This window comes from Furipterus horrens, unplaced genomic scaffold (assembly GCF_987537825.1).
Source record: "Furipterus horrens unplaced genomic scaffold, mFurHor1.1.pri manual_scaffold_5, whole genome shotgun sequence".
Lineage (NCBI taxonomy): Eukaryota > Metazoa > Chordata > Mammalia > Chiroptera > Furipteridae > Furipterus > Furipterus horrens.
This window is the reverse complement of record NW_028327175.1, coordinates 197,566,873-197,637,375: the sequence shown is the minus strand read 5'-3', so window position 1 is coordinate 197,637,375 and position 70,503 is coordinate 197,566,873. Positions and strand designations below refer to the sequence as shown.

The window sequence follows — 70,503 nt, the reverse complement described above, 5'->3', positions numbered from 1 at the left end:
TCTAAAGGGACGGCTCTAGCCTTCTCTGTCCACACGGCAACCCCAGCTTGAGAGCTGAGGCTCCAAAGGCTCTGGGGATGAGTCATGACCCCCTGGGGCATCGAGGGAGTGTGGGGTGGGGGCTGCATGCGGGGTGGGGTTGGGGGGGCCCAGGACGGCCGTGACGACCCCTTCTTTATTTTTTCATGCAATTGCTGAGTTCAAAGCGTTTGCTTCTGTGCTGGGTTTCTAAAGCGTGAGCTTTGTTTTTCTTTAAATGAGAAGCACACCACCATGGAGACATCTTGTTATGTCTGTTAAGTGCAGACACATCCAGAAAAAACACAGGAGAAGGCAGACATAACACAGGCTTGGGCAGCGGGGTTCCCATGCATATGCATCGGCTTGGGGTCCCTGCACACGAGCCACGGCTGTGGTCTTGCATTATGCAGAGAGGGGCGTCTTTTCCAAACGCCCAGTGAGGGGGAACCCGCTCTGGCAGAGCTTGTCTCTCTCATCGTCTGGGCTGCGGCCCCCCTCCTCCCCGCCCACCCCCACTGCTTCTTCCCTTTTGGTATCTTGTTACCAGTTGGAGGTGAGGCGGTTCAGCACGAGCCTCCCCAAAAATGTGCCACTTCGGCATGTGGATTACGTTGAGCCGAAGGCAATCAAAACCCAGCAGACCGATGAGAAGCTGCTAGCTGTCCCTCAGCAACCTGAAAGCGTTTAGAGAGCAGGCCTGGCCCAGAGAGAGACATTCCCAGATAACTCTTTACATGAGAGGCCTACCTGGGCGGCAGGGCTGGCATCTGCTTTTCTCGTTGTCCTATGGATCACCGCCTCCCCTGTCCCGTTCCTTAGCCAGGATGGCATATAAGCCTCCGCAGCCGCACTGCCTTTGGGTCTCATATTTTGTATAAAGATAATAAGAACCCGAGGTTATGATGTTTTGATACGGCTGTACGTTTCATGTTTGACTTCCGGCTGTGAAAGAGGAGGGAACTACCACCTCCTCTCCCCTGCCCCTCAGATTTGGCTCCTGGCATCCTTACTGACACTGGCCAGGGCGGGAACAGTGACATTCTGTTCCGTCGCTCAACCCTGAGCGTTGCTGAGTCCCGATTCTGGGAAAGAATGGACTTGTGCTCCCTGCCCAATCCTTCAGAACGGCGCCTCGCCTCTGAGACCCGCGGTCAGCGTCCTCCAGGTTCCGTCAGTACAGGCTTTTGCATGGTCTGCCACATGCTTTAAAAAGTCCGTTGGTTTTTCTATCCCGGGAACCACGGTGTCCTGCTTCCTTCCCCTCCAAACTCTGTGGCCCTTGGCTATCCTCCTCAGGCGCCGGGCGCCATGGGGATATTTCTGTCTTATTTAGTTTCCCTTGGCTTGGTTGTTTATAGGATGTTGGCTTTGCCGTGGCATTCAGTAGCTAAACATGGTCATGTTTCAGAATGGACCGCTCCGTGCATTTTTATTTCTGGGCTGCCATGCTCTTAGGGGGTGGAAGGTTCAAGGCCTTCTCCTGGGAAGCTCGCCTCCCGTGTTCCGTGGAATGTGCTCCCATCCCAGGCCTTCCATCTCTCCTTCAGACACGTGAGCCTTTCGGCATCTTTGTGTGGGTTCATTTTGCGTGATTCAGTCAGACTTGTGTTTTTAGTTTTTTTGTTGCTCTAAGTGTGGTTTCCATCTCTGTGATGTCCTCCAACCCTTCTCTCTGCCACATGTCTCTACTTCCGTCCACCTGCCTTTCATGTCTGCTGTCACAGAAGCCCTTCCCTGAGACAGGCACGGACCTCGGCGGAGCTGCGTTTTTCAGGCCGTCGGGTGTCGTTTCTTGGGATCATGGGGAGCTCATCTGATCTTTTCCTTTCCTTCTCGGAGCAACAGCCTCTCTTTGGAAGTGTGTTATTCATCTAACTTTTACTTAAATTCCCTTCCTCCCCGTTTGTTTTCTGGCTCTGACTGTGCATAGGTCTTATGCTGGTCCCTTTTGGTGGGTCACGCAGTTTGGTTGGGCACAGCTCCCTGAGCCCACTAGTGTGGGGAGGAGCAAAAAGCAAGAAATCATCTAATCAAGTCCGGTTTTGTCTTGGGGCCATGACCCCCCTCCAGCTCCTGCACCTGGGAAGGAGGTGACAGTCCACCCTGCCTCACCTCCAGCAGTGTCCCTCCGTTGGGAAGGTAGCCACAGAAACAACATGGCCAGCTGGGCATTGCCTGCTCCTCCAGCCCGCGCACCTGGGCCCATGACCATGCCCTTCACTGAGTTAGGACAGAGCAGGGTGGAGGCAGGGGAGCACATGTTTGGGGTGGAGGGAATTACAAATGGGGGTGGGGCAGGGTTCAGAGTTCTGTTCTGTCCACCGACAGTGACATGCTTACTTTTCACTGAAAGAAGGTACCCCATGATGGTTCCATTTAAACATTACTTCTTGGATAATTTTCTTCTCTCTGTTTTCTTTACTTTCCTCTTTCTGTCTTTGTTCTGCGGATATTAGAATTTCTAACTTGATCTAATTTTCTTACCTCTTCTCTCCTATTTTCCATTTCCTTTCCCCCCACGCCCCCCGCCCCTGCAAACCTTAATTTTTCCTGACTCTTCTGTGGGGTTTGTCAGCTCACGTCATCACATTCTGAATCTCTAAGAGTTCTCCTCGGAGTGCGACACTGAAAAAAATTGTTCTGTGGCAGCAGCCAGCCCCCAGCTTAACCCTCTTTCTCTCCCTCCCCTCGCCCAGCTGATGGCAGACCACCTCTCCAGCACACATGTGTTCACAACCCCCCAAGCTCTTTATAGCCTAAGCCCACCCTGCCCACCCTGCAAATAACCCCCGTGGCCATGCTACGCGCCTAAAGCTGCTCCTCCAAAGCACCCCCCAGGGAGATAGACCCAGGAAGGAGGCCAGCACAGTCCCTGAAGGCGCCTTGGGGCAAGGCAGATGGGGACTTCCAAGATTCCAGGAACTGGAGCCTTGCACAGAAGGAACGGGGCCTGGGCTCCCGATGGGCATGTCAACTTGACATTTGGACTCTTTGCCCCTCTGGGAACAGGCGTGGCCAATGGAAGTCCAGAGAGAGGTGGGGCAGAGGACTCAGAGAGGGGGCAGGCTCGCGGCCTCTTAGGAGACTTTCCGATCTCACAGGGATGAAGAGAGAAAACTTTTCTCCATCGCAAGCATGGTCAAAAGAAACAAGCTTGCACAAGTATGTTATGGGCCCCCATCTTACAGTATTGCCTAAGCCCCTCCCAGTTTGTCCCCACCTGCCATCCCTGTAATGACGCACATCTCCCAGGGGACAGGCAGCAGGAGGGAAGCTGCGGGGTGTCCTTTCTGGGGCCCCGCCTTCCCCGTGGACGTGTCGTGCCCTGCATCACAGACATCCAAGTGTTCCCCACAGCCCCCCTGTCTGCCCTTCAGATGCCTCGTGTCTGCGTGTCAGATTCCGAGCTGCCCTGACATATATCCTAGCTGGGGAGACAGCCGGGGGACCGGTCGTGGTTCTCAGCCTTTCGGATTTTGGGAACCAGCACTTTCAAGTTGAGGTTAAGTCAGGGACTGACGTTGGGTTGTCCATCTAAAACAAAAAGCGAAACAAGACGGAACAATAGCCACAATCAAACTACCATCCACCTCTCATGACAAGTCCATTAAAAATGGCCGTTGAGTGGCAGAACGAGGAGCAATGTCCCCTCAGTAAGCAGGCTGGTCCTTGAAGTTGGCTGAGCTTAGCCTTAGGAAACACTCACTACGTTGTCTTTATTCTTCGCGTTTGCCTTAGACCAGGGAACACTTGATTATTTCTTCATTTTTTCCACAGAGACCGCTCTTTGGAAATTATTTCTTAAAAGCGCGTAACAGGAAAAGAATTAAAAAGCCATCAAGTTAACACAGAGTCATGCCAGTCCCCTGAATCCTGGGCAGGGGGGCAGGGGGTTGCCCATAGAGAAAAGGGAGCAGGATGGGGGCGGTGTCTGTTTCTGGACTTGGCGCTCCCTTCTGTTGGAAGAATCGGCCTCGTGGGCTCAGAACAGCCCTGGATACAGGCAGGAGTTGTGCCTGCACCTTTGCTTCGGACCGCCTCTGTCCCGGGGAGTCTAGACTGTATGCTTTCTCTGAATGACAGGTTTTTGGCTTTGCTTTTGGTTTTCTCCCTTGGATCCCCAAGGCCAAGACCAGGTGGAAGCTCACTGCTCACCTTCACAGAAATCCTGCTCTTTTAGACACCGCGTCTCCCCTGCCCTCCCTGCCCGTGCAAGCCCCGCCTTCCCACTTTCCCAGATGCTTCCAAGTCTGGCCATGGTCCCCTCCCCAGGAAGCGACAGGAAACTTCAGGCCCACTTAGCCAGCCCGCCTCCTTCTCTGCCACCTCCAGCCATTCTGGAATCCATCCCAGCGTCCACTGCACTGAGGCTAACGTCTCTGTCACCTACTGCCATAGATGTGGCCGCCTTACTTCCTCTGGGAGAGTGTAGTTCTCTAGGGGCCCGGCCGGGGCTGACCCAGGCCTCGGCTCCGCTCCGCTCCCCGGGAGGGACTGGCAGGGCTGTGCTGATGACCTCGGAGACAAGAGCAAGTGACTTAGAGCCACAGGCTGGATGGTAGCTCAGCCTCCTCTGCATGGTGGGGACCAAACCGAGGTGCCCCCGCCACCCGGCCGTGCCCTGCTTGGAAGCAGCCCTGTCACTGGGGTCCACGTACCTCCCTATGCGTTTCTGCAGACTCCCGGTCGTGCTCCAGGCCCTGCTGATGCCATGTCTGTAAACATGACAGTCCCAGTGCTGTATTAAGGTTTTATGGGTTTCTTTGTAAAATAGATGACAAATTCAGTGTGAAATTCCTCTCCTTTTTTAAAGTCCCCCTCACCCCTCGGCTCCGAAGGCTCACACCAGCCCAGCACGTTGAAGTCAATGAGGCTTTCTCCGAAAAAGGTGGGATGCTCCCACTTCCTCTCCCTTCCAGAGCTACCCCTGGACTGGGTTCCTGATTTCCTCTTTCTGGGCACACGGGCATGGGGCAGGCTTCCGAAATGGAGTGTCTTTCCCTCCCCAAAGCACGCGTGGCTCCAAATATAAGTGGCCCAGCTCTGCACTGAAATCTCGCCTGGGAAACCCTGAGTCCCAGGCAAGCCCAGATGGTCGGTGGTCTCAGAACCAAGGTTTGTGGCAGAATCATCAAATGGTAGAGCCAGGAGGACTCTCTAAGCTCTGCATCTGAGCATTTTCAAATGCGACGGAGCTGCAGAAGCCTCACCTGAGAAGCTGGAAGCAAACACGTAGCACTGGATACCCCCGGGGGAACCAGCAGCCCGTGGCACCTCTGCTCGGTGCTCGCAGAAGGCTCAGCCTCCTCTGAGGTCACCCAACCCAAACCACAGCCCTGGGAGAGACTTCGCAGTGACTTTGACTAATCATGGTGGACAAGAAGCTGCAGCCCTGGGAGGGATGTGCCTCCCCAAGACCACGTGGCTGGCGACAGTGGGGGTCGGGCTAGAGCTCCTTAGCTCCGTCTCCCGCAGGGACTGAGACAATGCTCCACACCCTCTGGCAGCGCTCCTGTCACCCTTCCACACTGTTGCTTTCTAAATTGGGGACAATCCCATGCATTTCAAACCCAGTCTCCTGGAGACAGCACCACCTGAATCCCTGACACACACCACAGGTACCACCTAGGCCATGGCTCCTCAGGGGTGGCCAGCCACCCACTGCCTGGGATTCAGACCAGAAGGGCAGCACAGGGGTGGGGCTTCCTGTCTGCACTGGGTCTGCCACTCACGGCACCTCCAACATCAATAGTGACCTTCTGCAAAAGGCCGTGGGTATTTACAAGCCTCTGCTCACCCCTGGGACCCAGATCCTCACGATCTCACTACAAAAAGCCTCAGCGTGGCAGTGGGTCTCCTCCCTACACCTCGTGGCCTGGTTCCTAATGTATTGCGAACCTAGAAATGTCCTCACTCAGAAACCTGGATTCCACTCCCAGGCCAGCTCCGCAGAGCCTTCAGAAGGGAACATGGTGCGACTCTGAGCTTTCAGGAGGAAGGGGCAGCACTGCCCCCGCTGCCAACCTCCATTAGGCTGACCCACAGCTGCAGAGCCGAGCAGCCCAGAGCGGCCCGGGAGTGAGGGGCCCCTCTGGCTTCCAGCCTCAGCTACTCCAGGGCTACCGCAGGTTTCCATGGAAACCTGCACCCAAGGCTGAAAACCTTCTCAGTCCCTCCGAGTCCCCTGCCTGGGTGGGCGCCCCTGCCCCATCTCCACCCAGAGACGTGCCGTCCCCACTGGGGCTGGACGAGGCTGACTTCCGCTCATTGTGCATAGTGCTTAGTGGTAAAAGGTAAGCCGAGGCACATCGCACATTTCAGGGGTTTCTTTGTGCACACAGGATTTCCAATCAGGCAGCGCCAAACCCGGGGTGGTTAGGAGCACTCCGCGGACAGGAGCGGGGGAGAGGTTTTGATGGGAAGACAGAGAAGCAAAGACAGGAAACTCCGTGACTGGCTGTTGCTTAGGCAGCTGCCTTCCCTGGAAACACCCAGGTGGCTGTTTGTGATTGGTTGGTCTTCAGTTTCACTTTCTCTGATTCCAGTCATTGACCCCCGCTTAGGCTCTGGTTCTGCAAGGCAGTAGAGCCCCCCACCCCCACCCCAGCTAAAGGCCTCCTTGTTTAATTCCTTTAACTTGAGTGATGTGGTCCTTTTATTCCCACCTCTAACCAACCGGCTGGGCAGGACCTGGGAGCCTACGTCGTGATGAAATAAACCACTGCAGACCCTGCTTGGCACCTTCCCGCTAACAAAGGCTCTCAGGGGGTTGGTTCCCTAGACCATTTTGACTGTCATCCCCCCATCTGTGTGTAGAGGGGGACGCTGAGTTTCCGGCCTGCCCAAGGAGCCCCATTGCAGCAAGGAATGCAGCCCACTTGCTCCACCGTGGCTACCTGTCACTCATGAGCATGGACCCCAGCACCCCTTCCCCCTTCTGGTCTGAGGGCAGCCTCTGAGATGGCAGAGTCACCGATGCCACCCATCACCCCAGCAGGGTCACGGGCCCTCGAGTCCCCACTTGACGAATGACTCAAGCAGGAAAGGGAGAAGTCTGTGTCCCTCCGCTGGCCCCACACCCAGGGTCAGACAGTGAATGGTCCACACCCCAGGTTTCCCATACTCTTCCAACGCCTGCTGAGTTCCTGTGTCATATTCTGGTGCTTTGCCACTTCCAGGGAAATCACGCTAGAAACTCAGGCCCGGTCAGCGAGAAAAAAGCCCTCGGGACCACGGATGGGGCTCAGGAGCCCCGGGTTCAAGCCCTGGCTCAGCTAGCGCCCGTCACACCCCCCGCCAGGCCTGCTTCCTCCTTAAAGGAAGAGCCAGACAGGATCATCCCCAGCCCTTTATGTCTCCCCCACTTTTTGTAGTGAATGTGTCAACTGAGTGCCCGAGTCCGAAGAGACCACCCGAATGAAGACGGTGAACACACAAAGGCTTGCATTGGAATTCCTACAATGCGCACACCCTGGGATGGGTCCGCAGTGACAAGCCTGTGTGACACACAGTCAGACGCAGTCCCATGCTGCTCCAGCAGAGAGGGAGCTGAGCTGCTTCAGTGCCTGCTCAGGATGAGGGGCCGGGGGGGGGGGGGGGCGCAGGAACCTCAGGAGCTAACACTGGCCTGGGGGTTTACAGCCAACAGGGGGTCTTATAGGGGGTACAGGGTCCGGCGCTGTGACCCAGACAGAGGACACGTGCCTGCCCTGAGCCCTGCTGCGCCCTCAGTCCCATCCATGCCCAGGCTGTCTCGGGCCCACGGGCACACCCTGGCTGAGCAGCACTGCCTGTGCCCCAGCTGGCAGGGAGGGGAGGACGCTTCACGGCTCCTGGTAGCTCTCTGGCAGCTTTGCGTATCTCTGGGGGCTTCTAGAATAATCCAGGCACATATATAATTTCAGGGCTTCCTTATTTTTCCAGTCTGGGACTGAAACTCAACCCCTAAGCATTTAAAATAAACAAGAGGAAAACTCAATCCTCTTTCCTTCCAGAGCGCATTGGGATGGGAGCTTTGCAGTTCAAAATCTCCTTCAAAGAAAATAGAGCCGAGGGTGCTGGTGGGGACGGCCCTGGAGCCAGGAGGCCCAGCGCCGCCCGCTCTGCCTACGCGCGGACAAGGCTCAGGCAAAGCAAGTGTCTGGCGCGGGGGTCAGCGGAGCTGGCTGTGCACACCCGCCTCCGGTGACCGAGGTCACTGAAAGTTTCAAGTGCCAAACAGAGTGCTCCAGAGCTTAAGAAAAATTTATATATCTATATCTATCTATCTATTATTTACATATGTATGTGTGACTATCACGGATTGTATAGCAGCTACACTTCTAAGTATGTCTCAAATATTAATTTGTTTGGTACCATTCTACAGATGAGAAAACCAAGGTGTAGGGAGCCAAGGTCACCTTGCCACTAAGTGGTAGAGCCCGGAGGTGAGCCTGGGCTGGCCTTGAAGGCATGCTCTTAACCTCTGTGCCAGGCAGTCTGGGCAGGACCAGGGCTGGAACTGAGGGTGGACTCAGGAGCCACAGGCCCACTGGTGACCAAGCCAGCCAGCCCTAAAAGGGCAGCAAGGTGGGGGGGAGCCTTCTTACAAGACCTCGGCCCAGAGCCCTGGTCCCCAAGAGACAGGTCAGCCAGACCAGCTGGTGGACGAGGGCAGGGCACAGGAGAAAGAAAGGGGGGCCTGACAGAACTCCCAGAGATTTCCTCTTTGTGGGGGGCCAACTGGGTCCTAGCAGGGGGCCAGCAGAGCAAGGAGCAGGCCACAGGAGGGGTCAGATTCAGGCATCCGTGGCTCTTCCTGGGAAACCGGGGAAACCGGGGAAACCACCGCTTTTGCTTGCAGCTGGCATTAGCACATTCCCAGGGCCAGCCTGCCCTCTGCTGGGCTCATCAGGACCCCAAAAGGCAGTCGGCCTCCTCAGGGAGGGCTCTCAGGGGCCCCTTGGAGATGCATATGCTTGTCAACGAGGAGTGACAACTCACAAAGTCGCTTATACACAGACATCCTTCTAATCACTTATTCGGACTGAGAACTCTTAGTTCTGCTTGTCAATGACATCACTGCTTGAATTGTATAGAATGCAGGAGTGGCATGTTTTTGTCAGGGCTGGGGGCAGGGAGGAGGGTGTTCAGGGGCAGGGGACAAAAGGTTGAGCTCCAGGGCCCCCCTGCCCCAGCATCTCCGGGTCCTGTCAAGCTTATAGGGATCACGAGAGTACTGCTCTACTTGAAAGTCAGACCCCCTTGGCCACCTGCTGGCCGGTCCCTCATAAGGGACCGTGTGGTGCAAGACTGGATCAGGTTCCAGAGGCCATTTGGAATGTGACACTCGAGACTTCCGTACCTAATGCACTTCACTCAGGGCTTTAATGAAGCCCTCACCAGTTAGGAACAAGGGCTGAAGTCTGATGAGAAAAATGCTATTTTTTCCCTCTGTTCCATTCATTGCTTGGGTCACTCCAGATACTTTCAAAGCTTTGTCAGGGGCCAAAAACACCCCCTGATGCCACAGAACAGTCCTAGAAGATCAGAAGCCCGGCTGACTGGCATCTCTTCATGACCCAAACTTGATCCATAACATCCCACCCTGCAGCTCAGACTGGCATCGGGTCAGCTGCTCTTATTTGAGTTCTTGGGGAAGAAAGTCTACCTTTGCTTTCCCTCTGCCGGGACCCTGAGCTCCTGCCCCCGTCCCCCACCAATCCCCTGTGGGCTGGCATCTACAGCAAGAATGAATTTCATAGGCCACAACTCAGGTGGCATCTGCACTTGGACTTAGCTTGGGAGTCAAGCCCCATTCAGGTAATAACAGGAAATGGAATCCAGCCAACCTGGGCACAGGTGAAGGGACAGCCTGGTCTCTCTCAGCTTCAGCAACACTTTCTCCTTCCCTGGTCTCAACCACTCCTGACTAAGGATGAAGACACACCCCTCTGCAGGTGAGCCCACCTCTCTCTGCAGACCAGACCCCTCCCTGTGCTCCAGCACCTACAGCTGAAACAGAAGTAGCCTTCCATCAGCACGCGCCCTCTCAGCCATCTCTGTCTCTCAGACGTAGGTCAAAACCTTGGCCGTCACCTTGCGTCCTCTCCCCTCTCCCCTGAAGCCAATCGACCAGGACAGTCTGTGGGTCCACTGTGACCTGCTGCTCCATCTGCATTGCTCCCCTGGTCCTGCCCTCCAGCATAGCCACCGGTCACTATTTGCACTTTGACTGATTAAAACATAACCACATGTGAAATCCAGCTGCCCAGTCACACTGATTCCAGGTGCTCAGTGGCCACCTGTGGACGGTGGCTACTGGGTGGCCCAGGAACAGAACGTCGGCATCACGGCAGGGAGTCCTATGGGCAGCGCTGCTCCGGGACCGAGTGGGGAGCAGGAGACAAGGGTGGGAAGGACGCGGCGTCCATCTGAGTAGTGGGGCATCTTGGCGGAGTTTGAGTGACAGCCCAGCTCATAGTCTGGCTGCTGCTTGTAAAGCAGGGTGGGTGCTGAGGGCAGAGCCTGCTGCCCAGCCGTTGTGGAGGTGGGGGGTGGGGGGAGGTGGAGGTGTCCTCTGGGAGGAGCGCGGAGATGGTGAGAGGGGATCCGACCTTGGACTTGGCCAAGGATCCCGGGCCCGTGGGGTGTGGGGCAGGAGAGTTGAGTGACCTGGGCCATTTAAGGATGGATATAACCGAGGTGGGACAGCAGTGGGCAGGCAGGTTTTCAGGGGGAGGTGAAGGTCAGGAGCCTGAGGGGCTCATTAGACATCCTAAACTGAGGTTTGTAAAAGGGCCCGGGCATGTCCTCTCCATTCCCTCCCCTTCCTCCTCAGCCTGGCCATCCGGGCCTCCTTGTCACCTGCAGACGTGTCCTGGCCTCCTGTCCAGGCACACTACCCTGTCTCACCCCTCCCAAATAGTAGCACTTGGCAGCCCTTGAAGTGGCCTCGGTCGCTCACCTGGGCCTGTCCAGCATCAGCTTCTTAAGGACAGACGCACGTCTTACTCTGGGCCATGTCCCCAGCACTGGAACAGTGCAAGTCCGCATGGGGACTCAGCATCTGAACACGCCAGACACCTGCTGCTCTTCTGCCAGCCATCGCAGAGGTGATGTGGGGCCACTGCACGGGCAGGGACTGGGTCCTGATCCCCAAGCCAATGCCAGTCCCACAAATGGTCAAGGTGTCAGGAAAGCGCTGAAAAATGCTGATAAGCACAACAGGAACAGCGGAAATGTACATAAATACATGTAAATGCATATCAATACATCAGGGGTGATAGAAATTCTCCTTTTTGTCCTCAATTTCATGGCACACCAGGGTGGGGAAAGAAGGTGCATCGCACGGGGTCTGTGCTCCGGGGTCTGTGCTGTGCAGGAGGGGCGTCCCCTGGAGGTGACTGGGCTGCCAGCTCCCTCTTCCAGGGGCTCCCAAGGACTGTCCTCTTCCCAGAGCCTGAGGTCAGTCCTCTGCAGAGGGGTGGCCAGGCTGGAGGACAGCCACTTCATCTCTGCTGGAATGGATGGTCAAATCGCTTGTATGCTGTTTTTAAATCATTAATAAATGTCCTCTGGAGGGGCAGAGCCAGGGCAGAGAGGACGCAGTGTGGTGGCGGCAGCAGCAGCAGCAGGCCGGTGGAAAGTGCAGTCACACATTTTAAAAAGTCAGGGGGGACACCTGGGGAGCACTCCCAGCACCAGGCCAGACCGCACAGCTTATGGTCCCAGCGCCGGGGAAAATAAAGCCTCATTGCTTCCGACTGTGCAAACCAGTGGGGGTTGGGGCGGAGGAAGAAACTGCCGGTCTCTCAGCAGAGTCCACTTGTTTAAAGGGCCCCCATGGGACTAGAACAGCCACAGACCCACCCACTCTGGGAACAACGGCCAGGGCAAGAGCTGGAGAGGCTTCAGTCCCATACAGAAGTGGGAGAAGTGCCTGGAAAAGGGGTGAGTGCTGGGCAGGCAGCACAGTTACCTCTCAGACCACTCCCACACACACATTGTCACATGATGAAACAGGTCGCCCTATACTGACGAATACCTAAGGCTCCACCCCTTACAACATAACAGGTGCAACAGCTCTACCTAAGACACAGGCAAACAAACACAGGAGCCTGTCAAGATGAGGAACGGATCAAGGTTCCAGTGGATGAACTAAGTGACGAGGAGATAGCCAACCTCATAGACCTAGTGTTCAAAACACTGGTGATAAAGATGCTCACAGGCTTGACAGATGTGCTTGAGTACGGTAAATGCATAAGGGAAGAAGTGGAGGCTGTGCTAAGTGAAACAAAGGAAAATCCACACAAAACCAATGGTGAAGGGAAGGAAACCGGGGTTCAAATCGATGGTTTGGAACATAAGGAACAAAAATAAGTCAACTAGTGCAGAATGAGGAAACAAAAACTGAAAAAAATGAGGAGAGGCTTAGGAACACTTGGGACAACTTTAAACATGCAAACATCTGAATCATAGGGGTGCCAGAAGGAGAAGATGAAGAGCAAGAAATTGAAAACTTATGTGAAAAAATAATGTGAAAATTATGTGAAAAATAATGAAGGAAAACTTCCCAAATTTGGTGAAGGAAATAGACATATAAGTCCAGGAATCACAGAGAGTCCCAAACAAGCTAGGCCCAAAGAGGACCACAGCAAGACACATCATAATTAAAATGCCAAAGGTGAAAGATAGAAAGAGAATCTTAAAAGCAGCAAGAGAAAGCAGAGAGTTACCTACCAAGGGGTGCCTATAAGACTATCAGCTGATTTCTCAAAAGAAACTTTGTAGGCAGGAAGGGACTGGCAAGCAGTATTCAATGTGATGAAAAGCAACCCACAACCAACATCACTCTACCCAGCAAAGCTATCATTTAGAATGAAAGGGCAGATGAAGTGCTTCCCAGACAAGGTAAAGCTAAAGGAGGTCATTATCACCAAGCCATTATTGTATGAAACGTTAAAGGGATTTATTTAAGAAAAAGAAAATCAAAACTATGAACATGAAAATGACAACAAACTCACAACTATCAACAACTGAATCTAAAAAATAAAAACAAAACCCAAATAAGTAAACCAGAATATGAACAGAATCATAGGTGTGGGGATCATCTGAAGGGTTATCAGCTAGAGGGCAGAAGGGGGAGAAATGTGGGGAAATGGTGCAGGGACTAAGAAGCATAATCAGTTGGTACAAAACAGACAGGGGGAAGTTAACAGTAGTATAGGAAAGGGTGAAGCCGAAGAAGTTACGTGCATGACCCATGGACATGAACTAAGGGAGGGGGGTTACTGGAGGGAAGGGGGTACTGGGCAGAGGGGAGCAAAGGAGGAAAAAATTGGGACTACTGTAACAACATAATCAGTAAAATATATTTTAAAAAATAAAAAATAGATAAATGTCCTCTAATTCCCAGGCTAGTAGCAGGGTGGGGTGGAGGATGGGAAGCGGCCTTCTGCATCACTACCCCCAGCCGGCTCTGTCCCGGGAGCCGCAGTGGCGGGACAGGGCCGGCAGAGTCCAGGCGAGGTTCCGGGCCTTCCAGTGCAAGGCTTCTGCACAGTGAAGGGCCAGGCGCCTTCTTCCTAGGCGTTGGCAAGCTCTTCAACGCTCTTCCTTGGAGTGTGCCAAACCCTGCCACCTCTCGAAGACATTGCTGTGTTCTGTCCCCAGCCCCTTGGCTGATGCACCTGGTGACGCTGACATGCTTGGTTCAGGAGCCCAGGTTCCTCGCTCAAGTTCTGCCGTGCAATGGTCCTCACCCCTCTTCTCCCTGGAAGCCTTCCCCTTGCCAGCTGGCTCCGCTTTATCTGCAAGGGAAGTTACTGTGGATGAAGGAAGTGTGTTTGCATATTTTTCTGAATCTTTTGTTTGTATCCAGACTGCAGCTCTTCAAGCTCCAAAGCAGACACTGGCCACCGTCCTACTCTGTGGTGTCTGTGACCTGTCCGCGGGCAACATGGTTCTCCCAGCTAGCAGGCCAGGGAAAGGGTTCTGTGGCGTTACAAGGGGCCTATCGGTCCCCTCTTCACAGGTCATCCTGCAGGGATGGCACGGGCGGGTTCTGACCTGTCTGTCCTCCTGGAGAACTGGATGATTTCTGTGTCTTCCCTGAAACTGAGTGAATGCACTGATGCCATGTTCGTCCCCTGGGCCAAAGGCAAAGGGGACAGGGAGAGGTCAGGCCAGCCCCGTTAGATGAGGTCAGGCTGAGTACCTGCTGCTACATGGAGATCGCAGACCTCAGTGTGTGTAAAGTAAGGCAGGGCAGGTGCTCAGTTAGCACAGGAGCCCTGGGAAAGGGGGTGCGGGGGGGGGGGGAGTCCCGCAGCGCCCTGGACCCGCTGCTCTAATTCCTTCGGCCTCTTCCATGTAGGAAGGGATTCGCCTAAGGTCAGGGGTGAAGGAACGTGCCTGCTTTGGGCTAAAAGGCCACAGAGGTGGGGGCCTAAAGCTGGGAGGGCCGTTGGCAGGTAGGGGGAGAGGAGCCCTTGGGGAGGGATGGCCTCCTCCAGGCCCTCCTGGCATGCAGTCTTAGGGGGCGCTGCCCGAGCCCAAAGCACAGGGCAGCGCAGGACAGGCTGTTTGGAGGGATGGGCTGATTGCCGGGGGATGGGAAGGGGTCCATCCATGGTGGAGAGATGAGGTGGGGAAGGGCTGGGGAGGAGGTGTCTGGACCACCCCCAGTCCCAAAGGGGCCAAAGGGTCTCAGCTCAGCCCATCAGGATCGGTGTTGTGGAGGCACCAAATGGGGGAGCGCTGGGCCAGGCGTTGGGCCAGCTCCCTGCCTCCCTTTCCCTGCAGGAGCTGTGGCCCTGATCAGGCCTGGCCTGCAGGCCAGCTCTGCTGAGATGGGTGGGATGAGCCTGCAGACCAAGAAGCAGGAGGTGTGCACCTCTGGGAGCCCCCCCCCCCCCCCACCAACCCTGCCGCACACGCCAGCACGTTCAGAGCAACGCACTAATGTTCTTTCACTCTCGGCGCCCTCTTACTTGGGGTCACCCTCGGTCCCTGGGAGCTCTCTGACCCCGGTGAGAGGTAGGCAGGAAGTCAATTCGGCAGTTCCCATAGGTGATGGGCATCCTCTCTGGCAGCCCTAAGAACGGTGGGTGAAGGCTTCCTGCCCGCAGTGCCCATGGAGGCCACCTGGGGGCAGCATAGGGCTATGTTTTGGTGCCTCTGGCTCCAAGGGCGGGCTGTCCTGGAACCCCAGAAGGGTGGGAAGGGGGTTGCCGCTCCGTGTCCACCCCCTTCTCCACACATTCCCTTTGTGAAGTGCCTTAGGCAGGTAAGCAGCTTAGGAAAAGTGACAGGTCTTCAAAAGGCAGTAAAGAGATGGGCAGATCTGAAAGGTCCTTAAAGTGCCCCAGGCCCCCACCCTGGTCAGTAGCTGGGGGACCTGAGGCTCAGAGAAGCCAGATCGTTTTGCCCAGTGTCATCCAACCACCTGGCTTCCAGTTCGGTTCCGTCCAGGCTCTCCTGGCCTTTCTCTTAGGAATGTCACTCCCCTGCTGGGTGTGAAACCGAGAAAGAAAGTGACTACTTAGAAGGGCTCCTGGCGACTGACTGGGCTCAAAAATAATAATAATAAAAATAAAAAGCAAACAGGCAACAGAGCCTTGAGGCCATTCCTACCCAGGGGCTCCTCACACAAACTGCTCTTTGCAGAGAAGCCTGCGCTGGGTTCCTGCCATGTGAGGCAGACCTTATGAAGGAGTTTCTGGAGTCCTCGTTCAACCAATGGGATCAGATGTTCCAAGCCCAATTGGAGCTTTATCTCCCATCAGCATCTTCACCGGCCAATCAGACTGGCTCCATGGCGACCAGTCAGGACAGTGCCCTTTGGACCAATCAAACTGCAAGGATTTGGAGTCCTCATTTGCATGCGGACAGACCAGTCAGGGACCAGGGGTGGGGACTTCTGTCTATAGAAGTCAGCTCCCTGCTGGCTTGGAGAGTGTACTTTCTCCATCCACCGAAGACTGAAGACTGCATTTCCCTGGCTGGAGCTGCCACGCTTAGATGCAGCACCAGAGGTGTCTTGCCAGAAGGGAGCAGAGCAGAGCGGTGCTGTCTAGCAGGGGAGGGGCTTGGCCCCGGGGCCCCCTAACGCCTTCCACAGCCATGCTATTCTCAGAGCGGTGCTGCGTCAGAACTGAGCTGTTCGCACGGAATCAAGTTTCCTTCTTCACTACATTACAAACGGGGGGTCCCTGTTGGCGTTGAGTTGGTTCCAACGACCACTGGGTGACATGGGTATGTATCTGGGGGTAGAGGTCCCCAGAATTTGCTGTCTGGACGGGGATGAAAACACACAAATGAGTAAGGCCGGATAGAAAGAGAACAATGCCACATTAGATGGAGCGGAACTAAGAAGGGGAGCAGATCTCATGCAGGTCAAGAGGAGAGAGGGTGAAATCCAGGAGGCCAGCATGGAGCTGGAGGCAACATTTGACCTTGGCCTTGGGGTGGGGTAAGAAGCTGATTCAGTTGAACAGTGGGGAGGGTGGGCACTCCTGGAGGAGTGACGGCTTGGGCAAAGGCCAGGAGGCAGAAACTTCGGAGCGTAGGTGAGGCAGGTGTTCTCTTAGGGGACATAGGAAATTAGAGGCCAGACTGAGATGTTTGCCCCATCCTGCGGTCCATGCAGGCTGCCGTTGGAGATGGGGGCTGACTTGGGTCTGGAATTTTCCTGAATTCCATTATGTTGAAAGTGCAGAAAATGGCAGTTCTCCAGATGAGCTCATGTGGAGGTGGGAGTAAACAAGCGGTCTCCGTGGCAACCGGGGGCCTAGTGTGGGATGTTCAGCTGCCCCTCTGAGACCTGGAGGCCTGCCCTGAGGAGAAGAGCAGCCACCCCTCATTCCTCGACCATGACTCAAACCCACAGTGGCAGCAGGAGCTGCTGGTCACAGGGGACCCCTTACAAACTCCAGAACGGGCTGTCTGGGGGGCAGCCAGGGTTCCTGAGAAAGCCTCAGACCATGAGGTGGGATCCTACTGAGGGTCAGCAGCACACCCAGCTCAGCTTCCTGCCTTCCAGGTGGAGGCAGGGCGCAGGGATGCAAAGAGGTGGCCGCAGAGGCCGGGGGCGAGGCTGGGCCCCAGTGGGAGGCAGGTGAGGCGGGAGCTGTGCAGGTCCGTTTTGCTGCTTCTACAAGGAAATGGCCTTGCAGATGCCACCTGGCCCTGACCTCAGTCCCAGTGCCCACACCAACCTCCCAGCACAGACTGCCTGGAAGGCGCTGCATCCACCCAGTTCCACCTGAGGCTCGGCCCTCTCTACCTGCCTCCCACGAAGCTCAGACTTCAAGAACTCCGAGGTGAGAAGACTCAGGCCCTAGAGACCAGTAGGCCTGAGATCACGGACCAGCTCTGGCCATTAGTAGCTGGGGGGTTGGGGCTCCTTATTTGGCCCCTCTGAGCCTCCGTGTCCCCACCTGTATATAGACCCTCCTTCCTAAAATGATGATGGGGATCCAAGGAGGAGGTGCCCGTAGCACAGGGCGTGGCTCTGAGCACTGCTCAGTGAAGAACCGGCCCCACCGTTCCCATCGACGGCTCTTCCCCGGCCTCTCCGTGGACAGGTCTGCTGGCTGTTCTGACAAATGCCCTCCTGTCGACTTTATGTTTACACTAAATCAGTGATGACTGTTCCCAGGTCTTTCTTATGCCAGTGATGTTACAAATGCACAATTTAATTAAATACATAAGCCAGCGGTCCCCAAACTGTTTGGTGTCAAGGTGCCTCTACACCCTTAAAAACCATGGAAGACCCCAAAGAGCTTTTATGTACGTTGTTGACGTGTACTGACTATAAATTCGAAAGCAAAGCTGAGACACTTTAGAGCCCACCAATATACACACACGTGTTCCATCTGGTCGGAGTGGGCGTGGCTGCTGGGGACCGTCCCCTGGGCCCGGGTGAGGGAAGGAGCGTGTGAAGGGTGAAGAATGTCACGGTCCAGTCATGAAAACAGCTGGGACAGGGGCGCTCCTCAAAGAGCTTGAGAGTCGCCAGCATCTCCGGGCCACCCTTCGAGAACCACGGATGTCAGTAGACCAAGGAGCTGCTCTCTGAAAACCAGGTGGGAAGCCGTGGCCAGTCCCAGCGCAGATGAAGGAGAGGACGTCGGGAGCCCTGATGCCATCAGCGGTGACCCAGAATCCCCCCGCCTGCAGACTGACGTTCAGGGAAGAGGTTTTGGCCCTTTTATCAAAAGACAAATTAATGAACCTTAAATATTTTAAGATAAAATGCTTAACAAATGTATACGTGGTTAGGTAGGCTTTCCCCATTTTTCCAACTTGCCCAATTTACTCTTCCAGTACTGATGCTTTGAGGGCGCTGGGAGCCCATTCCCCCCACCCCCATGGGCACCAGCTCCAAGCCTGGTCTTTGCCTGTGACTCCCCCATGCACCCCAGCCCCCCAATCCCTCTCCCAGTCAGCACTGCATAAACCCAGGTGAGAGAACCAGCCACAGAATCAACAGAGGAGCAAATGAACTAGCTCAGAGCCCGACCCAGGGCTTTGTGCAAAGTAGATGCTCAGAAAATATTGGCCAGAACATTACATTTGACTCTTTGTCCATTTTCTACTTGGACTGTGTTTCCTCGGTGCCTTTGTAACCCTCGGGCAAGGCTGAGCCCAAGGATAGGCAGTCCGCTTCTGATATGACCAACCGAGCAGGTTTGCAAACAAGGGGCACAGTGGGGAGAAGGGGTGTCACCAGGGAGGGCGGGCTGGGGACAGGGAGGGACTTCAGAAGCAGCAACGGAGCCCAGGTTGTGAAGTTCAGTCCCACGTGGCCCAGGAAAGGGAGGTTGGAGGTCCGCCTTCCAGGGCCATCTCTGGAGCATGAGACTGAGGCCAAGGTCGCTGCCCCGCCCCTAATCCCAGGCTCTCTCAGGGCCCCGAAAACATTCTATTTTTTTTTGTAGCTTTCACAAGCTACTCCCTTAGAACCGTGACCAACAGAAATAGCTGAACTTCAGAAATTCAGAAGTGCCCGTGTGGCTGAGGTGGGTCTCCTGAAGAACTGAGAAAGTAACTTACAAAACACCAAAACTCGTAAGCACTCAAAAATCACTTCTACCCAGAGATGGGGAAATAGACCTATTGGGAGCGGGGGGGGGGGGGGGGGGGGGGGGACTTTGACTCACTGGAGAAAGGTGGGCCCTTCGCCCTGTCTCGCCTGCCTTGCCCCACTCACCACTGACAGGCCCCTGCCTGGACAGGGAGCCACACCATCTCAGAACAGACGTGTCTGGAAGCTTGGCCCGCTGCAAAGTAGCGGCCTGCCCACTCAGATCTGCTCGGGTCCATGGGACACAGCCATAAGGGGTCGGCCAGTGGGCACCCAGTCCATCCCTGGACTGTCTGGCCAGCTCCCTGGGCCACCCTCCTAGGGCTGGCTGAATAACAGTCCTGGAAGATGGGCACACCCTGAGCCCAGAACTTGTACATGTGTTACCTACACGGCAACGGGGCTTTGCAGCTGTGATCCTGAGATGCTGAGATGACCCTGCGCTGTCTGGTGAGCCCAGAGTAAGCACGGGGGTCTTTCCAAGAGGCGGGAGGGGGAGACAGAGATTTGAAGATGCTGCACGTTGAAGAGGGAGGGGCCCCAAGCCACGGAATGCGCCGACCTCCAGAGGCTGGAAAAGGCGAGGACTCGGACTCTCCCCAGAGCCTCCAGAAGGAACCGGCCCTGCCCACACCTGGACTTAGCCCCGTAGGACTGGCACTGGGGTTCGGACCCCCAGGACTGTGAGATCACACTCTTTAAGCCACTCGGTTTGAAGTGACTGGAGCAGCCATAGCACATGGACGTGGCTCCCAGGCTGCCTGCGGTCGCTGCTCTGAGGCCTGCTCCCCTCCCTCCACCCCCTGTCTCTGTGCTCCTCAGGGAGCCCTGCCTGGCAAGGTTCTGGGACAGTGCCCTCATCCCAGGGGTCTCAACAGGCCCCACCCCCCCGCAGGCAGGGCGGCTGCCAGAGGGCGAGACTTCCGAAGTGACAGCACAGGACAGCAACTGCCTGCACAGGGCACCTCTACCTGTGGCCCGAGGCACAAGGCCCGAGGTGCCCCCACCAGGGGCTGGCCTTTGCTTCAGTTCCCCACAGGGTCGTCCAGGGAGGGGTCATTCCGAGGGGTTGCTATTAAGATGCAGATGACCCTCGGCAGAGCGTTCCCAGGTGTCCCTGGCCCCACAGCAGAGGGAAAGGGAGGCAACCATCAAGTCACCCCTGTGTCTGCCTGCACTTGCCCTCACCCTTCTCCTTATAGACACAGTGTTTTCTCTGCTGAGAGAAGGCGCTCCTGGCTTCCTCATCAGAGACGGGGTCCCCCCCACCAAGGGAGAGGTGCTGGTGAGAGCCTCCCCCAGGGTGGGTCTTTCCAGCACTGGGGGCCAACCAGAGTCCACACTGTCCCCAGGATGACCTGGCCTTCCAAAACCCCGAACTTGAGACAACCCTCACCTCCTTTCTCAGGTTTGCCCCACCCCAAGTTCAGCCAGGGGACCCTGAAGTGTCTAGTGATGACATGCACTCAGTGACACCAGGGACCTCCAACTTAGCCCCCGGAACCAGGCAGGCCAGGGGAACTGGGGAAGCAGCCACACTGAGACACGTCTGTTGGGAGCGGCAGAGCCCAGGGTCACTGGGCCTTTGAACCTGAATGTCTGAGACAACATGAGGCCAGTGGGTGGCCAGGGCCAGACCACACACCCAAACTCCCCTGCAGGCCCACACAGGGCGCCCCTGGCCTCTGGGGCCTTGTCTCTCTCACCTGTCACCACGGGGAGTGGGTCCCCTTGCATGTACCTTGCATGCGGGTAAGAACTGAACTCCTTCCATGCGTGACTCATTCTCGCATAGATGACACCGTGGGGACCCACCACGAGGGCATGTGATGGCGAGGAAGAGCTTGTGTGCCCGGGCACCTGTCACGGGTGCGTGTTTAATTCCGGTAAATAGTAATAAGTGTACAGCATAACTGGTTCACTTGACAGAGCTCACGGGACAGAAGGAGGACAATTCAGTCCGGTCCCACACGGCTTCTCAGGGAACACCGGATCGTGAGAAACGCTCCGTTTCGCTTTGGTTTGGAGTGACAGGCTCCAGGGCCCCCACTCAGCCATCAACAAGAACGGACCTCCAGCAAGAGAGAGCAAAGGCCTGTGCCCCGAAGAAAGGCCCTGGACAGAAACCATATCTGGACGGCACCGACAGGCATGGAACAGGTGGGCCTGCGTGTATAAAAAGATTTGCGTAATAAACCAAATAATATTGGAAATAATACCGTCCGTAGTGCTTCTGTAAGAAGCAGAATTAGGCTACATGTTATTCACATGCATAGGAGTGCGTAAGAAAAGTCCCCTGTAATTATGGTGGGGGCGGAATAGCAAAATACGGACTGAAAATGACAAGTTAATTGGCAGAGATGTTGATCGGTGAAAGGGCTGCGTCCAGAGCGAGCAGCCTCGTCAGCCACAGAACTGAAGGGGACCCACTCAGAAAATGCACCCACACACACATGTACACACACATGCACACCTGTGCACCCACACACGCCCATGCACATACCCGCACACACATGCACACACCCACACCCTGTGCTGCAAATAAATACACACACACACACTGACGTGAGGTCCCCCGGTGCACACCTGTGCTCCAAGTACCGGCTGCAAGAGGGAGGGCGGGCACTGTCCCTGAAAGCAGGTGCTGAGGACACACAGCCCCTCCGGTGGCAGAAAGAGCCAGGCCGTGCCAGTGCTGAGAGCCCGCCGCATGCCTTCGGACCGGCTGCATGTCCCACCGCCCACGGCAGAAAGACACAGGCGCCGCAGTTGAAGGCCAGCAAGTCCTCTTGCCCGTGCGTGCTGGTTGGGCATCAGAGTGTTGACACTTTCTGACTTGGTGTCCGGGACTGTGAGCTCTGGTTTGCAGGAAGCTTCCTTTGATACCACATCAGCGCGCAGCGTCACCGGGTCCCACCTGGGTCTGTGGGCTGAGGGGGCTCAGGGCTCTCTTCAGTCATTGCCCATCACCTCCAGGAAACGACAAGACCTCTGGCCCATCCGTGGGGAAAACAAGCTGCCAGGCAGCCCAGAAGGGCCTCTTCAGAATCTCAGTGCACCGCGCGCGGTCCCAGTGCAGCTTCTGCACTGTGTTTCTGAACCAGGACAGGAGTGTCCTGTCATCTGTGGGCAGAGTCAGGGCTGCTGCCATGATGGGGAAGCAGGGAGGTCCTAAGGTCACCCAGGGGAAGGCAGAGCAAGGGAACCCGGGGAGGCCGGACTAAGACTTCCAGTCCCCTGGTTCTGTGGCCTCATGCTCAGGACAGGGACCGGCTACCGAGATTCCCAGGCAGTGCTGGGTGCCTTGCAGTTGCTCAGTCTGGCGTGAACAGCCACAATCTCCCCTTCAATTACAAACTGAATTGATATTCCAATTATAAACTGAATAAGCTCTGGAGCAAACTTCTAAAGAGGCAGAAAAGAGCGCTCCAGCTAGTGAAATGCACTGTTTAACTTTCTGTTAAACCAAAGTCCCCGAGAACAGAATGGGAGGCGTCTGAGACACAACAGGGTTTATATCAGGAGGGACTGAAGGGCTGACTTTGGAATAAAAGGGGGAAATGAAAGCACCTCCGTCTCTGCCAGATAAGTGATCCCACAGAGTGTTCCAGAACTGGATGTGAAGGGGGAGCCCGGCAGGCCCCACAGCATGACCTCGAGAGTGCTCAGCCAGACCCCAGAACTGTCCGGCCCCAGGCTGGAGGCTCCCCTCCCAGCTCCCAGCAGCAGCCCTGGCCTCATCCCAGGAGCACCGGCCACCATCTTGGAGCAGAAGGCTCTAGAAGTAGGGCCTCCAGTGGCCTTGGGTGGAGGAGCATCGTGAAGGGTCAACTGCCAGGCTGTTTGACATGGCAAAGGAAATTCTGGAAGGTTACGATAAACATGTGCCTGGAAGGGAAAGAAGCCTCGAATCTCGGGGTTTTCTCCACGCTGAGTACAACGGTTCCCCATGAGAGAGGTTCTTAAATCACAGCAAGTGACCCTGCAGGCCCCGGGCCGGAGGCAGGAGCCAGGCTCACGTCTTCTTCCAGGTGAATGCGTCATCCGCCAGGACCTGCGCCAGCCGCGTGTTGAAAGGCCCATAGAAGTCCTGCAGGATCCTCTGTGTGACCGGCCACATGGGCCCCAGGCTCCGGTCCTCGGGACGCCGGGCGTTGGACGCGGGGCTCTTTGTCATCAAGGCTTCCAGTTTGTCACTTAAGGGCCCTGGAAGGCAGAGAAAAGAACCCCGTGAGGCAGGAAGCAAAGGCACCTTGCAGAAACCCCAGCCGTGCTTCGGGCTGAAATGGCGGCTTCCGTTCCCTGAGAACGTGTCTGGAGAGAAGTCATGGGCTGGACCCACCGTGGAGCTGCCAACCGTGGGCGGCAGACACAGCACAAGCAATTGTGGGCTGCAGGCCATGTTCGGCGCCCACCCTCGGAGGTGCCCCCGGCACTCAGGCCTGCGGCCCATCACACCTCTCCACCTGGTTTTCTTCCAATGGCCCGTCGGCGCGGGGTCCCAGTCCACTAGCCTGTCCCTGTGCAACCTGCCAGGTGCAGCCGTGCACTTAGATTTTCCGTCACGTCTACTTCGGACTGTGGATGCACAAGACCCCACGTCTGGGCCCGAGCTCACCCTGAGTCCTGCTGTGAAGTGGCCGTAGGAAGTGGGGAGGAGGGGGGCTGTCTGTGCCCTGAGACCCCACCAGCTGACCCTCTGCCTGCAGCAAGGGCGTCAGTGGGGAAAGGCCCCGGAATAAGCCGGCAGGAGCTGCCCCCTGAAGCTGCATCTCCATCCCAGCCCTCCGGACCAGCAGCCCCGCACTGGCTCCGCCCACTGTCAGTTCACTGCTCAGGCCTCTGGCCCCAGGCTCTTGGGATCTGCCCATGTCCTTCAGTGTGTGAAACAGAAGGAGCAGAACTGGCCTTACTGTGCATCTTGGGGGTTAAAGACACGCTCGTTCAAGCCAGAGTCTACAGGGGGCTAAAGCAAAGTGGGCTCAGACCTTAGAAGGAGAAAGTAATCACACGCCACCGCACGGACCAGCTCTCCAGGAAGGGGAGAAAGCCACTCAGATGACGAAAGGGTCCCAAATCCCGCAGTGGACAAGGAGATTTCTGCACCTCAGCGGCCCAGGAGCCACCACTCGGCCACATGACTGAGATTCCAGGGGACCTTGTGCTCGAGACAATGCAATGCCCTGTCCAATGCCTCCTGCTAGCCCTGTGGCCTCCGCAGGACGATTCCAGCCACCCCCCCGGTGTCCTGTCCATCCTCGACTCAATTCACAGACTAGTGACTACTTCCTTCCACGCTCCCTTCAGCAGCTGGGACCCCGAGTCCCCTGGATGCACCCATTGCGACTACGCTGACCCTCCTCATCATTCCGCCAGGTATTTGAGCCATGGCTTCTCCTCTCCCCCCAGGAGACCACAGGTTCCCAGATAAGGGGCCGTCTTTTCCTCCCCAGGGACCCCTCATCACACCACACACCAGGCCCCGTGTGCGGGTGGCGCCTCACAAATGGACGCTGAATGGCCTCCCAGCTCAGCCCGCCCCTGGCCGGCTCAGGGGGTCTGCCCGTGACGCGGCGAGTCCCGCCAAGAGCCAGCATCCCTGGAGCTCCAGCCCTCTGACATTCGTACCGAGGTTGAGAAACTGGAAGACCCTCTGCATGGTGGACTTGACATTGGATGCGTGGTCTTCCAGGCGAAGGACGAGGAACTGTTCTTTTTTAAAAACGGTGAGCCAGTCCAGAAGATACACAGCGTACAAACCCACCTGCAGCCTCACCTAGGGCCAGAGAAGGAGGCAGGCGTTACTCCAGGCTAATCTCCCCCAGCGCCATAAGGCACTTCTGCGAAGGTATCATGGCGCGTCACTACAAACCAGCCCCACAGAGTGATCCTAGCAAACAACTGTCTTCAGACCCTGGGCTTCAAACGCCATGCCTTCTTGCTTCTTGCAAGGAGTCCCACCAAGGGTGCATTTAATCCTCATGACAACCCTGTCAGTAGCTCTGCAAACACCTTTCCCAGTGAGGACTGAGACACCGGAAGAGGCCAAGGGAAGAGCCACCAATGGGGGGAATGTCCTTTGCACAATAACCTGGCTGTCTCTGCTCCTCTGCCCAGCACACGACAGCCGCGAAAAATGCCTACAAACATCTTAAAGACAAGCCAGGCGAGTGAGCCGTTAATGCCTGGGGCCGCATGGACATCTGTGACCATGAGAGTGTGTGCACATTTGAATATAAGCACTTCTGGGTGGGAGGGGGGGTCCTTGTCCTCCCTCCGGACCTTCCCTCGTGTCAAACAGCAGCCTGCGTAGGGAAGAACTAGCCTTACCCGAAGAGAGGTCCGGCCTCTGTCCTGGGCTGCTGGAGCTGACCTCTGGGCCAGCTGAATGTCCTGCCTGGCATGAGAGTCTCTGCCCACCGGGGGGTCCGACCACTGGACAGTCTAACTCCATGAGGTTTGACAGGAACTTTGCCACGTGGTAGGCACCTGACCTCCAGGAGGGACAAAGACTAACAGTCACCCATGTGGACAGTATGTGATGGAGCAGTCTTGGGGACCGTTCCTTCTACTTTGAAGTTGGCCCTAGGCTCTCGGCAAAGCTCCAAGGAAGAGCGGCCCATCCCCTTCCACGTGAGGCCTCTCCTCCAGCGCTCGGACCCCTGCCACACCTCTCCCCGGGCATGCAGGGCCCCTGCTCCATCCCTGTCTCCCCTCTGCGTCCCTCGGCTACTTCGGCACCGCTCCCTTTATTCAGGCCCTGTCTGCACCTGCCTGCATTCTCACCTGACTGGTCCTCCCATCTCTAGTCCCTGAATGCCTGGTCCCTGCTCCAAGCCTCCCTGGCCCGTGTGTGTGGAAGTCCCTGGAGTGGCCTGAACTTCCAGCTCCCCAGGTCCCACCTCCCCGCTCAGGTCCTCAGGCTGACACACTTTGACATTGTATTTCCTTTCCTCCCTAGCTCAACCTTGGCCCCCCTCAAGGACAGGGGCCGTGGCTCTTCCTCGTCCCATCCGCACGAGGCCAGGTGCCCCGGCTCATCTGTCTCGCAGGTGGAATTGCTGAACACCCCGGCAACAGCCAGACAATGACACACTTGACACGATCCGTGCAGATGCCGCTGGTTTCAGCTCCCTGTTCCTTTCTCATTTCATCCTCTTTCTAATTGTGTGGGAGGACGTGGAGGAAGAAAAACAATTAGAGGGTAAGCTGTCCCCCAAATCATTGGCTGCCTCCAGCCCCCTGGCTGCGCTCCCTTATGCACGAGCCCCTACGCTGATCTCAGCAGGGCCACAGCTACAGGGAATGAGGACGTGCAGCCCCGGAAATAAATGTGTGTCGACTCTGACAGACAGACCGTCAGACTGTCCTCTTGTTAAGTCATCAGTCTCCAGAGCTTTTCAATTCTCTCTGGCGAGAGATAAGCTTTATCTCTACCAGAGAGCCTGCCTTTGCTACTAGAGAACTTTCTAGAAGGACAGGAGCTAGGTGTTTGTGACAGCTTGGGGCTGTTTAAGGTAGCTGATGCCCGCCCCCGACCTGGCCGTGGGTGACAGAATACTTCTCTCGCTGGTCTGCCTTTTGCCAGTCTGTTACAGGCCCCTGGCCAGTGGTTTCTCTCCTGCCCCACAGATCGATGCACTAGCCCTCTTTAAGCATCAGAACAGCCTGGGAAGGTGGTATTATCTCCACCCTTTTACGATGAAGCAATGAGGCTCAGAGAAGCTAGGACACCTGCCCAGAGTCACACAGCTAGTCAATGCCCAGCCCGGGGACTGAACCCACACCACTGTCTGGCTCCGAAGGCCACTCTTCCTGTCCCGCACCACCAGCCCAATTCTGTGGTTACTGGTGCCCTCACGCAGCTTCCCCGCCAACCTACAAACTCCAGCAGCACGGCCTGGACTCCTTCCTGCTGCGTCTGCCTCCCAGTAGGACGCCCTGTGGACCTTGAACCCTGCCCACCTGTTGGGGTTCCAAGCCTCCACCTCAAGCAGATCTGTCTGTGAATTTCCCACGTGACACGATCAGCAAAGCCAGGCCTGTGAACCACACCCTGGGGCAGGGGACATTAGCCTCACCGTAGAAGGCTCACCTGCTGCCCCAAACCTGCAGAAAAGACACCCCGGACAAGCCAGGGCGCTGCACAGTGGAAACCCATCCCTTAGCTAAAACAGGCTGAATTCACCACTACCAGCTTCTTTTGCATTTAAAAAAAAAAATGCCAAAAATGTATAGCTATATTCCTAAAGGCAAATGAGAGAAAAGAAAATACTTTCCCGTGGAGACCCAGTCAAAGAAGCATTGGAAGTCCCCGGTGGGTAATTTTTAAAACCGATCAAACAACCCGCCATTGGAGAGAATGTGAGGACAGGCTGAGAGCTGGGTGCGCGCAGGTCGGCCAATCCTAAGGGCACGGTGTGTTCTCCAAGCCTCACGAATGGTGATCTTCCTAAAGGCACCCTCCTTCCCATGCAGAGGGAGGAGAGAGCATTGTCACCGGGAGCTGCGCGGGGAGAAGGCGGGTGCCAGCTGAAAGGAGCACCGTTTTTCCCTTTTACGCCCACACAGATTTGTTTTTGATCAGCCACGGGCTCAAAGGCGGAGGCGGGGGCGGGGTGGGGTGGGGTGGGAGTCATTTGCACATTAAAACGCTTTTCTGAGCTTCTATGCTAAAATCCTCATCCCTCGCCATTTGCATAATCACCACAAGGCAGCCCGTTCCGCAGGAGGCCGGGCTGCGGACACGCACAGGCATGGCATTGTTGAGGGTGTTGTTGTAGACGCAGGCCCGCAGCGAGTAGTCGAGCAGGCAATTCTCAAACAGCTGCAGCGCTTCCGTCACTTTCTCATGGAAGTCATCCGCAGATTTATTTGAACTTGCAAAGTAGAGATAGTCTGAGTACAACCTGCGCATAAAATAAACAGGGATTTTTACCGCCGGCGAATGGAAATCAATGCGCGATTACCTGACCCAGTTCTATTCATTACAACCCTCCCGTTTCTCTTTGTTCCCCTGCCCTGAGCCACGTTCCCCCATCCCTTCAGGCCCCCCACTCCCCAGGGCCCCCCAGGCCCTCCAGGACTCAGACCCTTCTACATGGGCCCCAGACAAACCCCCACAGGTTTTTTCCTTTGTGCCATCCTGCCACCTCCGGCCATGGCCGCCGTCACAGCAACAAGGGAGCTGCAGAACAACACCCAGTGTACAGCCGCAGAAGGAGGCCATGAACTTTACGCTCCTTCCCATTCTCCCTCCTCTTTCGGAGGCAGAAAGAACGAGAACATCTGTCGCTCTTGCAGTATTGCAATTCCGCATGAAGTCCCGGTCCCTTCCACAGACGTTCAACCATTGGAAACAACAGTATGAAATGTGTCTCTCTAGATTGGTAGGGACCTCCTTTTCAACACAGTGTACAAACAACATCCCCGGGCATGCACACACCTCTGGGCCTGTGTGTCCATCACACACACGGGCCTCTTCATACAGACACCACTACATGTGTGAAACAGTGTTTTCGTACAGGAACTGACGGTCTCTCCCTGACCAAACTTGACCCAGGCTCCTCCGAACCTTCTTCTCAGCTAGGCCTCAACTTGTGGATTTCTGGGTCTGTCTTTGCATGACCCAGTTTTAGGCACAAAACCCCCGGCCTCCCGATCTGACCAGGTTCTTCATCCTCCACCACCCCCAGGCAAAGTCTGCTCACCTCGACCTGCCTGCAGGAAGAACCCTGTTAGGTTCCCCAGAGGTGACGATGCCTTGTTATGGGTTTCTTAAATATCCTCCCAGAAATTTCCTGTGCCAACCCAAGCATATGTCTGCATAGTTTATATTTCCAACATCACAGGTGGGATAACATATCTGTTATCATGGACCCTTTCTGATCATTAAATTGTGGGGAATTGAGAGGACAGTACCCGCAGGCTAGCGGATCATCATCCCATTGTCACCCAGTCATTTCTTCCCCTCACAGAGCTTCCCAGTTGCACGCTTCCTCAGCCTGGTTGCAGAGAGGGTAAGTTCTTTACCCCCGTTTTGGTTTTCAAAAATCCCCGCTTCGCTCTGTCTTGTGCCTTTTAATGCACATTCCTGAGTGACGCGGCCCTTCTGGGCGTGGCGCGCTGGCGCACGCAGCACCCAGCTGCCAAGGGGAAACATGCCGACGGACCGGCCACTGGCTCCACAGCGCCACGGTTCTCTCTCCTCTCAGCTCCAGACTTTGTTTCCCCAGCTTCTCCAACTTGGCTCCCCTCTTTCCACTGAAGGCGATTCAGCCCCCCCTATTGCTGTACGTACCCACATCTGGGGACACGACGCGCACACGGCCAATGGCACACAGCACTTCTGCCGCGCCCAGCACGGGCCACACACACTCCTGCTGAGACCGCCTGTGCCCTTCGGCTCTGGTCAGCGGCGAGCGGTCCTTCTCTGTCACCCTTCCCTTCTGGTGATGGTCCCAGTAGGACACAAAGATTCACTAATAATGAGAACACCCATCGCTTCTTAGGGACCAGGTCTGCTTCACCACTGGCCCTGGGGCATAGCCCCTCAGAAATCACCCGCAGCCAATGTCCACAGGGGACGCTGCTGAGGAGCCTTTAGATGGTTACGATCTGCCCATAGAGGGCCTCAAAACCGAACACTCTGGAAGGGAAGTGCTTCGTCCCTCTCAGCCTGGTCAGACACACGCTCCAGAAGGACTTGCTTCAAGATGGGTCGTGAGAGACGCTCAGTGACTGGTACGCGATTCACCCCCAGATCCGAGCTCGCCTGGGCACTGTACCAGGGTGGCATTACATCCGCCTATTACTCGTGTCCCCAGCATGAGCTGGGCTGATTCCCTCTCTGAAAAGAAGCCATTCTTCAATTCTGAAACAAGACACCTGTCACTGCGGGCCAGCTATAGTGAATGGAACCGAAAAGGCTGATGGATGGATGCCACAGTCAGATGTGCATGGACCTCAAAGTGCCGTTCAGCTGTGTGCGCCAAGGGGTGCCCAGAGGCAATGGGTCTGCTGGGTCCCCTTCCTGGCTCACACGTTTCCTATCAGTCCTATCGATGCGGCTCAGCCCAAGAAACGATGTCCATGAGAAGTACCAGACGCCTTTAAAACTGTCATCATGATCTATTTTTATTTATGTATTTATTTTATATTTAGAGAGAGGGGAAAGGAGGGAGAAAAAGAGGGAGAGAAACATCGGTCGGTTGCCTCTCACAGGCCCCCAAATTGGGGACCCAACCTGCAACCCAGGCATGTGCCCCAACTGGGAATTGAACCGGCGACCCTTGGCTTTGTGAGACGACCCCTCACCCAACTGAGCCACACCAGTCAGAACCCAAAATCTGACTGCAACAGGCAATCCAAGTCCAGAGTTGTTACCAAAGACTCCCGAAGGACTATCCAAACTCTGGTGGGACAGGAATTCTATCCCATAAATTACTACCTAAAAAACCCCAAACTTAAGCTTTTCAGACTGAGAGCTTATTTTGTGGTAATAGCATTTCTTGTAGACATTTGGCTCATAAATAAAACAAGAGCCCCTAAAGCTGCCTCTATTTTAAATATAAAGTAACTTTGTGAAGAATCTGCTGATTCCATACAATTCTTTAGAGATCAAGAAGTAATTTGGGGGAAAGACTGGGACACGTCCAGTATTCCAACCAGGAAAGCCCAGCCCCGCGCGGCTGAGATGGCTCATTTGCATCTGTTTGGGGTGCAGTGAAATGAACTCAGGACCCCACCTTCTGTGGGTTAGGGTCACGGCCTTTCAGAACCAGGCCAGGATGAGGGGCCATGTTGCTAGCACCTTGGTTCCCCCCGGGGCCCTGGGTCTGCCCACAGAATGGGCGATGGGCTTTGGGATTCCCTAAAGCCACCCCATGCTGGGATGCATGTCTCTAAGGACAAGCCCTTCACGCCCCACGTTACTGGCAAACATCTGAGCAGGACTTTATTCACCAACGCATCGGCCACCTCCCATTTGGACTCAGTAGCTTCCCCAAAACACACGTCCAAGTCCTAATCCCCTGTGCAGTGAATGGGATCTCATTTGGAAATGGAGTCTTTGCAGATGTCATTATGTTGCAGGTCTTCGGATGAGATCATCCTGGATGTAGCATGGATCCTAAGTCCAATGACTGGTGTCCTCATAAGAAGAGGAAGGACACAGACCATGTGGCGGCAGAAGCAGGGACTGGGGACATGGACCGCCAAGGATGATCGGAAGCCACTAGAAGCTGGGGAGACGCATGCAACACTGTCCCTCAGAGCCTTCAGAGGAGCCAATCTGGCTGGCACCTTGATTTGGGAATCTGGTCCTCCAGATTGTGAAAGAATACATTTCTGTTATCTTAAGCTGTCAAATTCATGGTCATCTGTACAATAGCCGTTGGAAACCCACAGTGATTCTAAACCCAAATTCCCGGGGAGACGGGGAGACTACAGTTCTTGTCGCCAGCACCTCTCCCCAACCCTGAGGCCCAGGAAGTCCCTGAATGTGCACAGAAACAATGACCACATGGCCAGCTTTCCCACGGAGAAACAAGAAGGAAGGCAAAAGCAAAAGACAGGCTCTTGCTTTGGGGGGAGCATGTTTGGGTCCCCCGAAAGAATTAGGTTAACGCCTCCTAAGACTGTCTGCCATTAACAATGCCAGGATGTCCCCACAACTACCCTCCGGGGGGTGGGGTGGAAGAGTCAGGTAATGACCTTGGATGAGTGAAAGCCACTTGATGGGTTAAAACGATTCTGAAAATCACGAGGATGGTGAACACATCAAGGATAAGTATCCAAACGAGCCTCAAACACTGGCACCGGCACAGTCAGAAAAAATTCTAATGTAAAGAGGTAAACCTGGATGGACGTCAACGTTTTGGTCTTTAAAATCAACTAGACAATGATGCAGCCGGGGAAAGAGGTCCACAGGGAAAACACATAGAGGGTTTCGTTGACATAAACATCATAAGTCATCACAAGACCGCAGGCACACTGATGTGACCTCAGGACACGTTCATAGAGGTAAGGCACTGAGAATGTGGGAGGGTGTTGCTCTGCCCCACCCTGGCAGGTCGGGGCCTCTAAGGACACTTGCTTAGGTGCCGGGAGCCCAACGATGAGGGGGGAAAGCTGTTCCAACTGGAGAAACAAGGCTTGGCAGGAAGGATGCCTGTCCAGAGCCAGGAGCTCTGTCCCAACACCCCCGAAGGACTGACTAGTCCATAGAAGGTTCAGGAAGAGAGACCGGTTTGATTCATGGGAACACGTCTCAGCTGGGTCTGTCCAGCATGAAGCGAGTGGCCCAGCAGCCGGAGCCCCCAGGGCTGGAGGGAATGAGACCTCAGGCAGAGCGGGGGCCAGCGGACCCTGACACCCAGCCAGCACCAAGTTTGTGGGCTGCCAAGGCTCCTGCAGAAGCACCTCATTTTCTTACTCTTAAACCGTCCCAAACAGATGGGTGTTACATTTGGCTGTGACTGTTTCCAAAAGCCGTTCCAAATATAAGTCCAAATACACTCCAGGCCTGCTGCGCTGCGGGGTCCCGGGGGTGCGGCGCTCCTGGAGGAGGGTGGGGTCGGGCATGTGTGTTGGGGGTGCCCCCTAACCTGCTGCTTCTGGAAGGGACCTCGTCTCTCCCTGCAAGGCCAAAGAGTAGCCATCAGTGGAGTTTGAAGGCCCCACCACGTAAAACCTGGACAGTCACCCCAAGGCCACTGCTGAATTTCTTCAACGGCACTGACGGGCACGGCTCTGAGGCCGTGTGAGCAGAGGCGGGTACACAGACCCCCATGAAAACAGGGGCAGCATGATTTCGTGGGCTCCTCCTCCAACCCAGGCTCACGTGAGCGCTGTAGAGGCTCAGCTCCCCGGATCTTCCCGGGGTCCACCCCCGATGCGGCCGCATGGGTACCGAGCGCCGTCCCTCTCCGGGCCTCCATCCTCGTTCACAGCTACCCCGCGAGGTACTCGCCGACCATCACCACCCCGGCTTACGAGAAGACTGACATGTAGAGAGATTAAGAATAGTCCCCAGGTCACGTGGCCCAGGAGTCGCAGGGTTGGGACCTCACCACACCCAGGCCCAAAGCCCACCGATCCAGTAGCACGTGGCCCCCCCGCTTCATAGTTTAGGGATGGCGCCAAACCAACAGTTGACTAGATGGGGTGTTAGCCACCTGAGCCGCTACTTTTGGGTTTTTGTTTGGTTTTGACGTTTCAGTGTTTCGGGTGCAGAGTGGTTTAGAAGCAAAAGTCAGTTCTGTCCCAGAACGAGTCAGTAAGTTACAGGAGACTGAAAAGCATTTACATGTGATGACAGAGCAGCAAACAAGCAGGCAGGAGGAACACGAGGGACTTCATTGCCACGATCAGGAAAAGCCAGCGTGTTCATGGAACACCGCGCTGGGCACCCAGAGCATCAGAGAACACAGGCGCACCCAGAGCATCAGAGAGGCCAGGCAGTGTCCAGAGTCCATCATAATTTCAGGACTCACCACGGGACTCCCAATATTCATCGGCAGGGACTCTGCAAGTTCCAACTCAAACGCCCGCGTGGTGAAACCTCTCCCGGGGCTGGTTTCTCTTCCCTCCATAATGTTTCTTTGTAACATTTTTGAGGTGAGGAACAATCCATATGCCATAAAACGCACCCTTGTAATGGGAACAATTTAGTAGCACAATCAGCGCCACTTCTAGTTCCCTAGCGCTTTCATCGCCCCCAAAAGAAGCTGTTAGTTTTAACCTCTCAGATCCCAGAGGGGCTGATATCAGAAGTCATTCAGATCCCCAAGCCCACAGCCACATGAAACACAAGCTGCCAGGTCAAGTTCAAGTGTAGGCTCTCCGTGGCCTTGAGCTGCGCCATCTCTTCCAGTTACTGCTCCTTCACTGGGACGTCTCAGAGACCCACGCTTGGTGGAGAGATCGGTGGTGGGTGATACTGAAGGGCTGGGTGGCTGGGAGCAGCTGACCACTCCCGGGCCGGCTCACCCAGGCCATGCTGGCCCCCACGTCCCTGTGCTCCTCCAAGGCCACCAGCCTGCTTCTCAATGACACATATCTGAACAGTGACACCTCTTCAGCCAGGAGCCCCTGAGAGGTGGGCGCCTGCATGTCTTCCAGTTAACCGCCCCCGCCATGACACTGCACGGTTCTATGGCCACCTGGAGGGTAACACCTGTGATTACAAAAGTGAAAGCCAGAGCAGCCCCTCATTATTCTCCATTTGCTGGCAGCCACATTCAACTCACTGATCGATCGCTTCCCAAGTTCTGATTTGGTGCCATCAATCATGATCAAGTATATATGTATTTCCTACAAGGAAAAAAGTCCATGTAATGAAGAAGAAAGGAGGCTCTTCCGCTCCACGGACTCACAACCTGTGAACATCTCATCACCGGCGACCATGAAGCGGGACTGGCCAGGCCAGCTCATCTGGAGGAAATGTCCAGAGTGACCTTAGGCTGTATAGGTGGGAGACACAGATGAACACGCAGGTTTGGGCTTAAAATGTCCCAATGGATGCAAAGGTTCCAGCTCACGGGTCTTTGGGGGATGGTCTTCTCTTCCCCTTGATGCCAGTGGAGTTCTGGGTCAACCTTGGTTTCTTCTATACCATCCAATCCTGAGTCCTTGGTAGATGTTAGCAGAATGAAAGGCAGGACCTCTCGGAGGCAACACCAAATGTACCTTTTATCTACGAGCCTGGTGTGGTTCCCAGAGCACTTCCCCATGATCCGGGGACCCTGCCAGCAAATGTCTGGTGGTGACAAAGCCAGCACACAGAGGACCGGCCGCCACCCCGGGCTGAGGCAGCAGCCCCGCCCCGCCAGGGTTCCAAGGGAGCCCCCAGGGCTGGCTCGCATGTGACACGTGCAGCCCCCCCATTCCCTGAACTGCACCAGGTGGCCCAGAGTGGGCACCCCATGCCACCTGAGCCCGGCTGTCAGCAAGCGTCTAGCCTCGGAGTGTCTGCAGACTGAGAAACAACGGGCGCTTCTCCCCGCGAGACCCTCACCGCGCAGAACCGCCCTCCGCAAACAGTCCTGCGGGACGCTGAGGGCTGCCAGAGGCTTTGTAAACATGTCCCAAAAAAACACTGTTCAACACAGGAATCTTCGGCATGATGGTTCTTCTCCCACCACCGCCAAGATGTGGGCCCTCACCAGGCGGTTAGTCTGAGCAGCCTTCGGAGAAAGTGTCACAGGCAGAGCTGTCCTGGCCTGAGCGGGGCCACCTCTCCCCCTGCCCCCAGGGCAAGGTCTGAGGCCACACTCCCTTGCTTATAGAGGCTCACAGTTCAGCCGATCAGGTGACCTCATGCCACTTGCAGGGCCCACACAAAGGTGTGTCAGTTACCACCCAGACAGGCAGCTTCCGGGAAGCAAAATGCATGAATCCACGAGGAAATTCAGAGGCAGCTCAGAGACCCTCTGCAGCAGTCTTCCTCAAGATGGCCGCTTATAATTCTTAATCCTCCCAAAGCTCAGGGAGAAAAGGTGAGAGGGAGTGCCAGGTGGGAGGGGGCACGGAAGATGGACTGTCGCTCTCGTCACAAGCTTTATACCCCAATGGCCATTCTCCCCAGTCCACCACCTGCCCACAGGGGAGTTCTCCTGACTGATCCCCGCCCCGCCCCCCATGCTGGGCACAGCCTGCTTCCTGATTCTCAGGGAAGTCTGTTACAGGGAGAACACTGCCCGATGCTGGGGTGCCAGTGCTCCCTCCCGCCTCGACCTGGACACGCTGGGTTGTTTGCGGAAGGTTTGCAGCACCGGCTGAGGAGCGAGAGAGATTCTCGAGCCAGAGATGAGGGGGAATTCAAAAGCATCAATGCCACTCAGCTCCTGCAAGGCATGCTGGGTATTTCCCAGGTTGGCGTCTTGCTCTCTCTGACGGGGAGATAAGCGAATGAGCCGAGTCTGGGCTTAGGCGCCCACCCAGACTGGGTACTGACCACTTACAGACCTTTGCAAAAGTGGGGAGTCATCCTGCTGATGGCTCACATCCAGTCCCTCCCAGAAATTGCTCCCTTGAAAGGACCAGCCACACCCAAGGTCAAGTCTGCCAGGGCAGACCACAGCCAACGGCTGGTCGGTGGGAGATGTCTCACTGGGGACCACTCTGAAGGGCCATCTCAGCCCCAGAGCTCACAGGTTGTCCCACATGCGCCCCTTATCATCTTCCCCTCATGGCCGTCTCAGGGGCTGCCTCCAGGGATCCGACCTACGATAGGGGTGAAAACTGTTTCTCAGCCAGCTGACATGGGACCAAGCCAGCCTGGCCACTCACCAACCAGGTGACTCTGTTCAGGTGCCTTAGCGCCACTGAGCCCACATGCCTCACCTGAGAGCACATCACCTCAGCTGTCTCATCTGCTGGCAAAGCCCAAAGGAGGCAATGCCTGGACAGGGCATGGCACAGAGCCAGGCTGCAGCAGGTGCTTAGTTAATGCTAGGTCACCTCGCTGAGGCATGTCCCCACCCCAACCAGACAGGCTCCAGGAGGGCGGATGGGAGGATTTTACTCTCCAGTGTATATACTGCATCTAGCACATCAAGGCATGCTCAGTTTGCTTATTGTTATGATTAGTTGCAACTATGGAGACCTAATAATAATGCTAATAATTATATATTTTTCATATGTCTTGTCATTTAATTCTCACAACCCTAGCAGTAGGATATTTCCCCCATTTCACCAACAAGGAAATGTGGCACAGAGAGGTTAAGTCACTTGCCTGAGGTCACACAGTCAGTGAGTGGCAGATCTGGGGTTCAAACGCAGACCATCTGTTCCACTGAGGCTGTGGTCTCTATTGCCAGGATCGTCGTTCACAATCTGCTCACACCCCCACACCCCACCACCCACTCTGCAGATGGAGCGAAGGCTACGAGCCCGGGGCTCCTGCTCATCACTCTCTGTCCGCACGCCAGACTGCAGACTACGGGCCTCATTCCTTTCGTTCCTAGTTGATCATCATAAACTGCTTATTTCACAAGACCAGTGGTTGCTAAAAATCCGTTTATAGAAGCAAATGGAGAAAACACCACCCCAGGTTCCAAGGCGCAAGGCACTTAGTCAAAATCAAGTTCTCGCTCCTAACTGAGCGGAGTTCTCCCTCCCTTTTGACTCGTCACCATAAAACGGGAAAAGCAACCGCTCCTGTGGGGGCTGCTCCCACGCGGTGCATTGAGACTACACACAGAATTAACACCAAACTACAGCGATGGGAAAATCCTTAACAGATGGTGCGTGACGACCCCCTCAGTGTCCCTTCAGTGGACGGCGTCAGAGGGGTCGGCACCTCCTGGCCGTGTTTCCTGCGGGCTGTCCCTGCCTTGGGACTGGGAGGCAGACTCTTCAACGGTCTCCCAAAGGAAGAGGCAGGAGGCTGAGCTGCGCAGCGTTGAAGGGCAGTCTTTTCCGCTTAAGGATCGAATTAAATGAAAAATTCTGCTGGCAATTAGTGGCTTCTTTTTAATTAACTGGGCGATTCAGCCCAGGAATGCATCACTTGCGTTTTAAATTATGATGATTTCTGACACAGAGAAACTTACAAGAATTCTGGGCGGGCCCAGGCTATGAGCACCATCCCATCTGCTCCACAGATCCTCTCCTCCTCCGGAAAAAGAGGTGGACTTGCCATTTACATCTTTCTCCGGAAGCTTCAAAGTGACTGGTTTAACACCAGCATTTTCAAACCCTCTACCTTTGACCAATGATAGAAATAAAGGGTAAATGGGACTCCAAATCGAGAAATAAAAGCACCCCTCCTTATCTCTGAGCCAATTTGTAAAAGGAAATAAACACTTTGGCCCAATCCCACTGGCTGTTAAGCAACCCAAGGAATCTCCCTCACACAGAAGTGCAAGGTCATGGAATGATTGACATGGCTAATGGCCCAGGACCCAATTAGGCTGTGGGAACTTGGGCTCCAGTGTTTGTTTCTTCAAGAGTGACCTGAACACCCAATATTTATCATCCTTTCTGGCTGGGATGGGAAACAAGCCAGCCACTTAGGATAAGCCATGAGTCACTGGTTTCTAAAAAGAAGAAATTCCTATTGTTCCATATCCTTATAAATGTTTAAAAAGCAATGGAACAGCTGCTGCCATCATTAACCCACACTGAAAACGTGCTCGTGAACACGCACTGTGCTGCGCACGTGGAGGCCTGCCACCCCGAGACCTGGCACCACCCTGCCGTACGTTTCCTGGCTGCAAGGCCCCAGGTCCTGGAGGACCAGAGCACGGAACAGACAGAGCCAGTGTGGCACGTAACTTCCAGGAAGGTCCCCAGGATGCTTGCTTCCTGCGATTCACACCCTGGCCTCTCCTCGTCACTTGCTTCTGACCAACAGAACATGGCCAAGGGGAAGGGCTGTCACCCTTGTGACTTCGGACTTCCTCCCTTGCTGGCTTTGGGGAAGCACGCAGATGGGCTGGTGAGGCCCACGGACGAGGCACCGAGGGCCGCCTCTAGCAAAGAGCCACAAAGAACGGAGGCCCCCACCTCACACGGCCCTTGAGGAGCTGACATCTGCCAACAACCATGTGAGCGGGAAGCCGATCCTTCCCCTGTCCAGCTTTCGGATGAGACTGCACCCGGGTGACCGCTGATGGCAGCTGTAGGAGAGACAAGACGCTGAAGTGGAGGGCCCGGGAGAGCTAGGCCAGGCTCTGACTCGCAGGAACTGTTGCTCTAAGCTGCTGCGTTTCCAGGAGATTTGCTGCGCAGCTGTAGATGACTAACGGAGCGGGTGACTCCCGCAGGCCAGCTCCCTGATGCCAGCTGCCACCGTGTATCCTCCCTTCTCCTTGGCACCGGGACACCCGTCATGACAGGGTTGACGCCTCGCACTCTGATCACATGCCAGCTCCCAGAGGGCGGGCCCGAGATGCCTTCATTGTCCACCAAAGAGTGTGCGCTCAGCACCAAGCATGGTGCCCGGCATGTAATCAGGGCTCAGCAAACATTGTAACTGATGAAACATTCTACTAAGTCTAGGACCAGAAAGGCAAGAAACCTTAACTTCCAGTTCCCAGTACAGATCATTTGTTCTTTTTTTTAAAAAATGGAGAGAACATGCTGATGACTCAGAATGGCCCTCCTGTGGGCCGTGGGCTTGCTCAGGGGAGAGAGCCTTGGGGTTGAGGTTGTGGCCTGAAAGGCGAGCCAGGCTGGTACTGCTCTGACTCAGGGGTCTGCACCTGGGCAGCAGGGCGCCCCACCCAATTCAAAGTCCTGCGCACTCAGTGCTCAGGTCCCCAGGGGCAGAATCAGAACTGGAGGGAGAAGGGCCACTCGGGAAAGCTGGCTCCACCCTCCAGAGCAGCACACTCGGCTTTACCTCCGTCCTCCCCATTCCCCTGCCCAGACACTTCTGCCCCTGGACCGCCCTCCTCCTTTGTTTAATTGGCAAACTCTGATTCACCCTCAACACCCAGCCTGGCCTCGGCGCCTCCACAACAGCCTTTTGGGACTCCCCCTCCCCCACCAGGCGCTCCTTCTCCCTCTGCGCTTGCTGAATCCACGGGCCACAGGGGCCACGGCCACGCCTGTCTGCCCGGCCAGCCGGGAGCTCCGGCTTCCCCAGGGCCTGGACCAGGGCTGCACCCACCAAACCAAGCCCAGACACAGGCTGGTGTCCCCCTCCGTGCCCAAGGAGTGACAAAAGGCTGCAGTTTTCACCTGACCCTCTGAGACGGAGGCGCCACGTGGCCTTCCTCTGAATGAGGAACGAGGCAGATGTGACAGGAAGACATTCAGTGAGCAGAAAGCACATTCCTAGGAGAATGTTCAGCCGTGTGAACTGCAGCTGGGGGTGGCCTGCGGGAGGGGGCAGAGCAGCTGTGAAGTCACCTCCGTGGGCGGCGAGGGTCAGCGGGTCACCAGGCCCCTCCTCTCCAGGCTGGCTGACTGTGTCATGTCTACCCGAGGGCCCCACTGGTTTCTGTCAACTGTTCTCAACCAAGGGGGGCCAGCCCACTCCCTGAGCAGAGGGCCGAGCTCCTGCCTCCAAGCATGGGAAGCAGCCGGCAGACACGGCAGCTGCTCCGGGGACGGGGCTGCCTCAGACTCAGAGGGGACGGGCACAGGGAGACCGTCTGTGGCAGGTGGACGTGCCATGTGGTTGGCACCAAGGGGACCAAGGGGCGGAGACAGAGGGATCGTCCCGCTCTCCTCTGACCAGACCGCACTGCAGCTGCAGGGCCGTTCTGAGCGCTCCACAAAAGGGACAGATTCAGGGAGGGGTGTCCAGGGCAGGACGTTGAGGCACGTCCCTCTGGGGGCAACAACGCGGAACGCAAGGAACAAGGTGTGAGACTGTGTTCCCCCATGCTACCTGCCTGGAGGAGCAACCTGGAAGGAAGCCCGGCTCACATAAATAACCGTGATCTGGGCGCGAGAGTAGAGGTGTTTTTGAAGACAGTTTTCCAATGCATTTTCTAAAATTTTCACAACGAACATGCCTTATTGTTGCCTTGGGCAAGGACATGGGACCAGGAACGTGTGCCACCTCGGAAGAGATCAGGGCTGTATTTGTGTCTGAGGGCTGTTGTGACAAATCACCATAAACTGGTGGCTTACAATAACAAGAACTGATTCTCTCCAAGTTCTGAAGGCTAGGAATCTGAAGTCAGGGGCGGGCGGGGACAGCTCTTTCTATGGGCCGGAGCCATAGTCTGGCAGTCTGTGCCATGCTCTGCCTCCAGCTCCTGGTGGCTCCTGGTGGCTCCTGGCATTCCTTGGCTTGTAGCTGCATCACTAGTTTGGCGCCATTGTCACACCAACCTTCTTTCCGATGTGTACCTGTGTCCCCTCTTCTTCTTAGGGGCACCAGTCCCTGGATTTGGGGCCCACACTAATCCAGTAGGACCTCATCTCAGTCAAGTACAGTGACAATGACCTTATTTCCAAACAAGGTCCCACTCACACATCTGGGGGCTAGAAGTCAACACATCTTTTGGGAGGCCACACTTCACCCTATGACAAGAGGTAATCAGGAAAAGAAAGACACAAAGGGCGTGGCTGCTGCCTCCAGTACCTGCCGGTGTCCCGTTTCAGAACGATTAGATGTGGTCCGTGGAGCTCTATGGGGAAGAAACTGGTCTCATGCATGGACCCTCCCAAAGACAGACTCAGTGTCCAAGTGTGAAGAGCTCTCCCACGGAGCTGCCCTGAGCTGGGCCAGCCCTCCTGGGCGGGGACCCGGGGCTCTCTTTCGGATCTCTTGTGAGGTGGTATCAGTCAGGCGACACTGGACTACAGAACGTGAAGGTCCTGGCAGCCCTGAAAGTGTCTGTCACCCACACCAGCATCACCAGCGAGTTAAGCATTGCCCAGCGCTGGCCTGGCCACCCCCACGCTGTCTGCTCAGTATCACGCTCGCCTCTGCCGCGTCTCCGCTGGGCCACCCTGCTCTTTACCACACAGCATCCCTGTCCGTCATTTTTCCTCTGTCACCTGCGCACTCAGAGCCCACAGGGAAGAGGCATCGATCAAGTCAGGAGACCAGGAGTTAAACCTCGCAGACTCCAAGGGCGTTTCTCATCTCCTGACAGGGCCCAAGGAGCAAACCCATGTCCCCAGCTCAAACTGCCCAGAGGCTGAAGACTATGGACCAGGGTCAGAATGGCCACGAAAGCAATCCACAATTTGTTTAGACACAGCGAAGATGGCCCCAAGAATAATGTTTACATAAGAAATACCACTAGCATTGCAAGTGAAGCCTGTTTACTTAAAAAAAAAAAAAGGGCACAATCTTGTTCATGATGAGAAGGGAGACCGTTCTCAGAAAAACAGCCTCTTCTTCCTCCCCTCTCTGCCTCCAAAAACCAAACAAACAAAAATCTAGACTCCTCACCTCTCCACGGGGTCCCTGAGCATGACGATCAGCTTCGCATCCGGCTGAAAGGCGTGGATGAAGTCCTGGGTCAGGAAGGGGGGCTCCCCATCGGTGCTGTTGTCATAGAAGAAGGTCCAGGCGTTGTTATCCCACATGGTGGAGGCGCTGGCCTCCCCTGGGAACAGAAGACACTGCAAATGAGCGGCGCCGGGTGCGGGGCTCCCACGGAGCAGCCTGGGGCAGGGCCAGCCCCTTACTCAGCCACGAGGGCGCGGGCTGGTCCGCCACGCAGGCAGACTGGTCTCTAGGAAGCGGAGGCTAAGACACCCTCCCCCTGCCCCGCCACAGTGACAGCCCCCAAAGGACCTCAATCTGGAAATCAAGGTGATCTGGGCAACACTGAGCACGCGTCCTCCGGCTCCTCTCTCCAGCATGTGCAAAAGAGACTCTACTAGCACCTGGCCTCCCAATTTCACAGTATTTAACTTTGCTCACGGTGCACAGCTCGGTGGCAGTTTAAGGGCCCACTGAGACTATGCAAGATGGTTCTCTGCAAAAAGCACCAGGGATGAAGAGGCAGCTGGGGAAGCTGATCCTCATTAGGAAACTGGATGCAGTCTGTGTCAGTCCTGCCTTGAAATCACACAGATGAGCTCCCAAAAACAAACGAGAGGAAGGCTTGCCCCCCCCCACCCCCCAGGACCTTGGTCTCAGGTCGGGTCCAGCGTGCCCATCCACCCCAGCACCCCCCCACACACAGCCGCATCCACCAGCCCTGCCCGTGGAAGCAGGAAGACGGTGCCCGGCCCCGTTTCTCACGCTCTGCATGAAGGGAGGATGGAAATGTGAAATATTCTAGGACAGAGGTGAGACCCGACACAGACATTTCAGCATTTCTCTCTTGGCAAATGGAAATGAATTCCCTGACTTTTTTTTTTTTAGGACAATCTTCAGTTTTAGAAAGAAAGGCGTATCAATCGATCAAGCACCTGCTGCATTTCCTGACATTTTACATGGGCCTCTGTGATACATCTCAAAGTCACTCATGCAGGAAGAATCTGAGCCGGAAGACTCAGCCTCTCTGCTCACGACGACCACGGCACCACACGCAGGGCTGGGCAGGGCTCCCCGGCTCCTTCGGATGTGCAATCACATCAAGGGGACAATTTCTATTCTGCTCTATCTTTTTATTTTTTTTTAAAGAGATAATGCCAAAGAATATAGAAAAGACAAGCAGAGCTTTCAATTATGAAAATTCTACTCACGATGAATAAGGAACCGTATCAAAGCTAAATTGGCACAAATTGTTGTATCTCATAAATAGACTGGCTCTACAACTAGGAGCGCATTTGTCTATCCACATATTGATCTTTCCATCCAGCCACCCAGCCTTCAGCCATCCACCCAGAAAGCATTTATCTGGGGCCTAATATATGCCCAGCACTGCCCTTGGCATTGGGGATAGATCAGGGAGACAAGACAGATAATCCTCTCCTCTCTCAAACTGTACAGTCTGAGCAAAGACCAACAATTGAGTAAACAATCAGAGCCTCCCGTGAGCACTTGGAGCAGAGCAGGGGCCCTTGAGAGCAGGGGCAGGCGCCTCTCAGTGTGTCTGGAGCCCAGTTCCAGAGACCCCAGCCCCCGGAGTCCTTCATGACTCCAGCCTGAGCCCAGACCACCGAGGAAAGGCCCCTCTGTCTGACCCTCTGGGCCAAGAGGAAGAAAGATCCTTATGCTTCTGCCAAGGATCTCACCAGAGAAGCTGTAGCAGGACTGAGTCACATTCAAGGCTGGGAGGAGCCCGTCACTGAGCTGGTCCCACAAGCCCATTTTACAGACGTGCAGACTGAGGTCAGGACCAGGACATGAGCCTTGGCACGTGGCACAGAGCAGGTTGGTGGCACGCGCAGGGCCAGCTCTCCCTGTGCCTCTCCACGACCATAAGGCTCACCAACCCCTGCTTTGGGTAAGTATCAGAGCAGCATACCTGTCCTTTACATTCTTCCTTTTTAAATCTAGGTGTGAATGAAATTAGGAAACCAAGTGAAGGCTCTCCTTTTTCATTCATTATCCTAGTCTCCATTCCCTGGCCCTACGATGCATATTTTTAGCTCTTTCATAAGAAGATGAGGTTTTCCTAGAGGCACACAGGGTGCAAGTCAGAGTCAAATATTAATTAGCCTTGTGGTTTGGAGTGCTTAGACCCCAAGGCTGTAAAAATATAACTAGTAGCCAATTTACACTTGGGAGGAGGGGCAAGTAGAGAGGGGAATGATCTCATATGGCTCCCAGGACTTGGTTTGGAGCTAAAATTTAAAAAAAAAAAAAAAAAATCAGAGTTTAGGCACCTTGGACAAGAGAATCATAAGTAAAGTGCCATCTTTCAAATGGTTGATTACAATTTCTCCTAGTTGCTAATAAATTCACTCAATTTGGAGAATCAAAATATAATAGATTAAGGAAAAATTTTAAATTGGTTACCTGCCAATTTAAGCAAAATGGGTGATTCAATTGCTCACATTCAGAAGATATACAGGGACAAATGTCTTCTCCCGAGCTTCTCCGATACAAGGAGCAAGCAGAGAGTTTTTAATAAAACATTATTGTGAATTAGATACATAATTATTCATCAAACCACCTCACTTTGAATGTCTAAAGGCTTTAGGTTGACCAGGGCTGGGCTTTCGTAACAGCCATCAGTCAGCAGGGACGTCAGGGCCGTGTGTATCTCAGGAGAGGCTGCCGCTGTTTCCACGGGGCTCCGGCAGCCAGGGATTGCAAAGCCATGCTAATTGGATAATTGCATTTATGATTCCCCATCCAAATTTGGACTGGTTTATCATTTAAAGACGCACGTGTGCTTAATTAAAATAAAAACAAACAAATGGCAACTTCAAATTAAAAAGTAAGCCATTTCAGGTGCCCCCGAGTCTCCGTGAACCTAGAACGTCTATGACAATATTTCTGCTTCATAGAAACCGTGCGAGCGATGCGAACGTGTGACGTAGGAGTAAGCGTAGCGGCCAGGTGAGGAACGCGAGCTCAGCAGGTGTCCCGCACGTGTCCCGCAGGCAGAGCAACGCTGGGCCCCGGCTGTGGGAACTCTGTGGAAGCCGTACCGATCATGATTCTACTCATCTTGCCAGGCTCCTTTGCAGAGCCAGCCTGCAGTCGCTGATGGATCTGGTGCGCGGCCAGGTCAAAGAGGTCCAGATAGTCTTCCACGGGGTAGCGGTCCCGCAGCCCATCTCTCAGGCGAACGATTCCTACAAGAACCAAGAGGCAGGAGTTACAGAGGACGAGGCCGCCACTGCTGGGCTGGTGGCATCCCAGGGAGTGACCGAGGCCCACCCCGGGAAATTGAAGGAGGGGCAGCGGGTAGACAGGCATCGACAACTGGTTGACCTCTTTTCACCCATTAGCCTCAAGGGGTGCCATGCACCACCCTGAAGCTAAACAGTGGCAACTAAAAGGATGTCACAACGGCTCGAGAACTATAAATGTGTCTGCTTGGAGGGCCACAGAGTTTGGGGCTGCTTCGCCCAAGCACAAGGTGAGAATCTGAAGTGCCCGGGCAGCCATGGTCTCCGGGGGCACACACTACACCAACCAGAAAAGGACACTTTTATCTGAGGCTTTATCTCCTGGCCCAGCGACTTTTAGCCTGGGCGCTGCAAGATTTTTTTAAAATGCACAATACCTGACTGTTAGGTCAGGGGCACTGACCTCTTTACCCTCAGATCGCCAAATTAAAAATGACAATAGCCAACATAACAGTGGCTGTCCAGTGTGAATGAATCAAAATTATACCTGCTTTTTGTCAGGTCAGCAAAAAAATATAGTTTTTGGTGCGCCACCAAATTTTAGCAATTAGTTTATATGTCCCGCAAGATGAAAAAGGTTAAAAATTGCTATCCTGGCCTATGAGATCAAGTAGCCTGTCTGTCTGAACCATAAAGCGTATTGAGGGGCCCCGGACAGAACTTGGGTTGAACTCAGTAGTTATTCTGGCATCAGCCCCCTGCCTTAAAAGTGGGTACATTTCCCTCGCAAGTGTATTAACCACAAACTTTCCCAAACCAAGGCTCCCGAGGTTAACAGGAAGTGAAAAGAGAAGGCCCACAGACAATACAAGAGGTTCAAGGTCACCCTGGATACCAGATTCCAGAGGCATGGCCCCAGGCTTCCCTCTTCCCTGCTGGATCGAGGTTCCATTAGGAAAAGCACGAACTGTGAGGGAGGGCACCTCCAAAGGGGCACGAACATGACACCCCGACTCCTACAGCTGCTGCTGTCGAATGCCCAAAGACACATGGACACTTCTGTCCCCTCCAAGGAACAGCAAAAAGATTAAGTCAAACGTTTGTCAGAAAACGCATGAAGTATTGGTCTAAACTTGGGTTCCACTAGGGAAACTTTTAATATTCCCTTCTCAGCAGCCTGGTCCTTTGCACGGAAAACACCCACTGGCCCGCGCAGACTTCGGCATTTGTCATCCCTGAGCTCCAGTGACCAACTGTCTCCTGGCAGAAGAGAAAGGTCAAGGAGAGGAAACAGTGACCGGAGGGCTGCAGGGTGGCTCAGCTGGGTGGGGCAGAAACCAGCCTGCAGGAGGGGCAGAAACCAGCCTGCAGGAGGGGCGGGCTGAGTCCAAGGTCCACGGCCAGCCCCATGGGAAAGAGGGGTGCCATGGGCAGTCACCAAGAATGATGGCCACGTGGTTTTCATTCCAACCCGTGTGAGAAAACAAAGCACACTTTTGGGACCTTGGCTGACCCAGCAGGAAGCAAGCCGGGCCCGTGCGTCAGCCTTTCTTTCTCCTGTCCCCTCCCAGTGCGGGGCCATGGGGCAGACACCCAGTTGGGAGTGGACAGCCCCAGACAAACGTCTGCCGGGCTCCTGGCACTCAGGCTCTCCAGGACAAGGTGAGCTGCCAATCCTGCACCCTTCCCCTTGCCCTACACACAGCTGGCACTCAGTCAGCGCTCCCTGGGTGGAGGGGCGCTGGGTTCCAGCCCGCTGGTTGTCTGCCTGGGACCTCAGACAAGTGGACGCTCTGATCTCTGCGTCACTGGGTTTCCTCATCTCCCCGGGGAGCCCAGCACAGGGCCCAGCCCAGAGCAGGCTCTCTCCCCCCATAGACCCCCAACGACTTCAGTGAGCAGAAGGTGGGAATGAGTGATTGAGGCAAGAGCGCCGGGCCCCCCACCGGGCCCCCTCCCCTGACAGCGGGGACCGGCTCTCACGCACCAAAGCGCTTCCTCGTCCACCAGTGTGGCTCCTTGATGGCGGAGAACTTCACCTCGGGGTGCAGCCGGAGGCGGTCGTACAGGTCGGTGGTGCCACACTTGGGCTGCCCGATGATGTAGAAGCGGGGCAGGCAGCGCAGGCGGAAGTGCCGGCCTGCGGCGTGGGACAGGTGGCGCCAGAAGGCCTTGCGCAGCGCATCAAAGGTGGAACGGAAGCGCTTGGAGTAGAGGGCATAGGAGTTGGTCAGGTAGGGGTCGGTGGTGTTCCGCCCCGTGAACTCCTCGTACCAGCACGGGCTCTGGCTATTGGGGAGGAACTTACTTGGGATTACCGAAAACATCTGCAACGAGAAAGGAAAAAGGGGGGGCACACAGTTGGGAAAAGTAGCCCAAATGCTTTCTGACCTCTGACACACAATGCCGGCGCTCAAATCAGAAGCATCATCTGAGAGGGATGGAATACGAACGTCAAGCAACACTGGGCAGATAGCCAATGACCATGTTTTCTCTCCTATCCCAAGATAAAAATAAACTTCAGAGAGAACGAAGGGGAAAGTCGGAACAAAATTCATTCTGCGACAATGTATCTTTGACACCTGCGCTCACATGACGGTCCGATTAAATAGTAGGAATCTTGGTACGCGTTGTCAATTTCATGGCCATCAGACACAAACACTAATTCGGACAGAGTAGAAACAGGATGACGGTGGTCTCAAAAGCGGCTTTCACCACTATGGTGACATCTTGAACAAGACGTCCTGGAATGGAATTATGTATGGAAGGGGTCCCCCGTCGACATTTCTAGCTGCACCATTTAGTATTACACAGTCCCCTTGTGGCGTAAACATCAGAAACAGGCTGCACTCTCCTGATGCACCCGGCCCACGAGGATGTCAAATTGCCCTTGTTCCGCTGGAGAAATTTTTCCTGAAGATGGTGACAGAAAAGGAAGCACCCATTTTTGTTTAAATCCAACCACCCACAGGCATTAGCCCAAGGCTACTCACATGCGACTCCTGCTTTTTGAGATCCTCTACATCTGGGAGCTGTCTGGTCGTGAACTCAATCCGGGCGGTGATGCTGCTGATGATTAATTTAATGCTCGGGTAGTCCCTCGTGTACGACACGTTATTTACGGGCGGTTGGTGGCGAGGCTCTTTGGTGTCGCCCACGTTTTCCCCGTCCATCCAGCCGGGACTGCTGGGGAAGCCTCCGTAATGGAAAGGCGAGGACATCAGAAGCTCTTGGTGGGCCCCAGAAAGGATGTAAGAGGCCATCACCAAGGTCATTATTATCAACCCAAAAACGAGGCTGCATCGCTTCCCCTTCCTGAAGCGCAAAAGCCCGCCCCAGCTCTCACTCCCTTCCGCCCTCACTTCGAGGACAGCAAGCAAGTTCATCTGCCTACCGTCCACCCGCAACACTATTTTGTCTTCTCCTTTGCCCGCGGGGTCCTCCTGGTGACTGGGATGGGGACCTCCCGGGCAGCCAGCCCACTGGGTGTATGCGTCGTCAGGCAACAACTGTACGCAGCAATTAATGCAGTGCCTCATGGTAATGGCCTTGGACGGCTGGCCCAGCAAGCCATGGGCAAGGCGTCCGGGGCACACACGCCGCGCTGGAAAACCTGAAGGGCGTCTTGTGGTTAAAGATGATGGTGGGACAGCACCAGCAACATACAGAAACGAGGAGGCACCAACGCACTAGAGAAACAGGAGGAGCATTCTTTGCTTCGGCGCTGGAAGGCAGCAGAGGGAAGTGACCTCCGATTGTCATGCTCTGTCGGCACCACGGTGACAGCAGGAAAAGCCACAGGGTCGGGAGCAATCTTGCCCGTCCTTCAGGTTTTTCCCATGGCACAAAATGAAGCGGAAGATGTCTGGCTGCGGAGCCGGGCAACGCCTGAGAGACCGGCAGATGTCATGGTCTTCTCGGAGACGGCAGGGCTGGCACACCATCCATGGAGGCACCTGGGGAGATCCCACTTTCACATCCTGTGTTCCTTTGAAATCTTTTGTCTTCCGGGGCAGAAAGCCTTTAAAATGTCAGATTACCTAAACAACAAAGAAAAGAGGTTTTATTATATCGTCTGATCATAGCAATAAACCATCTCCCAAGGAGAGAACTTCTAAGTATCAACCAAGCCTGATGGGTCACAAAAAGCCAGAGAAAATCATATAGAATAAAGGGAGGAGGTTTCGGGGCCTTGGGGCCTGGCTTTGGGGTTCAATCTGTGCCAGAAACCGTGGCCCCCATGCCAGCAGCACCAGCACCACGTCAGACACCTCATATTTTGCCCAGTTCACAAATCCTCGAAGGCCTCCGCCTGATACAGCTAAGTTACTGGCTCTCCCAGCCGCAGGACTTGGAAATCATTCTCTGATTCGTGCAACGGCCAGTGCCCGTGAACTTGAGAGACGAATTTGAAACGTCAGCGCTTTTAAGTCAACTAAAAATGTGTGAAGGAGGACGGTGAGGTTGGGAGCAGGCAGAGAAAACTGTCTTCTTTCTCCCAATAGTGCTCATACTCTCTTCCCTAGAGCTAACGTTTATTATCAGCTTAGGAAGCAAAAGTTAATGAAAACTTAGAAAGACTGAAATGATTCTCCTCTCCAGCAGTGTGTGTATCCTATGAAAAACCATTTGACTTCAAGTTATTAAGCAATTAAATCCAATGTGCAGTATTCCCCCGCGTGACATAACTCTTCAGACCCTGAAATAATTTTTCACTTTCATAATCCTGGGAAAAGCATGGTTCTTAAAAATCCATTAATAGAATCCTGTGGTTATAAAACGTATTATTGTGTGGCGGATACTTCTTTATAGATGTTGTTTAAAAAAGAGAGAGGGTAAAAATGGAGACCTACATAGTTTCCGGCAGTGGTAGACCACCACTGGCTAGCTGTGTGACCTTGAGTAAGCCACATGACCTCTCTGAGCTCTGCTTTCCTCCCCAGTAAAAGGAGGATACAAAAACCTCGCTTAAAACTTTGTGAAAGTACTATGTTCGTGCATATAAAGGGTTTGCATAATGTCTACACATATTTAGCGCTACCCCGAAAAGGTAGATAACATTAATAATTCTAGCATCATCAGTGACTATTCCTGTTATGGTTTTTAATTGTCAGGGAAGGCCAAGAACACTGGAAACAGAATCAGAAACGAGAGACCCTATCATGTTATTTTTCCTTAGCGTCCCCCTTACCCAAAGGTGAGGGATGCACCTCCGACTCTGTGCCCACAGCCTCCAACAGTCCTTGCTGTCCCCAGAGTAGGTGACATTAACTAACCCTGCATTAAAGCCTCTTCATACTGGCTGATGGGCTGAACAATCACAACTCACTAGAAGAAGCACGCTCTCCCCTTGCACCGAAAGGCCCATGTTTTGTCAAAACACGCTGAGCCAGACATAGCCAGGTGGGGTTTCCTCCACTGCCTTTCACACAACATTCTGGTCGGCAAGTGCTTTGTGCTTAAATTACTGAAAGAAAAGGTGAAATGGACAAAATTCCAGACTTCTTTACGGCGGGCCTTCTCGGGGCCTTTCATCTGCTCCTGGGCCCGGTTGAGTGCACAGGTCAGGATTTCCAGGACGTAACCGGCCACGGACTTCCTCACGGCGGTCTCACGGAACCAGTGTGAGAAATGCCGACCCGCGAAGGCCGAGATCAGGGTTGCGCAGCTCCGAGGGGAGCAGAGCAGTGGGGGCCGCGGAGCAAGCTGCTTGGAAGGCAGATGACATCCCAGGCCCCGCTGCCCCTCACCCGTGACAGCTCCAAGCCCTGCTTTAAACTTGTCCGTCACCCTGACCTCTTCTCTCTGCTACAAACAATTCCTCCAAAGCAAAGGAACGAAAGGGCGAGCAGCCCGACCCGGCAACCCCATCCCTGAGCCAAGAAAACATGGTTTCACACGTCAAACACAGGGCTCCAGCCGGGATCTCGGCGGGGCGCGCGTTCCCATCCCCTGTGTCTCTGGCTGTGGAAGGCCTAATTAACTTTTGTTTTAAAGAAAACATGGGCTTTGAAGCTCCAAGGCAAGAATGTACAATATCTGGACCCAACAGAATGGGCAAAACATTTCTAAACAAGAGCAAAGGCTTCTCATTACAAGCGAAGGAAATAAACCCCCGGGGAGATGGAGAAGCTGACGGTGTCCACAATGCGTCTCTGGGACGTGTCAGAGCACTGTCCCCTGGGCAGGGGGCTTCCACTCACTCCACGTCTCACTGCTTAAACATAGAAAGGGGAGCAGAGAACCAGGGAGATGACTTCAGCTGCCATAGGAGCCTTTAAAAAAAACAAAAAACTTAGTATCCTATTATTTTATTTTATTTATTTATTTATTTTTAGAGAGAGGGGAAAGGAGAAAGAGAGGGAGAGAAACATCACTGTGTGGTTGCCTCTCACACCCACCCCCAACTGGGGACCTGACGTGCAACCTAGTCATGTGCCCTGACTGGGAATCGAACCTGTGACACTTGGCTCGCAGGCCGACGCTCAATCCACTGAGCCACACCATCAGTGTCTTATTATTTATCATTTATTCATTCGCTCATTCTTTGGTTCACCAGATCCATTCGGAAGGCCCGCTGTGTACTGGGCACTGCTGAAGATGTAGACTGAGTTAATCATCAACGGCCAATGATTTTTATCAATCATTGGCTTGATAATGGAACCTCCATACCAAATCCCTAAATGACAGGATTCGGAGGACTTGCGAGTTGGTGAACATGGAGGTGCTGGGAGGGTGGCCCCCCAGAGGGCATGAGGCTGCGGCCCCTCCCTGCATGCCTTGCCCTGTGCATCTCTTCCATCGGTGGTTCCGGAGTTCTGTCCCTTACAACAAATGGGTCACAGTAAGTAAGGGACTTTCCTGAGTCCTGTGTGTTGTTCTAGCAAATGATTGATCCTGAGGAGCGTGTGGGGGGTATCTCTGAACTAGTGTGGGTAGCCTGGGGATCCAATACTTGCAACCGGCCTCTGAAATGGGGGCAGTCTCGGGGGACTGAGTCCCTAACCTGGGGTCTCTGCACTGGCTCCGAGGAGTTAGCGTCAGAATTGGATTGTAGGACTCCCAGCTGGAGTCTGGGGGGCTGGAGAATCTGGCGGTGTGGGAAAACACCCCGGCGGGGGGACTCTCTTTGAGAAAAACAATATCAGACTATCTAACTTTTACAGTCTTTACCGTACCCTACGGCCAGTGATGGTACATAAAATACACCTGAGTAACGTCGATGAAAGACCACAGTCCAGTGACCAGGTGAACACATGGCCGGGCGCCCTTGTAAGAGCAGAGCCAACTCGTCCTACAGGACCGAAGCGGTGCAGGGGTGATCCCGACGGGCAGGCCTTTTCCACCTGGAGCTTATGTCCCACCAGGCATTGGGGCCAGCAGACAGCAGAAAAGTCACAATGAACAGGATCATCAGCTCAGATGCCGATAGAGGTTAGGAAAAAAATTAAAAGGGGGGGGATACAAGAAAACCATCTGCGTGGAGTTTCTCGGTGCCACACGAGGGCCAGCGATCCTTTCCTGCTGGGGGCTGTCCTGTGCTCTGCGGCATACTGAGGCAGCAGCCCTGACTGTCACAGACCCCCCATGGGAGCAGCCACCTTAGAGGAGGAGGTGCAGTAGACAGGATGGCCAGAGAGACCTAGGTTAGGAAGGGAAGCCAGCCACATTGGGGATCTGATCTGGAGCAGTAAAGACTCTGTCAAGGACAGAGTCTAAAGATGGAAGCCCTTGGGGACCACGGTGAGGGCAGATCCCTGGGCTACGGGGAAGGTGGGATGAGAAACCAGGATAGGAAGGGAGGCAGGGACCGGATTCTGTAGGGTCCAGACAGCCAGAGCGAGGGCTGGGGTTTGTCCAAGGGCAAGAAGGGATGCATACTACGTACTCCTCCAAAAGGATCTTTACGATATGTGTAGCTACTAACTAACATTGCTCAGTGAAAAAAAAAATCAAATTAACGTGCCTATTGCAAGGAAGGGGGATTGCTGCTTTGTTCCTGAGCTGGCCTTTTCCATCGGCCATAAACTACCCCAAGAACAGTCCTTCAGAACCCAACACTCGGGTTGTTTTTAGAAAATGAGCCGCACTTGACCCTTGCACTTCACCTGTCTGGAATGCCCACGGTTTGGTGCCAGTGGCCTCGGATTAGACAGGACTCCCGGCGCTGCTATTCAGGTGTTAAACCCAAGTACTCAGGTGTACATTTCAGGGAGATTGCCTCCCAGCCTCGGCTCAATGCTGGGCCCTGTGCAGACAGACTGCAACTGTGGGAACCCAGTACCACGGTGAGAGATCAGGTAACTGGTCCCAAAATAGAAAGCGTTCAATTCCCTGGCCTTGGCTAGGATGCCCCCTATTAACCTCTGCACCCCAAGCATCATTAGCAAGCCATTTATAACAAAATCGTAATTGAGAGACCCAGAAATACCACTGTAGATTAAGTAATTGAATGCCCCCTCGGTGTAAGATCGATAAAGGGCATCCAATTTCACCCTAGGAAAAGCTTATTAAATTATTGTAGCTATAAGCTGATACAGCAGGAGAAAGATGTATGAAACTTCAAAAGAAATCTGGATGGATTTAAACAAATAGCTTCATTTAGGTAGAACATTTACATCTGCCCTCTGGGAGGAGAGAAGAAAATATAGCTCATGACATTATTTTACTTTAATGTTTTAAAGAAAAAAAATTGATGGTTCTTAATTAACCTTTACTAAAACACAAAGCCTTCTTCTGATGAGTCTGTCTGAACTGCCGACATTTCTCTTTGGGCTATGTATATGGAAATACATTTTTTTCCCAAGGCATATTTATCAACAAGTGGAGGAAGAAACATTTTTCACATTTAGCCCAAAGATAGCCTAAGGTCGTCACTGAGACAGAAAGCTAACAAGGCTGGAGCGCTCTGTACGAACCATAGATGACCGGTTTTCGTCTTACACTGGGAGCTCACTGCTTTGGATCACAAGGCAGTCAATAAACAGAACGGAGCTCCACCCCTCGATGAGCACTCCCTGGCCTACAACAAGGTGGGAAGAACACAGTTAGCAGTCACGTGGACGAGGATGCGACAGTGTGTCCACTTAGCAACCTTAGACCAGTCACGTAAGGGATCGGGGCCCCTGTGTTCGCAGAAGAAGTCCTCGACAGCAATAGATCCCACATAGCCTGTAGCTTGGGTGCTGGAGCCAGCGACCTGGCTTTGACCTTGAGCTGGTTGGTCGACGTCTCCCCTCCTGTGGCCTTGGGTGTAAACTGGGAGGACTGTACTCATAGGACATAGAGCACCGCTGTGAGCATCCGGCGAGCCAAGTCACATAAAGTGCTTAGAAGGAGGTCTAAGGGCTAAATACGTGTTAGTGATTATTATATATATACACGTAGTCCTGGCCCACAGTGAAGCAAGTACTTGATAAGTAGCAGTTTATTACCGTCTACTGGAGATTGCATTGAGCCCTGGCTGGTTTAGCTCAGTGGATTGAGCGTCGGCCTGCGAGCTAAGTGTCGCTGGTTCAATCTTCCAGTCAGGGTACATCAGAGAAGGAAAACTCTGACTCCAAAAAACCTCCGCTGCCTTGCGGCATACCTCTTCAGGGGAAAGGCTAAGGGAGTAAACCCCGACAGAAAATCCGGAGCCGGAGTCCCTAAGGCGGTTTGACGTTGTAGTCAACACCGGCAACTCCTGCGGCGCACCTGAAGCCAAGCTGTATTGACTCCGTCTTTCCCTTGGATCCTTCAGCTGCGAAGAGAGGGGGGTCTGCTGCATGGGCAACAGCTGACCCTCCATATCACCCTGCCCAGGCTCTGTAGCTTCAGCGTCATCGCAAGATGTCGATTCAACACGGGAGGAGACAGATACCGTGTCACTCCCGAGTCGGACTGCACAGCCATTCTCGGCGGTGCAGATAGACTCTTAAGAAGCTACACCATCGTCTCTCGAGACGGACGGCTGCCGACGACGACGACTGGAGATTGCATTGTTGGTGTCCATTTACGATCCTCCCTGTAGCCCACCCCAACCACGTGGGTGACTCTGTAGTTCCTCCAACTGAAGGAGCAGAATACACTTCTCCCCGCCTCGGCTGAGTTTGGAGACTTGCTTTGGCCAACAGAATGAGGCAGATGTGACAACATGCTGGTTCTGAGCCCAGGCCTGAGCACACTGCTTGCCCTCTGCGCCTTCGCCACCGCCATGGGAAGAACATGGCGATGCAGCCAGGAGGGGGATGAGAGACACGCGGAGCGGAGCCACCGGGCGGGGCGGAGCCAGAACAGCCCATCCCTGCAGGCATGTGAGACACGGTAAGTGGTTGTTTTAAGTCATGGAGTCTGGGGCTGTGCTGTTATGTGACAAAAGCTGACGATGCACTCCTCCACAGGTGACAAACTATAGATGTCACTAAGTTAAATCAGCATACTTCTGCATGTAAGGGTTCCAAAAAGTGTGTTTATACAAGTAAAGGGAATCATGAGCAATTCATCCAAGGACCCAGTGAATCAACTGAATCAATGCGTTCTTTGCCTTAAAGAATTTCTTGGCTAAGGCTAGAAACAGATATGCAAAAACAATGTTCAAAACGCAGATGGCAGCTGCTCCCAAATCAAGACCTAACTGCCCAGATGTCACACACCAGGTGATTTCCTGGCAAAATGTGCGTGATGACAACCACAGCTGTTTATTTTAGTTGCCTGGACTACTGACCCCATTCTCTCACTTCCTAATGAAGAGACCTTGCTCCTTCCTCGGTTTAGTTTCTATGATTTCCTCCTTGCTTCCGCTCCTTGAGCAAGCCCTTCCTGTAGCCTAAGCCTAATCTTCACGGCTTCCTTGCCAGCTTTCACCACTCCTGAGGACAGACAGCTCCATGCTTTGTCTGAAACGGGGATCCTCAAACCATGCGACCAGCAGGATCTTCTGGGTTGGCCCAAAATGTGTCATACTTAAGTTCATCACCAACGTTATATTTGTTCGTGACAACCTTACAGGCTTTACAGTATAGAAAGCAGATTCTAAACCATCATTTTATTTCACAAAAAATCAGCATTTTCCCTGAGATCAAGTCTCCACAACAGGCAGCTCCCTTTGCGTCTGGCCTAGGAAGCCAGCTCTATCTCAGGCCAGCAACTTAACCCTTCTGTGACTTTATTCTTTCACCTGTAAAATGGGAATAAAACCACCTTTGTCTCCCAGTGTGGATGTGATATACAAAAGGCTTAACCCAGCGTCTGACTCAGAGCGAGCCTCAGCTATTGATAGGTATTCTTTTCATTATATGACTTGCTTTCAGTGTATATATAATTCTGGGAACAGGTGTCCAATTTTCCTGTCTGCAACTAATCTGAAATAATGAATGAGAAGAGGCAGGTGGCAGCCACAGGCAGGCACACAGACAGGAAGTCAGAGTGAGGTTTTGCAGTAGAAACAGACAGTACAAAGCAGAGTGGACTGGGATCATCGGGAGCCTCAGCAACCAGGGTGGGGAGCCCTGGAGAACCCAGAATACATCTGGGTGCAACCTGGGAAAAGCTTAGCCCTTCAGAACGATCGTCCGTCCAGAACTCGTTTCAATGCTTCACAGGGAGGGCCCGTTTTCCAGAAAGGTGTCTGTCCTCACAGTCCTGACAGTCTGGGCTAAGTGAGTCACTTCTGGGAGGAGAGAGGAAGCAGGGAGAAACTCACAGGGGGCCCCTGGGGACTTCTGCTGCAGAGTCCTTCCCACTGGAAGAACTGGCACCCCCCAAAAGTGACAGCAGGCAGACCCAGCCCAGTGAACACCTGGGCAGGCTCCCGTGAATCCAACCTGCAGGCACCTGCCCACTGAGCTCTGTGTTTTAGTCAAGGAAACCAGGCGGTTGAGACTCTGCAAGGGCAAAGGTCAGGGATGCTCCATCCTTAATTCAAACCCACGGAGGTACCAGGATTTCCACTCAAGCTTGTACATTGCTGTGCCCGGCGCAGGGTGGCGGCCGCTGCAGACTTTCTAAGTCAATGAGTGAAGAAATAAACTACCCGCAGATGCCCAGAACAGGGCTCTTGCCACTTGGAGACACCACAATAAATGGGACATGGAGCTTCCTGTGTGCAGACACCAGGCTGGGGCTCACGTGGCCTGTCCTGCTGACGCGGCATGATAATCTAAGAAAGCATGATGGGTACTCCCACGTTACAGACAGGGAGCCCGACCCGCAGAGGTCAGTGCCACCCCCCAACCTCACCCCCACAGGACCTAGAGCAGCGCATTGCAACCTCTCCCACCTCACGGCACGCGTGTGCCTGTGGCTAAAACGCTGCGGCACGCTAAAAAATAGGTTCTATATCTTGCCCAAGCAACAAAAGAATCAGGTAGAATTTTGATTCACTCCCACCGATGGCTGTAGTTGTGTCCGCTGCAGTCTTTTTTTGTCTGTTTGTTTGTTTGTTTATTTGACAATCTAAGGGAGAAGAGGTCAGTGCCCCTGACTAAATCGTTGGGTATTGCACGTTTTAAAAATTCTTGCAGTGCAGGACTGCAGGCAAACCCCGCTCCACTAAGACCCTCAGCCTCTTCTTGTGGTCCAATGTTCTCAGGACCCCAGGTGTGTGATCCATTCTGTTATTTTTTGTTTTGCAGGCTGCTGAGGGCTCACACATCTGCACCAACCAACCTTGACTCCCAGGAAAAAGTGACCCATTTTCAGACAGGGGGCATCTGGGCTCCTGCACCGCTGGGGACCGCAAAGATGGGAACTAGAGTCCAGCTGCCTTCCAACAACTTCTGCTTCACACAAACGGAGACAGATGAAAAGATGTGACTCCCAGGACAATGCACAGAGGCTACAGATTAGGATCCCAAGGAGCAGGGCGCCCTGTCCCCACTTGGGGTCCCCAGCCCCCACCCCCCGCCCTCCACCCGCTTTGGCATGGCTCAGGGGAGAGAGCAAACAGTAGAAGATGTCCAACACAGATGTCCTTCAGGACAGGAGGAGAAGAGAGGATGCACAGCTCCCGTGTCCAAAACGAAGTGTGAACAATGGTCCTGCAGATGCGCGGGGCACCCACAGTGAATAAATCAGGGGCGGCGGCAGCTGCGTCCTCCCCGCCAGATGGCCGGGCTGATCTGAATACTTTTAAACATTGTTTTTGTTCCCAACAATAAGCAAGATAAGAATCTGGTTAACCCTTGAATAAGAGGAATCGCCTGAAAATCACTTCTTTGGAATGCCTGTTGGATGGAAAGAAGAAGCAACCGGACCAAATTTCAGTGTCCTCTGGAGGGTCTGACAACAAGGTGAGATGGGGTTTCCCCAGCGTGTCCCCCGAGTCAGTGAGCATTCCCTGTCTGCCCTGGACACACGCCTGGCCCTTACGAGATGTGGCAGGGGGCAAGGACGGCCACCCACGCCCATCCGGTCAGGGGGCAGGGGCTGCTGGCCTGGGACAGAAGCCCCCTTCTGCAACGAGGTCAAGCGGAGTGGGGACAGGAAGGGAGGTGACACAGGATATAACCTCAGACAGCTGACCTGCAGATAAACAAACCGAATTCCTCTCGGCATTAGCCACAGAAAAGTGGGATCTTTTTTATAAAGACCTGGAGAGTGTTCATCGAGAAGTTTGCAGAGAGCAGACTTCCTCTTGGGCTAAAAAGAGTCTTAAACTATTTTTAAAAATGACATTGAAAAGTCCTGATAGCCAACTTCCTATCAAGAACTGCTCCGGTCTGTTTCATAAAAATAAATATTTGGCCGAAGCACACAGTCGTTCAGAGCTAAAGTCAGCTCGGGTCAGTAAGACCTCCCCACCACCCAGGAGCCTATGTGATGTCTTCCCTGTCCCTCCACAGGCCCGGTGGAGGTCACGGAGCCACAAAACAGCAATGAACCTGGAGTCCACGGAACTGCACAGTGAGCAGAGCAGGAACAGCCCGGGGACACCACGAGATCCTGATACGACCACACCAACCGTGTGACTTTGAGCAGGCCACCCAACCTCTGAGCCCTGGTCAGCCACTGGGCTGACATGGGACATGCGCCACCCTGCGCAGAATCAGTATTGCAGGAGGGGGAAGGGAGAAATGGAACTGCGCCCCGGTGCCTGAGTCTGCCCCTCGGGTCCTTGTCCCGCTGCCTCGATTTCTGCCTGTGTGTCCAGCTGCCCCTCCCCAATGCCACTGGCCTGCCAGGCCCAAGAACTCCAGCTCACCCTCCGATGTCAGTCCAGGGGCCCCCGCCCAAGCCCTGGCCCAAGGGAGGCCGCTACTCTGGGACGCCCCTTCCGCTTCTCACCCTGGCGTGTGCCTGGTGCCGGGACCACTGGACTGGCAGCTCCGCAAAGGCGAGAGGGTCTCCTTTGCCCCCGGTTACAGGTATTCCCCAAAGGAAGACAATCACAGCGGGAGGCGGGACACTGGCAACCGTGAGTAAGTGTGGCAGAGCCATAAACAGAACTCCCAATCAATGTGATGTTTTCTCTTTATTCTACAAGGTTTTAAATTCTGCCTCTCTACAACTAACTAGTAAAACTCCATTTCCTGGTTCCAGTCAAGCCCATAGGTGGCCTGGCCCCACTGCAGGACTCTTGGGTGGGCTGGCCCCAGACCTCACGGGCCTGGGCTTCCTGACACCCCCGGAGAGGCCCTGCCCCCCCCCCCCCCCCCCAGTTCTGCAAGAGCAGAGACCCAGGCCTCTGCCTGCACCTCCTTCCCAGTGGCCCCAGGCACCCCTCCTGCCTAAGGCAGCTTTCCTACTTAGGAAAACACCCAAACGGTAGGTCTTAGTTAATGACAGGATTTTTATCTGTGGACAGAAGCTTTGTTGTTTTTTTATCCATTTTGTTTTGTCTTGCTTTTTACCCATTTTTGGTTTTTATAGACCTTTCAGGCAAATTTCGGAAGGCACTCCCTCAACACAATTTCTTTAACCCTCTCCTGAGGATATGTTTATTGATTTTAGAGCGAGAGGAAGGCGGAGGGAGAGACACATTGATGTGAGAGAGAAACATCAACTGGCTGCCTCCCACACACGCCCTGACCAGGAATCGAACCTGCAAACCTCTGGTGTACAGGACGACGCTCCATCAACCCAGCCACCAAGCCAGGGCTCCGTCAACACAATTTTTCAGGACCGAGTTCAAGACAAAAGAAAAGCAAAAAAAAAAAAAAGTCCCTCTTCCTTTTGGATCATATTCCTGTCTTTCCTATAAAGGAAATTTGGAAATGTTTCAAAAACATCAAGTATTCAGAGTCAACTAAAATTCCAAATAACTTTTCTTTCTTTCTTCCGTCCTTCCTTTTTTAATTTTTTGTCCCCTCAGCCCCCTTCCCCTCTTCTATACTCCAGAAAACTAACAATTACCGACATAATTACATGAGTTCCTCCATTTAATTAATTTGAAGGTTTTACTGGATTTTATGAGCGGGGAAAACTAGGATTTTGGGTTAAAAAAAGTACCCATGGCTTTACAGGGTGCCGAGGCTGGAAGAGTCTCAGTGTCCACCCGTTTTATTCCAGCAGCGGGGGAGGGGGAAGGGGGAGAGTAGAAACCAGAAGCGATGCTTCCGGAGCCTCTTCAGCTTGCAGGCCACGGGGCTGGGGCTCAGACCCCCAGGGTTCCTCTCCCCACCACAGCCAGGGCCTGCCCTGCCACTGTGTCTGGTCCTTCCTGAGCCTCACCCCCCCCCCCCACATGCAACTGGCGGAAGGAAACAAGTTTACATTGTCACAGAGCAATCTGGGGTCATTTTCACGTTCTGATGACAAAGGGTAGGACATGGCCGGCCTGCCCTTGGGTGACTCAGTTTTTCTGAGGTTTTTCGCACCTCTTTTTGCTGTTGTAAAACCCTGAGCAAATATGAGCGATTAGGAACAAATCCCAAAGGTGCTTTTCCCTAGGACCGGCCAAGGGCATTCGCTCTACAATTTAAAAAGGAGACGGAGACCTTCCAACGTGGGAGCAAGGGGCTCTCCCAGTTACCAGGAGCTGCCCATCCCCTCCGCCCACAGCTTCCTGAGACCGTGCAGGGCCCTTGGGGGACACGACAGCAGGACTTGTGTGAGCACACGCCATCAGTCCAGCCTCCTCCCTGTGCCCCCTCGCCCCGCCCCCACCAGGACCTGACCCACCCGAGGACCTTTGCGGCTGGAGCAGAGAAGCCATCTGCACATCCCGATGTGACTGGCTGGGCTCCTCGGAGCATCACTGGGCACACAGGCCCCGATCCCGAGGGACACGCGGTCAGCACCCCAGACACCACATCCTGCACTGAGGCCAGAGGACAGGAGAAAGGGCCTGGACTCCTGCAGGTGGTATACATGGAGCCTTTTTAAAATTCTCATTGGGGATCTCAAAGAGAAAAGGAGGAACAGCTTTCAAACGTGGCCTGAAACTCTTTGTTAGTCCCTTCTATGGCTATTTTCTGGCTAGTAATTTACATTCAGGGAAACTGCAGGCATCTTCCTTCCTTGTTCAGTTCCATCTGCTCAGTCATCAGCGCTAGGCCTTGAGGAGGGGCCCCAAAGAGGACACGCTTCTCTCCTGCCCGCCTGAGGCCAGCAGTGCAGTTGGGCACAGAAGCCACCAGAACAGAACCTCAGAGCCAAAGCCAGGCACCTGAGAGACGAACGCCTTCAGCCCTCATTTCCCAGCTGCGGCAGCGGGCCCCCCTGCCCCACACCACAGCTGACTCGACTCCCAGGTGTGACGCGCAGGGCAGATAACGGGGGGGCGTGTTCACCATGAAGCCTGTCACAGGTCGCCGTTGAGGCCTTCAGGCAAAGCTAGACACATAAATGAGTATCCTTTCCCCAAGCAGAGTCGGGTTTTCAAATTTCATTAAAGGTTGTGTCTAAACATGCAAGACAGAAATGATGTATTGAGACACTTATCCCGAAACGGAATGACAAATTCACAGAACGTCTGCCCCGATTTGTGAACTCACTGAAGCAAAAAAAAAACAAAAACAAAAAAACAAGCATATGGCTAATTCTGGGACTAGCTGTCTCCAGGTCTCACTTTCTCTGGGGTCAGAGGCAGAGCCGGGGGGTGGGGGCAGAAACCGTCTCCATGGGCCGAACCCTCGGGTGCAGAGTGGTGGCTGTGAGCACATGGGTCATCCAGAGAGCCTGTGCCCAAGCCCCTCAGTCCCCGTGTGAACAACGGGAAGAAGGTGGCCCTGTGCAGCCTGGCACTCTCCTCTGACACGCGTCATCCTCCTTACCACGGGTCCTACTGCCACCTGCTCTCTGGGTTGTGCGACGCTAACCTGTTGGGGGTGTCTCTGGTCTGGTCTGTGTCACATGCTTCGGGGTCTCATTCCGGTCTCTTCCAGAGGCCGGCTCACCGCAATGCCTCTTCCTGGTCCGCTGCAGCAACTGAGCCTTCATATTCTGATCCAGAAAAAGAAGCTCAAGATACACATTGTAACGTCTTCTAAGTCTGTTTTAAAAAATCGCCATGCTCTTACCCAAAATTCTGTTCTATATCACCTGCCTCGATAGCCCCACTCTTACATACCAATAAATAATTAGAAAGACAGAGGAAAAGTTATTTTTAAAATAAGACTTTGCCTTGTGAATAAGTGCAAAGCATTTCACTTATTAAAATGAAAGAAAAATTCAAGCAATAAACACAGGATCATTCTTATTTTAAGATGTTAGGTCTGATGATATTTGGGGTCCCAAGCCCCCCGCCCCCCCAAAAAAAGGCTTAGCAAGGAGACAGTCCAAGCTGGGAAGACAGGCTCCAAACATCTATGAGCACATCCCACGGAGCTAAGCAGCAGTCAGACCCGCACAGACACCCACTCAGCTTCATGCCCCAGGGACCCCTCCGTGGAGGCGGTGGGTGTGAACTTGACCCAGCGAAGGTGCAAAGTCCCACAAACCAACATCCCATTTGAGTTCCCACATCCCCTCGCACTCCCAAATATAGGGAGAAACGGGTTCAGCTGAATTCTGCAAGCTTATCTCTAGGACACACCAAAGCCACCCAGACCATAAATGCAGCCAGTCTGGTGACGTCCAAGTTTATCCCTGCCGTTCTCAGACCCCATCTGCAGAGTGGGATGGATGAAAATGGGTGGAGGGGGCGTGACCGTTCTAACACTGCCGGCCCTGGGGGGTGAGACAGGGGAATCCAGGGTCTCTGGCATGTCTCAGGGTATCCCCCACCCTAAGATGATGGAAGGAAAAGCACAGACAAGCAGCGGGCAAGGCCTATGGCTGGGAGTCAGGGAGGTCATGAGTTTATGGTTTCAGGTTGTATAAATGTATAAAGAGGAGAGCAGAAGATGCATAAGCCGACACCCACGCCCCCCACAGGCCCCTGCCAAGGCACACCTGGGCACAAAGCCAGCCTGAGCCCCCCACCTCACCCTCCACCCAACCAGCCAGCTTGTCCACACAGAACTAGACCCCAATCCTCCCAGAGGAGGGGCCCAGACTTCTCTGTCCCCACCTTGATTTTGACATGTTCTCTTCCTCCAATCCTAACCAGCCAGGTTTTGGGCATTAGGTCCCATTCAATGTAGGATATAGTAAGTGTGAAAAAGGCACCCCAAAATGGGCATTCCCCAAAGCTAAGTTCTGCTTTTTGACCTTAGCTCCGAGGCCCCAGCTGTTTCCTGGGACAACCCCCAAGTGCTGATGTCACCCGGGGTGCTGTCAGGAGCAAGTGACAGAGAATGACAGAGGAGTGAGGAAAGTTCTGCAGCGTGGGAAGATTCCTCTTTTCAAATGTGTATAATAGAAATGTTTTTTAGAGAAAAACTAAACTCCGCACAACGCAGACCCAGAGTTCCTGACGCCACAAGGCTGGGGCCCACCCACTTGGCATAAGTCAAGGAGGCCACCCCCCACCCCCACCTCCAAGGGCCAAACGTGATCCTCAGGTGAAGACAGCACATTCCCAATTCACCCACGAAACAAAGCGTAAAACCCCTACTACGTGCAGGGCCCAAGTGTAGAGCAGGAACATGGCCATGAGCTAAGCAAGGCCATTGGCTGGGACCAGTGGAGGGACCCAGACCCCCACAACAAAGACAACAGTGTCAGATGGACTCAGACTGCAGTGAGGATGAGCTGCCGGACCAGAGTACCTGCTGACACACTAATGTGCTCACCTGAGTGTCAGCTCCTGCCACACCGGCACGGACTCCCTGCAGGGAACTCCACAAGGAGAATGTGGGCCACGTACCCAAGTTCAAATGTTCCAGATGAATCGTTTTCACAGATCTTATTCAACCCAATATATCCCAGATATTATCGTTTCAATGTGTACTTATTATAACCATTATTAATGAAGTGGTTTGCACTATTTTTTCACACTGAGTCTTCAAAATCCAGTGTATACTTCACCCTGACAGCACATCGCAATAGGAATGCTAAATTTTGCTCATAAAACTCATAAAACTTACAGCTGAAAATGGAGTCGCATGTCCAGGTGGCTCCAAACAGTCTTACAAGTTTGCCAGTAATTGAACTCAAAGTTAAATTAAGATTCAACACAAACTAAAGTTTCCGTTCCTCTGTTGTGCCCGTCACATTTCACATGCTCATTGGCCATGTGCGGCTGCTGCGACCACACTGGGCAGGGCAGATACAAAGTGTCTCCGCTGTCACAGAAAGTCCTACTGCCCAGGGCTGCAAGGGACCATGTCTTATTTCCTTCATGTCCCTCCTGACCCAGCGTCCCAAGAAAAGGCATCCGCCAGTCCCCACTCCCAGAACGTGCACAGCTCCGCGGGGCCAAGATAAAAGCACAGCCTCCAGGCCCTGACCCAGACTCCCTGCGTCTCCTGTGGGCAGGGGGAGGGGGCACAGGTGGGCAATCACCGCAGGTGATTTTTGAGCCTCAAGCTCATGGCCCCAGGTTTTCCCCTCCTTTCAAGCCCCCCCTTATCCATCCGGCCATTGTCATGGGCTAGGAAGTGATAGAGCCAGGACAGAGCATACACCCTGGAATTCAGCCAGGCCTGGCCCCAGTGGGGCTCTGTGCTCTAGGGCAGCAGCATGGGTCCCCTCCCCTTCAGTTTCCTGTCACAGGGAAACCAGCACACCTGCACTGAGGTCTTATCAACACGCAGGGACCAGGACATGCCACCAGCCTCTTCCCACTGCTTTGGACCCCAGTCACACTGAACACCAGTCACACGTGAACATCAGTTCAAGGTGGGAAGGAACAATTACTGGAATCATTGCCAAATAAAATCTTTTAGACTGAGCCATAGAGATGACAGCCCCCTTCCCCACCCCCAGGAGAGAGAAACCCCGGCCCCAAACTGGGGTACAAAGACTGGCTCCCAATGAAACGGAACCTCGGGGTGCAGAACCCCAGCAGGGACCGCAGCGATGTTCTGGGGCATCGCCGAGTAGAGAGAAGGGCCCTTCTCAGTCATCCGTTCGACCCAAACCTGCAGGCGCTTCAGCAGTTATTCCCCAGGGCCTTCCCCTTTGGGGCCGGAAACAACGGGGAACGGACCCGTTTGTCCAGGTTTTTACCGCAGGCGCGCAGAGGCGCACACTCTGCTGGTGGGACCTGAATGCGGCACAACCGCTTGGAAAACTGCCGGCACCCCGTGGCGCCGAGCACACCCGTTCCCAGGGCCCGCGAGTCTGCACCTAGGCGTGTGCCGCACAGAAACCGTCTGCGTGCGCATCGGGGACGTGAACGAGAGCGCTCAGCGCGCTGGTTCTCAAGCCAGGAGCTCAGCGTTGCACGGTGTCCATTCCCAGTGGAACGGATACAACGGGGCAACAAAAATGAGCAAACCGCAGCTACAGGGAACGCCGGGGAAGAATCTCACAGACAGAGAACATGCTGCCTGGTCCCACCGATACAAAAAACAAGAAACCGGCTGAGGCTGAGGAGGTAGGGATGGTGGCTTCTGCTGCCTGGGTGTGGGGGTGGTTAACGAGCAGAATGAAGCCAGGGGCGTTGGGGGTGCTGTTCCTATACCTGACCTCGAGGCGGGGGGGGGGGGGTGGCCTGCACAGGTGGTCCTGCTTAGGCAAACCCACCCAGCTGGATGGGTATGGCAGGTGCTCTCTGATGCACGTATGCTTTCCTCCAAGGGGGAAAAGCTCCTAAAAAAACGGAACCGAGCAGGGGTGGTGTTAAGTTTCTGCCCCGTAAGAAACCAAGAGCGAAGCAAAGGGCGTGCAGGCAATTTGACACGAGCACAGACGTGCCAGGGCAGCCCAGCCCTCTCACCTTGACCATGAAGGTAAGTGTTCTCCCGTCAGATCAACGCCTGTTTGCTTTCTGAGGCATCAGACCAAAGCCTGCTCTGTTCCTGCACCTGAGAAGGGTTCACAGAGCTTGGGACCACTTAGTTCTGATTTCACAACCCGGCTCGCAGCATCGATGGCTAATGACCTCCAGTTGCCAGGTTCGGTGGGTTTCCGGGGTCTTAAATGGCTCCTCCTGGAGTGGACGTGGCCAGGGGGCTTGACCAAGTGCTCATGCCTAGTCTGCCCACTAGAACCCAAGCTCCAGGGGCAGGGCCTGAGCTGCCACCAACTGACTCCCCCCCTTGCCTGTGTCCTTCCGTGGGTCGGGGCTCACTGAGTGGGGACACCCGGCTGTCTGTGTCCTTCCTCTCCCTTCCTGACATCTCCTATGGCAGAGAAAGAGGGGAGCACAGCCGTGGGGCAGGTCCCAGCATTGAATCTCAGCCCCGGGCAAGTCCCAAACCTCTGTGAGTTTGATGGGCCCCTATATAAACAAGCCATCTACCTCTTGGGACTGGAGGGGACATTAACGGAGTGACGTAAAGTACTGGCCACGGTGCCTCAAACATGACAATACTATTTTTTTCTGTCTTCATCGTTTCCTTCCACTTGAGGCCATCGTCCAAGGATGCCAACTCACAGGCCTGAAGAGGAAGCTGGTACCTGATCCCGTGGTTCATTAACAGATTCCACTCGGTGTGGCTATGCCGGACCCAGGGCATGGGGCGGAGGCGGGGACAGGACAGACAAGATCCCGCCCCTCTGCGGAGCGTGATCTTTGCAGAGAAGGGAGACGGTTTGGACACCTTCATCTTTCTGTGTTTCTCTCTCTCATATTTTATCTTTTGTTTGTGCATTGAAATTTTTTTTCCCAGACATATTATTTAAGTTATCTCAGACTCCTACGCAGGGGGATAAAAAATGGTGGGTTTTATTCTTATTTTTTTCTTTTCAAAATAAAAATGACCGTGGATGTCTTCACAGAGAAAGTAAATAAAGAAAACTAGTTTTCGCTCACATGGGACAGTGCTCTGCACCTGCTGTTACCAAGCACTGGCCGAGGGCTGTGTGGAAGGGCAGGGCCTCACTGCAGACACGCAGGTACAGCACAAGCTGCCCTCCCTGTCTCAAGCTCGCCACACGCAGCTGTGGCTGCCAGAACCGCTGGCTCCTGACTGGCCCTCTCCCCAGCCAGGAGGCCCCCAAAAGCAGGTTCCTTCTTTCTCCCAGCATCACAGCCTCATTCAGGCCCATCAACTTGTAGCCACGAAAGGAGAGCATAGCGTCCTGGCTCCCTGGCAGCTCACATCACCAACGGCCCCTGTGCCAGCCGAGGACAAAGGAGGAAAACCCAGTGATGGTGCCCAAGTCCCCCGAGAGAAGGCTTTGCCAGATCGGCCTTGGACAGCTTTTCTTCTATGTTCACCACCCTCCCCCCATAAAAAATAACTTTAATCCTCATTCAAGATTCCCAGTTCCAATTTAAAACCTGAAAAGTCCCAGCTTTCCTCCGCTGAGCATCCCCTCTCTCGGCAGAGAGCCCTGGATGCTACTTGCTGCCCTTCCATTGGCTTCCAAGAGGAAGGCACGCACGTGGCGGGTAGCAGTCCCACCTCCCCGTGCACAGAGAAAACAAAGGCTCAACCCAAAGGGGAGCTGGCTTGCCAGGCCCTGCAGCCCCTTGTCCAGAGACGGGATGGTCTGGGCGCTGGGGATTTTCCTCGCCAAGATGCACTATATACCCCTGCCCCCCAACTTTGCGCATTGGCTTTCTCCGTGGTTAGAAAATGACTAGGGTGACCTACAGTGGCCCTGAAATCCTGGACTCTTCTCCAGGAGACTTCCACCTGGCTGCGAGGACAGAGCCCAAGTACTGGACCCTGAAGATGAAAGGCTTAGAGGGAGCGGGTCACCCTGCCCCAAGGACCAAGACAGGGGGCGCAAACAGAGAGGGCATGATCTGGGGCTGCAAAGTCACGCTGTCAGCCTCTTAGATTCTGTACAACTTTGGGTTTACACACACACACACACACACACACACACACTCTAGAAGGGTTTTTAAATTTAGGTTTTCTCTTCTCCTCTGAACTGAGCTTAGAGAATATCAGTCCTTGTGCCTGTCCACTCTGAAGAGCCCAAAGGAGCATTTTTCCAGATTCCTGATGCCTAGAACCTAAGAAAGCCACATGAGATTCCACGAACAGACCAGGACAACCACCCCATGACCCAATTCAGCTCAACACGTCTCTCCTAAGCATGGACAGGGTCAGGCACCCTGGCAGACCCCTGGAGGCACACCGAGGCAACGCACTGCCACCTGGCCTCTGGCCACTTACAATCTACACGAGTCGCCACACAGGGGGCTATAAAGCATTGTAAGACACCCAGGGCCAGCTTTAGGGGCTGCCGCCAGGCGTCACAAAGCCTAGTGCTCTGAAGAAGGGCCTGCACTTGGTTTAATGCTTTTGCTGCCCTTATCTGAAACTCTTAATAATTTTTAAATGCAGGGCTCACATTTTCCCGTTGCGCTAGGCTCTGCAAATTATATAGCCAGTTCTGGAAACACCCGAGGCATTTCCTAATCAGGATGAAAAGGAGCGAGAAATCACGTCCACGCAGCTTCTCTTATTCTTGGTATGGGTAACAGCTCAAGAACCAATACTTAGAAAATGGCAGGGACCTCTCCCGGAGCCTTTCAGAATCAGAATCTTCCATTCCACCCCAGGAGTGAGGTTAGCAAAAGCACCTTCCAGGAGTCCATTTATCACCACTCTGATCTGTACCAGCATCTTCTCTAATGCAGCCTTGCCTGATGAGTCAAAACATATGGGGCCCTTTAATTTACCATGTTAATGTGATTACACTTCCTGGAGTCCGGCCACCGCCCCCAAGCTCAAGACAGGCCCCCTCCGTGAAATTTACAACCTGAGGCACAGGCCCTTCCAGCCCCTTCCAATGGGAAAATCTTTACCTTAGATGAGTGACGGGTTCATTGCACAATCTGGAAAGAAAATGAAGCCCTTCCTGGAGCGCCCTGCTCTGTTAGTTTTTACAGCTCATCCCCAGGACTGTGCAGTTTAAACAGCATTTACAAACAAGCTTAATTTTAACCTTGGTTTATGGAGACTGCAAAATCAATTAGGTACTTGCTGACAATGCCCTCGCATCTCGTTCTGCTGGCGTCTAACAATTAACGCCGCCCGTGAGGCGGAGAGCAGAAGCTTCGCCCAGCACCTCGGAGCTGAACGCAGGGGCTCAGGCAGAGCGCACAGCCTGGGGAACGTGCGTCTTTAAGAAATCAGCTTGTTGGTGGTTTCATTAAAATACACCGGAGCATACGTCCATTAGACCTAAGGATCCCATCAAACCAAATTCGGCAGCAGACATCTTCCCACCTTTAAAAGTACCTGCAGGGGACAAGGTAGAAATTTCACTCGGACCTTTGAGTGTTTTCGTGGTACAACTGTTTGCACCCGTGAAACCAACCACAGTCAGGAACGGAAGTGACAGATCCCAGCCAAGCCGCTCCTGCTGGTGAAAGAGACTCAGAGAGGTCAAGTGAGCAGCCCCAGAACACGGAGCAGTCAGGGAGAGCTGGGACCGGAAATGCCCAGGCATGAACCACGGAGGACAGTCAGCAACCTCTGCGGTCACATGCCTGGGGTCAAGGCCCGACGCTACCACTGCTGAGCTGCCAGAACTCAGGCAGGGTGAGCCGCGCTGGCCTCGGTCTTCACGTCTGTCAAATGGGCGTGGTGATCACATCTGCCGGAAAGGTTGCTGACAGTCAGTGGAATAACGTAGGTAAAAACCAGCACGAGGACTCCCGTGCTGATGATTATTATTGGAACGCGTTTCCCAATTCCCTGTCCTATGTTCTATTATACCAAATAGTTCTCGATGGTTCCTCAACCCCAGGAAGCTCTCAGATGGGGAAGAAGGTTATCTATGTGCACACACCAGGGATGATACCCCCACAAAGCACCATGTGAGCATGTATGACACATGGAATGCATAAATCATGGGTCTTCCAGGATTTAGTGACCCGATGGAAATGAATTTTAATTGATGGCCAACGGGAAGGGACCCAA

The 70,503-nt window shown here is 54.2% G+C and overlaps 1 protein-coding gene and 1 long non-coding RNA gene across 2 annotated transcripts; both read right to left on the bottom strand.

Annotated features, from left to right (window-relative positions):
* Positions 1–17,678: 17,678 nt before the first annotated feature.
* LOC150010738 (uncharacterized) lies at positions 17,679–21,978 on the bottom strand. Its single transcript, XR_016511260.1, has 2 exons — positions 21,677–21,978; positions 17,679–18,211 (listed from the first exon to the last, which is right to left on the bottom strand). It is a non-coding gene; the product is annotated as an uncharacterized LOC150010738 (long non-coding RNA).
* An 895-nt stretch (positions 21,979–22,873) lies between these two features.
* Positions 22,874–48,888, bottom strand: CHST15 (carbohydrate sulfotransferase 15). The gene is made up of 7 exons (XM_090278711.1): positions 48,199–48,888; positions 47,193–47,532; positions 45,062–45,208; positions 41,958–42,114; positions 27,843–27,999; positions 24,719–24,866; positions 22,874–23,296 (listed from the first exon to the last, which is right to left on the bottom strand). Exons 1-7 carry the CDS (start codon positions 48,742–48,744, stop codon positions 23,106–23,108), a joined length of 1,686 nt encoding a protein of 561 aa, XP_090134837.1. The 5' UTR covers positions 48,745–48,888; the 3' UTR covers positions 22,874–23,105.
* Positions 48,889–70,503: the final 21,615 nt, after the last annotated feature.

Bases quoted from the DNA above. Each gene is read 5' to 3' on its own strand.
- CHST15 (XM_090278711.1), bottom strand. From the start codon at position 48,744: ATGAGGCACTGCATTAATTGCTGCGTACAGTTGTTGCCTGACGACGCA. The intron at 42,115-45,061 runs GTACGGCTTCCA...TTCTGTTCCCAG, and splicing joins GATGAGTAGAATCATGATCG to GGGAGGCCAGCGCCTCCACC. The intron at 28,000-41,957 runs GTGAGGAGTCTA...TTTTATGCGCAG, and splicing joins CTCAGGGACCCCGTGGAGAG to GTTGTACTCAGACTATCTCT.